The sequence below is a fragment of the Labrus bergylta genome, chromosome 8 (assembly GCF_963930695.1).
Source record: "Labrus bergylta chromosome 8, fLabBer1.1, whole genome shotgun sequence".
Lineage (NCBI taxonomy): Eukaryota > Metazoa > Chordata > Actinopteri > Labriformes > Labridae > Labrus > Labrus bergylta.
The window spans coordinates 24809541-24880718 of record NC_089202.1 but is presented as its reverse complement, the minus strand read 5'-3'; the positions used below and the strand labels follow the sequence as shown (position 1 = coordinate 24880718).

General features: G+C 43.9%; 3 protein-coding genes, 1 long non-coding RNA gene and 1 other non-coding gene across 6 annotated transcripts; 2 read left to right on the top strand and 3 right to left on the bottom strand.

Annotated features, from left to right (window-relative positions):
* Positions 1-579: 579 nt before the first annotated feature.
* On the bottom strand, positions 580-651 carry trnap-agg (transfer RNA proline (anticodon AGG)). Its single transcript has one exon. It is a non-coding gene; the product is annotated as a tRNA-Pro (tRNA).
* A 1061-nt stretch (positions 652-1712) lies between these two features.
* nt5c3a (5'-nucleotidase, cytosolic IIIA) lies at positions 1713-16973 on the bottom strand. Of its 2 annotated transcripts, none has more exons than XM_020654449.2 (8): positions 16746-16973; positions 6727-6825; positions 6135-6204; positions 5890-6022; positions 5393-5482; positions 4455-4617; positions 4137-4337; positions 1713-3753 (listed from the first exon to the last, which is right to left on the bottom strand). In XM_020654449.2, the coding sequence occupies exons 1-8, from the start codon at positions 16881-16883 to the stop codon at positions 3652-3654; spliced, it is 996 nt and encodes a 331-aa protein (XP_020510105.1). In that variant the 5' UTR covers positions 16884-16973; the 3' UTR covers positions 1713-3651. The 2 variants fall into 2 exon arrangements, with proteins under 2 accessions (XP_020510105.1, XP_020510106.1); XM_020654450.3 differs by lacking the exon at positions 16746-16973 and adding an exon at positions 9374-9431.
* On the top strand, positions 7763-11214 carry LOC136179809 (uncharacterized). The gene is made up of 3 exons (XR_010666761.1): positions 7763-7925; positions 10513-10875; positions 11079-11214. It is a non-coding gene; the product is annotated as an uncharacterized lncRNA (long non-coding RNA).
* A 9044-nt stretch (positions 16974-26017) lies between the features above and the next one.
* dctn3 (dynactin 3 (p22)) lies at positions 26018-31008 on the bottom strand. The gene is made up of 7 exons (XM_020654445.3): positions 30819-31008; positions 28949-29033; positions 28484-28570; positions 28238-28321; positions 27443-27501; positions 27298-27357; positions 26018-26695 (listed from the first exon to the last, which is right to left on the bottom strand). Exons 1-7 carry the CDS (start codon positions 30918-30920, stop codon positions 26609-26611), a joined length of 564 nt encoding a protein of 187 aa, XP_020510101.1. The 5' UTR covers positions 30921-31008; the 3' UTR covers positions 26018-26608.
* Positions 31009-32650: 1642 nt separating this feature from the next.
* atg5 (ATG5 autophagy related 5 homolog (S. cerevisiae)) lies at positions 32651-66559 on the top strand. Its single transcript, XM_020654448.3, has 7 exons — positions 32651-32786; positions 33442-33569; positions 36369-36447; positions 36703-36865; positions 40087-40181; positions 52341-52458; positions 63380-66559. Exons 1-7 carry the CDS (start codon positions 32679-32681, stop codon positions 63514-63516), a joined length of 828 nt encoding a protein of 275 aa, XP_020510104.1. The 5' UTR covers positions 32651-32678; the 3' UTR covers positions 63517-66559.
* The last annotated feature ends 4619 nt before the right edge of the window (positions 66560-71178 follow it).

The window sequence follows — 71178 nt, the reverse complement described above, 5'->3', positions numbered from 1 at the left end:
CTGATATGTCATTGAGTAATGATGTCTAATTATATGTTTTGACCTTTATTTTGGAAACTTCGGGCTCGTCCGGGATTTGAACCCGGGACCTCTCGCACCCTAAGCGAGAATCATACACCTGGCTCCCCCTCTCTCCTGCTCTCTGTCCCCTTCTCTCTCGCCACACATCAACTACACTACTGACCTTACTGACGGACGCAGCCTCCATGTTTGCTGTTCTCATGTCATTAGTAAAATTTATCAACAGTTAACTGATGTCCTTTCTCATAAATGTGTCATTTTAATAAACTGTATATTTTTATATGAATGATTTCCAGATTAAAACATAAAAGGCTTCTAATATTTCAATTGATTTGCAATTAATCAAAGAAAGTTTCAAGTTTTGAATTAAATTATGAATAAAAATGCTTTTTATTCATGATCTTTAAAAATGTCTCCTGCAGTTTTAAAAGTGTAAAAACGATGATGAAGCTGCGGACGGAGAAATCCACGAGCACAACCTCCCTGAATAATCGATCAGCTGATGACTTTAATTTCTCATCTACAGGTAAAAAAAATCCTCGTTTGGTAAAAAGATGTGGGCTCGTCCGGGATTTGAACCCGGGACCTCTCGCACCCTAAGCGAGAATCATACCCCTAGACCAACGAGCCACATAAGATACCCTTCAAAAAGACAGTTTGTAAATTCCCAAAACGCCACGTCGTACAGATTTCAGCCTTCTCCAGATTCTGTCTCCAGAACTCTTCAAAGAATCTGAGATTTACCGTCCTCTAGCGGACACGACTGGTACTGCAAGCAAACAGTGATCCACAGTGTGCCTCAAACTTCAGTTTGTTTATAGAGTACGATCCATTCAAACAAACCAGCAGTCCATGTTACCTCAGTGACCTTCACACTCATTTAAGCACGTGACATCACCTCATTAATTACCTTAAATATTGGAAGAAAGGACTTCAAACACAAACACCTTTTCTCACCTGCAGCTTCTGTTTCAGGACTCTCTCACTCGTCCTACACCAGATGTTTATTAGATCTATCAGTCTTTTATACTATCAGACATCTTTGGGAGATTTCCTTTCTTTTAAAAGTTTATTTTTAGGATTTTTACTGTAAAACTTAAATAAATGAATAGCCAAGGCTTTCATTTACTATGAAATGACCCCTGAATGCTCTGGATTTGTTTGGACCAGAGAAGGTAGGCAGTTTTAAGGCAATCCCCACACGGCCGTTTTGGACGCCCCTCGGTTTGCCAGATATGAGAGCAGTTATCAGGTCAAACCAACAGGTGTTGCAGCGATAGAAGCGGGCAAGAGAACTGGTTCAGATAGAAGTGATTGTACCCGACCTAAAAAGCCTCTGCATGTTTCTAATAAGCTCCACGAGCAGAAACGTGCTCAAACTAGGATCAATATTGGAGATGCTTTTGAAAAATGGAGAGAGGTTAGAACACAGAAAGGTTTACAGACCCATGCAGAGCTGGCTAAACACTGAAGCTTCAGTGTCCACTACATGACAACCTGCGTGAGCATCGACTCTAGGGGGGGGGGAGAGACATCTCTCTACAATGTTTAGAATTTGGACTGCAGTACCCATTTTAAACACTAGGGGTCAGAGTTACATACTGCCCCTTTAAGTGAACATGTGGATGTAAAGCATCATGAAACCAAAACATCACTGGGTAGATTTTAGAGCAGATTTCTGTGACGACATCTCGGATCTCAAAGTGACATTTTATTGCATTTTTAAAATCACAGCATCAAAGAAAAGAGGAAGAAGCCTTCTGTTTATAAAAATACAACTCACAGGTCTACACTTCTGTAACTGTGGCGCTCTTTGCTCCGACTGCAGAGCAACAAAAAACATTTCCATATATCTCTATATTTATATATTTAACGCCCACTAATACAACATGACATTATTCCCTGTCGCCCGTTAGTTTGACATAAACGTAATAAGAAAAGGCAACATGCAGGTGATAGCAGCACATTAAAAACACAAACAGATTCAAAGAGAACATTCAGCACGAGTCCAGACAAACGGAGACCTCTTTACTTTAAAACAAAAACAAGAAACGACTGAATATGTTCGAGGTAGAGCGCCACTGTTACTGCAGAACGACGCCATCGCCATCTCTGCGTCTCGTTCCGGGTTTGATTGAGCCACAAACAGCAGTGTGCTTCCTTCTGTTTACTGAAATGGTGAAATATACCTTTAATACACTTTAACTTTGGTTCCAGGTGTTTTGTAATTCCCCCTAATGACCACTAGAGGGCGGCGTTAGTGGTTAATCTGGAACACTACGTGGTGAACACTTGAATATTTATTTATAAAGCAGAGAAGCTAAAGGGGATCGTCTTGTTGGAGGAATAGAGAGCTTCTTCTTCTTTTTGTTGATTTGATGCCAAACGAGCGCGTCAGGGTCAAAGAGCGATGTGCGAGAATGCGCCCCAACATTCACGTGTTCATGTGCGGGTTGATTCCCTCGCTACACAGAACTTAAAAGTGCGTTTTCCCTGCTCATTGGAGATTTATCTGAGCAATCTGAATCCCCTGAAGAAAAATACTCGTAGTGGTCTTTATATTTCTGCCTTCACCTGGCGACACATGCTTCGTTGTTTTTCTAGGAATAAGCAGGTCCTTCAGGTGCTGAATCTCTGACATCCTCCACAGATCGCTCACTTTTTATATTTCCACCAGGTGATACCTGAGACATGCTGAAACATCTTCAAAGAAAACACTGACGGTGGTTTCACACCTGCACAAAACTCCTGAAAACGTCCTGAATGAGCCGCGTGTGTGAACACAAACCACTGAACTTGACCTGGACTGTCTTTTACCAGCCACCTGCTTAATCTTCAGCATGAAGTCGGGTGAGCTGATGTGAGAATGCACCCGGAAATACACCTGAGAGAGTGGGAGGGGGGGCGTTATGTTTACATCCTGCAACCACTGGTGCCTGACCACAGACTGTCTGCACACGACCGCTGGGATTCAGCGCTTTTAATTTTTTGTTAAGGTTTATTTTTGGGCGTTTGGGCTTTTATTTAAAGAGACAGGACAGCAGACAGAGTCAGACAGCGAGGTGGACATGGGTCGCACACCTTAACCACTCGGCCAACGCCGCCCCCTGCTCCACTCTTTTGTTCAGATTGTGAATATCTTGGACTACACGGAGCAGTGATATGAAGCGTTGTACTGCCCCACCACTTCAGCGCTGACCCCCCCCCCCCCCGCGCAACCAGATCAGCACGATTTGAACGTTTTGTGCATGTGTGAAACGGTCAGGTGTGAGATTGTGGGCGCCTGATTTCTGAAACACAAACGTCAGCATGTTTAAATATTCTCGTCTAAACGGTGATAAATATAACTATTATAAAGTATGAATGATGAAGATATCTAAAAATGACTGAACGGACAAAACACACCAGAGACGTGCTGCTGCGAGGACTTTTAAAACAGTTCATGTTGAATGTCTTTAAAAAAAAAAAAAGAAAAAAAAAGAAAAGGATTTTACAAAGTGAGGGGGGTGGGGGGGGCACAGAGCTGGAAGGTGACCCAGGTGGAGTTAAACAGAGATGATCCGGAGCAGTAAGAAAGCTTTGGGTTGGTGTTTGGAGTCTGACAGGCTCCGACGTGTCGGGGGGGGGGAGTTATAGAACCTTCTGGAGGATGGCGTTGGGCACTTCCAGCGTCTCGTCCTTCACCAGGACGATGTCATAAGAGTCCAGATATTTGTCCAGGCGCTCTTCCACCTGCAGAGAGAGAGAAGAAAAGAGAGAGAGAGAGTAGAGAGCGAGCGAGAGACAGAGAGAGAGAGAAAGAGTGGGCGAGAGAGAGAAAGAGGAGAGAGTGAGCGAGAGAGAGAGAGAGAGCGAGAGAGGACAAAAAGTTATAACTGCCGTCATCGCCATGGAGATCAAATGAACAACAACGTGCATAAACACGTTTTTTTTTTAATGGGATGCACTGAAGACAAATTCAATGGATTGCACACAAATGTTTTTTTTTTTTTTTTTTCAACCAGCAGAGGGCGCTCTATGCTTTTGTTAAGCGACGCACAAACGGTGGAGAGAGAAACGTCTTCATCTCAAAGCGGGATTCTCAAAGGCTTCGTGGTCACTTCAAATGTTTTCACCTTGTCGTTGAGGAAGCCGATCTTGAGGATGTTCTCCACGTTGGGCACGCCGTCGGCCATGCTGAGGTCCCCCAGCGAGTCTCCCATCAGGATGATGTTGTGGTATTCCTTCACCTGTTTGAAGTACTCCGTGTTCCGCAGGGCGCCGTCGTGTTTGTTGTACACGTGGATCAGCTCGCCTTTGAAACCTTTGAGGACGCCCTGTGCGAGGAGGAGCAGATCAGACAAACCAGCGTTAGAACGTTTTAAAGTCCTGAGGCTGAGAGGTCACAGCATCAGAGGAAGAAAAGAGGCGCCCGTCCCTCCTGTCAGACTCACGTTGTCGTCAAAGTCCATGAAGTTGGAGACCACCTTGACGTTGGGGTGGTAGACGCCGGCCTGGCGGATGATTTCCTCCAGGACGTCGCCCAGGCCGGCGGAGAAGATGAAGACAGGAACAGTGTGCTGCTGCAGACGGTCAAAGAACTGCTCGTAACCTTCCCTGAACGAGACAAAAAGAAGAACTGACAGACACCAGACCATCTGAACTCTGATACTACAGGTCGACGCTGTTCCCACGAGGTCGGCTGTAATCGTGCAGAAACATGTGACACATTTCAAGGTGGTTCAACATTAAACATTAAAACCATAAATTATCATGACCATAAGTTTTAGTGCAAGTCAAAGTTTGTGAAAATCTGCTGCTCTCTTCTTCTCATGCTTTATTTTATTTGATGTTTTTTTAAGATTTATTTTTGGACTTTTGTGGGAGAGAGAGAGAGAGAGTAGGGAATGACATGCAGGAAGGAAGCCACGGGTCGGATTCGAACCCGGGCCGCCCGCTTGGTGGAGTACAGCTCCATACATGGGGCGCGCGCACTAACCACTGTGTCACCAGCGCCCCTTCTCTTGCTTCATTTAAAGTAGATTTGTTTACTTAATTAGAGGTGAAATAATCCATTTATTATCTATTCAGGCTTTATATGAGGCTGGAGCCGATCTCAGCTGTCACTGGGTGAGAGGCGGGGTTACACCCTGGACTGTTCTCCAGCCAATCACAGGGCTGACATATAGAGACAGACAACCAGGAACCTCCTCGCTGTGAGGTGACATCGCTAACCTCTGCCTTGGTTAAATAATATAATACTTGCTGCTGTATGTAGAAAAAAACCTGCTAACCTCTATTTCTTCAAATATATCCATATCTCAATTTGTGCACAATCTAGCACCTCGGGACCTAATACCCATAATGCAACAGTAAAAAAAGGAACATGTACCTGAGCGCAGCGTCAGACTCTCTCACCACCTCGGACAGTTTGTCTTTCTCTAACCGCTGCTCCACCAGAAGCGTGTGAGACTTGAAATACCTGCAAACACAAAACACACCTTAATATATGCACCGTGTTTATAACTTTAAAAAGAGACGGCGCTCGGCTCGATGAGGGCTGAAACGACTGGTCTGCACCTCCAGGTATCCCAGCATGCTTTGTGGATTTAGAACAAGAAACTTCACAGACATGTTTTGAGGAGCTCTGAGACTTATTTACACTGATTGAAGAGGAGGAGGATAAGTGACCTTCAAAAAGACTGAGGAACAGAAGGAGGTGTTGTGAGGTGATTGAGGAGTTGACGCATGTCAGACATGAAATCAGAGCAGCTGGAGTTTTTTCCCTGAAAAGGCTCGCAGGCGTTGCCTCGTCGCCTCATGGATTAAAAGTGCGTCTTCTACTCTGAATTCCTTAGGATGTGTGTTTGTGGCGGCTTTGTGTCTTACCACTCCACCATGAACGGGTATTTCTCCTCCATGGTGAGATGAGGGTCGATTTCGATGGGATAATATTTGTTCTTCAGCTGCAGCAGCTTCTGCCTGCAGTCCTCTGTCACCAGCTTACAGTTATCAATGATATCTGTGCAGAGAAGGAGAACAGAATCATTCAAGAGAAACACCCTGAAACTGAGAATACACCTTCACAAAGACGGTGAAAAAACTGACTTGAAGAACTGTCTGACTCTACTTACTGTGACATGTCGGGCAGCGTTTGCCGTTGACCGCAAACTTGCTTAACGTCATGTCGAAGTCTGTGATGATCTGCAACAAAGCCAACAGCGGTTTGTTTACCAGAAGTGATACATGAGTTCATCAGACACATCGGGGCTTCAAACAGAAACAAGAAGAAACAGAAAGGCCTCAGGGGAAACCCAAAAAAACACACCTGTTGCAGGAGGAAACCGCAATAGTCAATAACTCGAGATCTGTCTGATAAGCTGATCAGAAGCTTTTAATTAGTGCACGATTCGGAGCTGCAGCACCACCAGGTGGCCTAAAAGTGCAAGCACTTGGCAAAGTCTGAAACGACTAACATTGAACGTCAATATCAGAGCACCAAGGAGATTTACAGCGAGTCCAGTCTGGATTTTGTCACCAGGGACGAGACAGCCGAGCGGGGGCTCTGTTGTTTGCGGCCCCGAGATGTCTGAAACTGTTTTTCTTAATGTAAGTCTTATAGTTCTTGAACCTGTCGGCCACCGTATTATTCCCCGTTTAGAGCTACAATTCATAAAACTCGCTCTACAGACTTCGACTGACACGTGCTGAAATGTGTTCACACACCTGTAGTTTGGACGCTCCTCCTTTGATGAGGCCACAGATGATCTGCTCCACCTTCTCCGGGTCCTTCATGTGGACCGTCGACTTCTCAAACTGAGGCATCTGTAGAGAGAGAGAGAGAGGGAGGGAGAGAGAGAGAGAGAGAGAGAGAGAGGGAGGAAGAGAGGTTATTATAGGTTGTTACTTTTGATTTTATGCACAAGACCCGTTCAATTCAACACCTCTCTGAATTCAGTACACCTGTACCTTTGTATCATACCTGTATTTTCTGACATTTTAAAGTCTGTTTGATTTCCTTATTTTCTGCTGGAGTTGAAAGTTTTTTGGGCGTATTTACATGAAAGTTTAAAGACGGGACAGACGCTAGAGTCAGAACATGTGGAGAGAGAGAGAGAGAGAGAGAGAGAGAGAGAGAGAGAGTCTGGGGATACGACACACGGGAAAGGAACTACAGGTGAGATTTGAACCCGTACCTCCTCCTGCTTGGAGGACTTCAGCCTCGGTGCATGTGGCGTTCGCACTAACCTTGAGGCTACAGACGCCCCGCACCGTTCTCCTTAAACATGCTTGTACTGTATATAAGGTCAGGTAGCTTTGAGGTATAAATAAAGGTTGATGATGATGGTTCAAACATCCCCAGCTGTTAAAGCCTATGACAAGGTGAGCGAGTAGGTCCCATCCAGGTAACCATCACTCATCACTTCAGAACGGCGGCTGTCCTACAGACTCGCAGAGCAGCGGTCCAGGAGGTCCACAGTGACCGAGTAATCGATATCTGGTTCATGAAGTAACGAGAGTCCTTAAATATAGAAATGAAGGAAAGAGCTCATCTCCAGGAGAGAGTATGCCTGTTGACAAGCAGCACACACAGACACACACACACACACACACACACACACACACACACACACACACACACACACACACACACACACACACACACACACACACACACACACACACACACACACACACGGTCTGGAGGAGGGGGGTTTCAGGGTCGTGAAACAGCTGATGTCTGGAATGTGCTGGAGTTGTATAACAAGCTGAGCAGCCAAACAAACAGTCACAGTAACTCAGAGCGGCGAGGAGGGGAGCCGCCTCATCTGGTCCGCTCTGACTGACAGCGTCTCTGTGAAACTCTGCAGGACGAAAAACAAGGGATTAAAGAACGTTTGCATCCATCATAAGGGAGGAGGAGGGTGAGCCCGGAGTGCTTGTTTCATTCTGTTCACTTTTTGATGAATGTAAACTAATCAGGGCTCGTCAGTGAACTGCTGTATGCTGATGTCTTTCAAAGGATCTCTACATGCAGTCTGTGTTCCTCGCTGATCTACAGAACATCTGCTCTGAGACGTTTCCTCGGTTCTTCATGAGAACTGAAAGTTTTCCATCCACAGCTTATTTATCGAAGCTGATGAAACAGAAACGTTGACCTTAACGATGTGTTTCGGAGGGTTGAAGAGAAGTGCTGGATGTGGGCTTCAGACCAGCTGACTGTGCACAGACAGAACAGAGTCGCGCTCCTACCTGAGGTCACCACCACAGTCAAAAACGTAGATATAATACAAGAAAGAAATCAAACGGTATCGATACGACAGGAAAAAAAAAAAAAAAAAAAGCAGTCCGAGGCGTCGACCAATTCCGCTTAAATCCCCAACAATGTCATGCAAACTCGTGCACGCTGTTTAAGGCCCCGTGGTGCGTTTTCCCCGGGCAGAAAAGCGCTGACTGTGCGCTCTGGAGCTCTTGCGTGAAGTGAGAAGAAAAGCGGTGCACGTCCGTCCTGTCTCCATGACAACGGCCGCTGTATGACCGACACTGCTCCGTTGCTTTTTACAGCATGTTTTATATTTGAGATCGTTTATTTCCCGATCAGAGGATGAGGGGACAAGACACGATCTGTAGGCGGCTAAAATACGGGGAATGTCACACATTTAGAAAAGACGATGGCGCTCAGAAGAAAACGCTATTTGGACACGGCGCATAAATTTACCTCCGAGTTGTCAATGTTTTTGTTTATGTCCTAACAAAACACTCAGCTTTCAGAGATTAAAGTCTGAAATTAATGCATGAAATCTCATCTGGATGAACACTTTACTCCTTCTGGATAAAACACAAAACCTAACACACGCACACGCACACGCACACAACCCTCCATCCTGCAGTGTTACATAATCAGTATCAGATTTCGAAGCAGATCATTAATCACTCTGATCTTTCTGAAACTCGAACTCCAGAACACAAACTACAAATAAAGCTGAAGTTCCTCTTTTAGATCCTTCCTGCTTGTACACACACACACACACACACACACACACACACACACACACACCTTCCTTAGCTTCGTATCTGCAGAGTACAGACGGTGCAAACTTTATCTAAAGAACGTAACAGTCCCATTCCTGGAGGGCGACATAATGTTCCGGTTTATACGAGTGCTGTAAACATGCCTGCCTTCTTCACGAGGTCACAAAACCTGCACTAACAGAAAAGTTTGAAAAGAGAAATACAAACCTGCTCTTCCTTTACAAAAACACATAAAACACACATTTACTGCACCGACAGTTATGAGGATTTATGATATAATGCACAACATACCTTATGATAAGAAAGACACACACACACACACACACACACACAAGCTTACCTCGGATCTGTCGTGTCAGATAACACGGGAGTGAGGAAAGGTTTGTGTGTCTGCGGAGGGCTTTTATATCTGCAGCAACAGTCAGGGAGGGAGGGGGGCGTGGCCTACAATAGATTAAACAACATGACCCCTCCCCCCTGTGCAGAGAGGCTCAAACACACACACACAAATTCCATAGAATGTATATACAAATGGACAATGTGCCTCCTTCTAACTTTAGATTCTGGTCCTGAATGCTCTGGATTTGTTTAGACCAAAAAAGGTAGGCGGTTTTAAGGCACCCCCACACGGCCGTTTTGGACGCCCCTCTGTTTGCCAGATATGAGAGCAGTTATCAGGTCAACAGGTGTTGCAGCGATGGAAGCGGGCAAGAGAAGTGGTTCAGATAGAAGTGATTGTACCCGACCTAAAAAGTCTCTGCATGTTTCTAATAAGCTCCACGAGCAGAAACGTGCTCAAACTAGGATCAATATTGGAGATGCTTTTGAAAAATGGAGAGAGGTTAGAACACAGAAAGGTTTACAGACCGATGCAGAGCTGGCTAAAGTGTCCACCACATGACAACCTGCGTGACCATCGACTCTAAGGGGGGGGGGGGGGGGGGGCAGCTCTCTACCATGTTTAGAATTTGGACTGCAGTACCCATTTTAAACACTAGGGGTCAGAGTTACATACTGCTCCTTTAACTTGTGATTAAAACTGTTTACTACTATCAAACATTGAATCAAAGCATTTGACAGCCGTATGTTGACACTAGTTTTACAGCAAGTCGTCAAGTATACCGACATGAGTTGAACTTACACACAGAGTTCAGAAAAAAATAGACTGGGGGGGGGAGAAAGGGTCATTTGTCATTCAGCCTGGTTCGACCTTTGACCCCCTGAAAAAGAAGCCTTTCAAATCAATCTGAGAGTTGATGACTCGCTTCAGTATATGACTGCTGAGCACACACATTTTTACATTCCCTCCACACACACACACACACACACGCACACACGCACACACGCACACACGCACACACGCACACACGCACACGAGAGGGATAGTCTTTCTGCTGCTGCCTTAATATTTAGGTCACACATCTGGAACCAGGCAAGTGTGAACACGTCCGTCACTTTAACGCACAGATCTGTTTTCAGGTCGAGCTGGTTCTTGGGTTAAAGCCTCTCTTTGGCTCAGAGGCCGCGAGAAGTCTTTCACATCGAGGGAACATAAAGCACGGTACACTGATGGTATGTTGGTAACGATGAAATGTAGAAATGTGAGCGACGTTATGTTTCAGGGCAGCACCATAAACTGAATTATAAGATAAAGCTTGAGGTGGGATGTGACGACCTCAGGGTTCGACCTCTCTACCTGCTCTGTGTCTCCCCCTGCTGGCTGTGTTTCTCTTGTTTCAGGTAGCTGTGGGAGGAGACTGACACCTTATCAGCACACCTGCACAGTTCTCTCCCTCTCCCTCTCTCCCTCCCTCCTCCAGCCTGCAGACTGCCTTTGATAATGTTTGTGTATCTGACACATTTACAAGACTGCATGCACACTGACTTCCTCACACACTGTAATGTTTGATTACTTTAATAAAATATGTTGCATTACTTTGCAGACTGGACAGAATGTAGACTTGTATATGTAGAACAGTTTCAACCTGGAACCGGTTCTAAATGTCAGAGAATTACAATTTGTTGTTTTTTTTTGTTCCTAACAGCAACATAAATCTTTGCAACGCAGCATGTCGACATAAGGCGAGAAGGGGACCATGGGCTGATTGTGGTTTATTTTTTGGGCTTTTCGTGCCTTTGATGCAGAGATAGGACAGTGGACAGAGCCGGAAACCAGGGAGAGAGAGCGGGGAATGACATGCGAAAAGGGGCCACGGGTGGAGGCGAACCCGGGCCTACCGCTTGAGATGAGAGTCTCAACACATGGGACGCGCGCCCTAACCATTGCGCCACCAGCGTGCCCCAGGCTGATTGTGTTTTATCCATCAGTACAAATACAAATACAGCACTGACTCTTAGTCCTGCTGATCGAGGTTTCCTGCTGTCCTGAGAGCTGCTGGAGTTAAACTCGTCCTCTCCTCTACTCCGCCGACCTCAACCGCCTCACATACCAGGCAGCGCTTCCAAAAAACGAGGTCGACACTCTCTGATTACACCTCGGCACAAAAACAAGACAAGTCCCTGCTGACTCAGAGAGGCGGTGCTGCTCCATGCTGCACATTGAGAACATGGCCTGCGGGTAACTGCTGGAAGTTCTGGGTGAGAGATGCTTTCGGGTTTCAGACTGAAAGAGGAACAAGTACAGACCCTCCCTCATCCCTCCTCTCTCCATATCACAGCTGAACAAACCGTAGAGCACGTCACACACAGCCGCCGATGTATGCTGACATCAGGGATGTTGTTTTTAAAAGAATGTCTTCAATTTATGTTGATTTCTTTCGGCTAGACGATTATGAAAAACTTGAGTTGTGTTTTAAAAAAAGGAACCTTTGATATAGCAGATTTTGTTTGTAAAGCTGGGGAAAGAAGACATAACACGTTTAAGACTGAACTGTGACAGGAGCTGGCAACTTTGTAATGCTATGATATGTAAATGTAAACCACTGCAACTGAATTTCTGGTGTCTTATGAGCACGAGTGTTGGGCACTTTGTGTGCATGACACGAAAATAAATTAAATCAATCAATCAATATACACCCGCTCGTGCACTGTGACTTCACATTGTTCTTAAGATGTCTGTTCATGTTTGATGTGATTGGGATGTGAGGATATTTGAGCTTTAATGCAAAACAAAAAGGACAATAAAGTGTATCTTCTCTGACATGAGGGAGTTCTGTTTGCAGGCTTGTTGTTCATGCACAGCTCTGCACCGCCCCCCTAGTGGTTAAGAGGAAGAAGTACACTGAAGTGGGCTTCCTCTTCACTTCACTCAGAACTACAAAGCAGACTTGAGTTGAGGGTTTACAGTCAGTGACACTATCTGGAAAATGAGTCATTGAAATGTTTCCTGTCAAATCAATCAAGACGTTTCAGTGTGTTTTTAAAAGCGCGATCACGTGTGAGAGACGTCTGCGCTGAAGTCAGACTCTCCTCAATGGTTAAGACAATTAATGTTCAGCATTACGTCGTGTCACATGGTCGGCGTGGAGCTGCTGTGACTCATGTGACCCCCGACGGAAAGGATCCAAACACGTCCGACGTTTGCTGCTCTACACACGCTCTCATCAAAGTCACAGGAAGTTACTGAGTACAGTTTGTGTTCAGCTTTGTTCAACAGTTGTCAGGATACCAGATCTGTTTGACACCACGGCAACAAAATTAGAAGTCTTAGGCGCCGTGTCCACCTGGAGGTTTTCTTTTTGTTTCCAATGAGGAGAGAGCGTTTGCAGCAGGAGGAGGCGTCCTCCTGGAGAAAAAGCGCAGCGCCAAGCGTCTGTTTTCCGAGTGTTACAAAAACACCAACGAGATCAAGTGTTCAGACATGTCTGTGTCAGAGCGCTATCTAAAAAGCGGCGCTGGTGGCCTGGCGGTTTTGTCACGTGCCCCATGTACAGGGGCCGTAGTGTTCCTTGCAGCAGCTGTGGGTTTGAATCCGACCTCGACCCTTTGCTGCAGGTCATCCCCACCACTTTCTCTCCTCCCAACGTTTCCTGTCTCTCTTCAGCTGTCCAAAAATGCCCCAAAAATATCTTGAAAAGAAAATGTAAAACCTCAGATAAGTTAAAAAAAAAGAGAAGAGAAGGAAACTCCAGGCAATCGAACCCCGGAAATCCAAACAGATTCTATTCACAGCTTCCTTTTCTGACTGACTCCATTCAAACAGACAAACTGGTAAAACAAAGTAATAATCAGAGAACAAAGTCCTGCTGGAAACAACGCCCCCCCCCCCCCCCCCCACGTGGTATTTAGGAATGAAGGGAATATGACTTTGTGAAGACGTGTGAAGTGACGCAGAAGCATTTAGAGAGTCGTTAAAAAAAACGGCTAAAAAACTAAATCCTGACGAGCGCCCGAGGAGTCGTCTGGGGCTCAGAGGGGATGTTTGTGCTTCATCAAAAGGAGGATGGTGAAGAGTTTCCACCCAGGACAGGAAACAGAACTCATCTTCTACTTTCACTCTCCAGCCAGACGACGGCGTTTGCTAAAGAGCCGAGCTAACAAAAGAGCGTCCATAACACTATTTCACCTCACACACTCGGACCACTGCGTGTCTCCGTCTGCAGCCGCGGCGTTTCAATCCAGGAAATATAAGGTTTGATTTCACAACTTCCCTCAGGTCATTGGCAGAATAAATGCAAATAAACTAAACAAGCTCAATAAAGTTGCATCTAAATTTACCTAAAGGAAGCTCTGAATGGGAATCAGCTCCCTTCCATTGCTAAGCTCTGTTAATGTAAATCACATTAGAGGAGAGAGAGAGACACAGACGCTCCTCTTGATCTTCTCCTGCTCACTGTGGAGGACAGACAGAGACGCCAGCTGACGGCCGGGATGAGTCCGCTAACACTTAAAAAGACGTACCAAGGACAAGCGTACTAAAAAACACCTTCTACGTACATTTAGGACACGTTTACAAAGTGTCACCTCCTCTGCTCTCTAATATCGAGTTTTTAAGATATATCAATATATAAGACATAGGGTAAGACAATATCGTTAATATCGATATAGTTTATGCTGCATTAAAATAACATTATAGAGGTGCCAGGTCACTTTTTTCTCATCTCACTGATGATGACTGACTGTCTGTCCCTCTTAACCCTGATCCTCCTCTCTCTCTCTCTTTTATTGTATTTAAGGAACATTTTTATTTTATAACATAACTTTTTAAATTCATAAACAGGTAGTTTATTTTTCCATGTGTTTTCACTGTTAATAAAATACTCGATATATATTGAGTATCGCCATTCCGCTAATCAATATCAAGATATGAGTTTTGGTCCAAAATCGCCCAGCCCTACTCTCTGTTTGTCTGTAAGAGAAATGGACGCCGCTTTTGTGTCCTTTTTTTTTTTTTTTTTTTACGTATGTGTCCGAGGAAAACCGAGATACTAAAACAAACTCTACAGAAGTGTCGGGCGATAAGACCTCATACCTTTTTGCAGTATCTGTATTATATGTCGGTATTATAGTATTAAAAGGATTTGCTCATTAAAACGCCGCACTACGACCAACCCCTCCCTCTCCCCGTCAAACCGTCTGCGATGAGCAAGAGAGAAAGATGTTAAAGTCAGTTCAGCATGTTGTAGTGTGTGACTGAATCTGTGTAAAGATTGGCTTCTCTCCTGCGGAGTTGTGTTAGGCTCCGAGTCCACCTAGCGATTTTATCTGCGCGCCAGCGTCTTCCTTCAATTGTTTTCAATGAGGAGCGAGCGTTTGCTGCAGCAGGCGACCTCCTGGAGACAAATCCCAGCACCTAGCGAGTTGAAAATCTTTTGACTTTTCAGAAAGGCGCTGTTGACGTCACTGCCGCTCTTTTCCAAATGTATGATATATTAGTACCTCATACAACCATGCCTCAAAAATACAGAACTACCCCTTTAAAGACCCAAGAAAACCTGCTGAACGGCAGCTTCACAAAGGGATGAGGCCATGTGACAGGAACCGGTCTGTAGCTGTCATATCAGGTTAATTGACGTCTGTGTGAGTACATTGTGCTCACAATCAGCTGTTCAGGTGGAGCCAAATAACTCAGACATGAATCATATAGATTATAGTCCTGATGCTGAGCACAGCAACACCATGTAATGACGGCAGAATCCAAAGTCTGAATGTTTACTGTGAGGCGGAGTTAGCATATATTTACAACAATTACTGGAAACTATTAATAAACGTCCTCTTTCAACCACTTCTTTACTTATTTGTCTTTCTCTACAGGAGATGCACTCCTGAAAATATCTAGATCATGTCATGAGCACTGCGCCACATATTTTCATAGCCTGACTGTTCACACATGCACCTCACAGCGGGAGACGATGCCTGTCAGACAGGACGGGGGCGGGCTATAATGAGAATATGTGTCTTTATATCAATGCTTGAACAGAATCCCAGGAGGAAATATATCAAGTAAAAAAGGAACAACGGGGAATTGTCAGATGGACAATGCATTACATGCACGCCGGAGATCCAATATTTCCTGCTGAGTTCTCACCCAGACTTCAAACGGAATATTCAGGGTAAATTCAGAGTGAAAATGTTTGATATTTGAGTGCAGCCCTGAGAATTATAGTTAGTAAGGAGGTGTGTGCATTGTTTGCTGTGCAATATACACCGTTTTCTCTCTGAATGCATGTTGTGCTTCATGAAAAGGGAGGTGTGGCATTTCTTAAATGTCTTGTACACTGTATAATTCTGATCTGAAAGGTGATACTCATGGATGCAAACTAGTCTCTGTAAGGCTATCATCTACACTAATTTGAATGTTTTCTCTATTATTTGTCTTTAGTTTGTGTTTGCACTGAGGAGTGATTCCTGTCGGACTGGTTACAAAGCTGGACTGAGTGTGTGCCGTTTGGTCTGCTGCAGCTTGTGTAACCTGCATGCAGTCTGCACAACAACAGACAAGTGGAAGCAGCACAAAGATTGTGTGCAGGATCTGCAGAGACACAGAGGATCTGTAGAGACACAGAGGATCTGTAGAGACACAGAGGATCTGTAGAGACACAGAGGATCTGCAGAGACACAGAGGATCTGTAGAGACACAGAGGATCTGTAGAGACACAGAGGATCAGCTGTCACGGTGCTCTGCTCTCAAACTGAGACTCTACTGCTCTCTCTCTCTCTGTTGGACAAAAGCTAGCTAGTGACCTCTAAAAAAAAAACAGCTGCTGTTTTAGGGAATAGCAGCGCATGCGCAAAGCACAGTGCGGGTCCGCTTGTGTAAAGTTACCCAGCCACACGCTGAGCCACACTTCCGCCAAGATTTTCACATTAAAGACGCGCTGTCCTGTTCGTGCTACTTCCTCGCAACACCTATATTAAACACAGTAAAGTTCATCTTGAGAATCTGGGTCCAACTGTAGGTTAATTATCTTTGTACAAACATTGTCCACCTACCAAAGTGAGGATGTTCTCACACATTAACAAACAATACAATTACAGGATGAAGAAAACCTTTCATCCTGCCCATGAAGGAATTCTGTCCGCATGTGATTTTGTCTTTTAGCTGTTTAACTAAAATACATTCAATCTACTTCAGTAAAGCATCTAACTACAGATTGTACAATTACCCCCGAATACATCGTTATTACGTATAAACGAACGGTAATCTTAGTCATTAGCGTGTCCTGGTTTTATTTTGAAGGTGGACTTCCTGTTTCTGATCGTATCCGTCTCTAGCCGCCCTGACGCGCGTGGGCTATCAGCTATTTACTCACCATCTCTATGATCCGAGTTTTCTTTCCCGCTCGCTTCTTCTTCGCGACGATGTACTGGGCCAGAACCACGCCGCCGAACAGGGCACAGACGCTGGCACTGGCCGCGGCTCCGACCTTCACCACGGCCGTCCTGTCCATGACGGTACGCCGCTGTCACAAGTCTCCGCCGCCGCCGAGAGAGAGTCCCGTCCGGTCCTCCCTTCTGTCAAACGAGCGGCTTCCTACTGGTGCATTCCCACGGCCAAAGATCCTCTATGCAGAGCGTCACTACTCACTCCGTAAACGTTATTTTACAGACTCTAAAGTTTTATTTTATTTTGTTTGTGGAAATCGTTCGTATGCTGTCTGCATACAGAGAGTTAATGAAAGATATAATTTAATGCATATATATATATATATATATATATATATATATATAAATAAACACACAACGTTTCGAGCCCGACCTGGCTCTGTGTCAGGTCCTTTTTAATGCGTATAGCAAATAAATAAGATGCCTTTATCTTTGGGAGCCATCGTCTGTGCATTATATCGAACAGGACCTGGACAGGCGAGCCAAGCAGAGTTAAAAAAAAAATGAAGCTATTGCTGAAGTGCAAAATCCTGCAGTTCATCAGGTGTCCACTAGAGGCTGGCTACAGAAGCTCAGGAAAGCCAGTGGACATTCTAGAATAATGACCGAATAGAAACAATACTGCCTTCTTCATCATAATGCAGGAGTTAAATGATCTATCACTGCAGTTATTTTTCCTCTGCTGCTGTCTGTAAAGTGCCCCAGATATTTACTACTGAGTGAAGCATCTTTACATAAACAATCTTTGTCAACCGTCTCATGTCGTTCTGTGCCTCTGACAGAAGTGGCGCCCCCTACAGGAGGTGAATGTGTGGAAAGGTTTTTCTCAAAACAACCAAAATATTTTTGCAAAACAATTCACAGAAATTGTAATAAATATTCAAACAGATGAATGATGATGACAGATGATGGATGACTGTTTAATAATCAGCAAAGCATGTTTACAAGAGGTTAAAAAAAAAACCCACATCAACTTGTGACTTTTTTATTTTGCATATTTGCCAGTGCCTAAAAAAGGTAGGCTATTAACTTACACCATCATTTTTTGTCTCCAACACATAAAAAGATGAAAACATACCCAGTGGAGAATCTAGAGTATTTTGGGGCCCTAAAATAAAATTCACATGCTGGTGTGTTCCACCAGCATTCATCGGCAGTTTGTTAAAAATGATCCGAGACAGGGCCCAATTAGGGAGGTTTCCTACTGTCATTGTAAAATTTGCACATTTTGAGTCACTGCTATGCTTTACAGTTTGTCAGCCCGCGAGGGCCCACTACTTGACAGGGGCCTCAAGCAGTTGCCTGCCTTGCCTGTTGACAGGCAGCACCTCTGACCATACCAAACATATAGGAGTTGGTCATTGCTTCATTCTAAGGTCCTTTAAATTAAACGCACAGAAAAAAAAAGAAAGAAAAACTGTCAAATGTATAAATGTATTGCCATACACTTTATATTCTGTCAAACTAGGTGCAACCCACAAATTCCTTTCCATTTGGGTACATCACCATAAAACAATAAAGATGACATGACACTGATTTGTATACGTAACAACTGTAGAATCTCTGTCGAGCAAACAGTTGCTGACAACATATAGTTGGCTCCTATCCAAACATAGATCTGCTACTACTTAGGTGCTTCACTCATATAAGGTTACAGCTTCAGACACCTAAAGGTAGGAGTGTTAACAGGTGGTAGGCAGACTTGAATAATACATTTCACGAAGTTACCAAGATTAATGAATTTCATGAAAATTCGTACTAACAACTACAGATCAAACACCAGATCATTCATGTCCGCTGTAATCACATTTATAAACTGGGTCACACTTTGGTACCAAGTACAGAAAAGGTCTGTCACATTTGATCAAAACACTCTACAGTTTGTACATAAAGTTACAAAGAGCTCAGCCCACGCCTGATCCATTTTGGCCGTTGCCTGCCTTCTCGTTTTTTCTCCCCTTTTTGGATTTGTTTGCACTGCTGACTGTTTACCTGAGTAGCGACCTGCACTGTTACTTCAAATTCTGCTTTTTAACGAGCTCTGCCTCCTGTGAGTCTGCACTTTTAGGTCTGTGTGTTTGCGGCAGTAGCTCAGCCTGCAGGGACTTAGGTTGGGAACTGGTTCAAGTCTCGGTGTGGATCAGGTCTGTAATTTGGTCTGGGTGCTGGAGAGGTGCCAGTTCACATCCTGAGCACGGCCGAGGTGACCTTAAGGAAGGAACGCACCCCTCCACCAGCTCAGGAGCGCTCGCTGTGTGCAGACCCCTCACTCTGACATCTCTCTGTTAGTGCATGACCACAGGATCCTGTTTGTGCATGTGTGTGTGTGTGTGTGTGTGTGTGTGTGTGTGTGTGTGTGTGTGTGTGTCTGTTTCAGCCTGTGTGTGTGTGTGTGTGTGTGTGTGTGTTTCAGCCTGTGTGTGTTTCAGACTGTGTGTGTGTGTGTGATTGTGTCTGTGTGTGTGTGTGTTTGTGTGTGTGTGTGTTTCAGACTGTGTGTGTGTGTGTGTGTGTGTGTGTGTGTGTGTGTGTGTTTGTGTCTGTGTGTGTGTTTGTGTGTGTGTGTTTCAGATTGTGTGTGTGTGTGTGTGTGTGTGTGTGTGTGTGTGTGTGTGTGTGTGTGTGTGTGTAGCATGTTCAACAACAGAGTGTATAAACTGAATTAAGAGGGATCAATAAAGCATATCTTCTTCTTCTTCTTATCTGGTTCTGTGAGAGTTCTTATTTTGAATATTCAAAGAAAATCAAGTTCACCAGACTGTCCATAAACTTCTTCAATTTGAATGTTGGCGTTGAAGTTCACACATCATAAATGTTTTTTATCTTTTGTCACTGTCCTCTGAGAGGCTCATTTGACTACCTCTGAATGGAGAATATGAACGTCTTTATTGTTTATAACATACCTGTGAAAATTATTCTTCATATCTTCATCTGTGAGGCATTAAATGCAAAAGTGTCCGTCGCAGCCTGACTATGAGTTGGCTTCATGTAACACTTATATCAACGCTCAGGTTGTAGTAAAGCTGCATCATAAACCTTATCACGCAAAAAACACAAAAAAGAAAAACTGTCAAATGTATAAATGTATTGCCATAACACTACAGATCAAACACCAGATCATTCATGTCCGCTGTAAACACATTTATAAACTGGGTCACATGTTGGTACCAAGTACAGAAAAGGCCTGTCACATTTGTTTAAAACACTCTACAGTTTGTACATAAAGTTACAAAGAGATCAGCCCACACCTTATCACGCTCACCTCTTCTGGAAGTGGTGCCGGCCCTGACACACTTTGGTGCCCTCTGCAACATTTCAGCTGATTCCCCATTTATTGCGACCAAATCCACCACCAATCTGCATGTTCATACACTTAAAGAAAACTGACAGACAGCTTTATGTTTCACAGCTTTTCTTTATTTAAACCTGACATTTATCGGTGCGGTCAGTGTCATCTGCCCTCCTCCACAGCAAAGAGTGGGCAGCTGCCGTGTTGCAGGACATACACTGTCAATCAAACAGCAACTTAGAGTGTATTTGGTGTTGCTGCTATAATTGGAATAAAGGAACATTTTTAAACTGAAAACATGGAAATGTGCTTGTCCCACACACAATATGTAGGAATGTCCCCACTTGGTTTAAATCAGGAAGCGAACAATTTGGAGGAGCATGCACGATTGAATAACGAAGCAAGACTTCTTTTGAAAAAAAACACATTTTCAGTCGGTCACGTGCCCGCTCTTACTGTAACTTTGAGTTTAATTTATACCGAGAAAAAGGATGAGATCAAAGTACGTCCACACTTGAATGTCTGGAGTCTGCAGAGCAGCACAACAGCAGACATTTAATGTTACAGGACATGGAGACGTGAACTCATTGCATCTTTGCTGTTAAGGCAGCAACACCGGTGAATTGAGACGATGGTGACGAGTGGACGTGATCAGTTTAAAGGCCAGCGCTCTGCAGACTCTGCATGAAGAATTGTGTGACAATTAAACAAGGTACAGATTATCTAAAGATAACATTTGCTTTGTCAAATACAAACGTAACGGCTGGTTAATGATTCGGGGACAGACGTGGCACACAGAGACAGTTTAATCAGATTGTTGGAAAGGTGTATATAAGGAGCCGTGTCTGCTGCTCCATCAGGCGCTCTCCATCACTCTGAAGAAGGTAAGAGCTTTTTAACAACTGCCTCAACTAAAATCAAATACTGTTGTCTGACAGATGCAGGCTAAAAGTTCACGAGAAACTTCTTTGTCCTAGTTGTGAATTTGTTGGGAAACATAATTCAGTTTCAGAAAGTAAAATTTCGAACGACTAGAATGGCTGAAGAGGTCGTTCTGACTGTTAGCGAATCATTTAAAAAACACAAATCTGAAACCAAAGAATAGATTGATCGAAGGACAGCGGCAGGCTGCGGCGTAGCTGATGGAGGAGGAGGAGAGGATGGACTGGATGATGGCAGTGTAGACGTGCACCATCATGGTCTCTGGCAGGTTGAACTTCTTCAGCTGCTGCAGGAAGGGTGTAACAGGCTGAAAATGCTTTTTCATATTTTCATATTTTTTTCTGTCATTTTGTTATATCAGTGTGTCTAGTTAAACTAATTTAATTTCCAGAAGTATTGAAGTTCATTTATATTTCTAAGATCATCAGTAAAAGAGAACAAAGTTATAAACAGTAAATACTGTGTGTTTTATCTACCTTTTAAGATTAAGACACTGGCCCTTTAAGAGAGGCTCAGTGAAGAAGACACAGGCCATAAAGCTGTGGGCATTTCTTTAATAAAAGTAGCTAAAAGTGAAGATGGACGATTCATTTCAAGGATGCAACAAGTACATCCTCTGCTGTCCTTTCTCTATGGTCAGCCTCCCACCTGTAGGCAGACTCATCCCCACCAGAGATGAGTCCAATGAGGGCGCTGTCGTCTGCGAACTTTAGGAGACTGACAGACAAACACTGTTAGTTTGAAGGGTGATCTCTATGAATAACTCATGTGTCACAAAAGTGTGCAGTCAATGTTAATGCAAAGCGTGTTCATGATTCCAGGTGTCCTGATTCTACTGCTCGTTATATTTAAGAACTCATCAGTGGTAAGTTCTTATCTCCTATCCCATCTTGTTCCTCTTTTAAAGGTTCATTTTCAGTCAGTGTTGTTTTTGTTTTATTGACTCGTACTTTACTGCTATCTTGAATTCTTACCTAGATTATATTTTCCACCTCTGATGCTTCCCGCTGTTTTTTTTGTAACTGCTTCATCAGTAAAAATGTTTGTTTAGTTTGCTCTTCTCCAAAGTCCTTCACTGCTGCAGCGATGAGGTCTGTGATCTTGGCTGGTGTTGTAGTTCTGCTGGTGATCACAGTAGACATTACTGGAGTAAGTTGTCTTAATGTTTGCTTCCTCTGTAGGTTTTACATGTTTATATACATTTATAATGAACATGATCTTTTGTCCTTTTCATTAGTTTGTTGGAGAGAATAACATGCATGTCTTCTATGTTTTCTTCATCTACAGTTCGAGTTTGGAGACATCATTTATTTTGCACCCACACAGTTCTGTAATATCGACTACAGACATGTTGCTGTCTACGTAGGTAACGAACCCTTTGAGGGCAAAAAACCAGGGGACGAAATATTTGAACGTTTGAGTAAGTGTTCATGCAAAATATAAAAGACAGTAAGCTTGTTTACAAATGTTTGAATGTTCAAATGAGAGGATTATGGTCCAGTTTAAGGTCAAGGCAGGAGCCATTCCTGAGTCTGTCAAGGTCCAAGACAAAAGTCCATCTCTGTTATATGTTCCAGCGCTGACTCCTCTCCCTCTTCAGTGACTTTCATTTACAGACTCTGGTTTTCACAGCAATAGTACATGCAACACTCATCAGAGAAACGAGGGGGAGTGCTGTCACATGTGGGCCCTCAGGTGGTCCCTACTGGCCCGGGGCCCGTTCAGTTGCCTGCCTTGCCTGTTGACAAGCAGCGCCTCAGTTTCAAGGTTGTCTTTATTATTCCTAAGAGAGGTCAATCAAAACATACATTCATCCAGCCAACAATCAAAACAACAGAAAAAGACAGAAGTTAAAGTCAATGAAAAATCAATAAAACACACAATTAACCCCCCTCTTCTTAAAATGGGAGCTATTTTTCTGTGATGTTTATGTTGTGTGTGTGTAAAATGATTTCTCAGGTCAATAAAGGCAAACTGTGTACAGCCCAGCCAGGACCTTAAAACTTGATTTCTGTCCGATCCAAACAGATCTATTCACAGGGCCCTTCAGGGGCCCGGCCATTTCTTTGGGCAGGCCTGTCTGTACCTGGAAGCAACTTAACTTCTGAAAAAAACAAAGAATAACTGATCAGAAGTGGCGATTCTAGAGACTGATGGGGCCCGAGGCAAAAATAATCCCTCCAATCAGCGTTCAGCAGGGCAACAAGAGTGAGTTCTGTCAGATGGGAACTCGTTAGGGAGGGGGCCGCAGCATTGGGGCCCCTTACTGGTCTGCCTGCCTTGCCTGGTGACAAGCAGCGCCTTTGGTGATCAGTGACTGGGTCCTCGTTAATCCTTGCTTTGTACAAGTGTGTTAGGTCACCAAGGGCCAAACCTGCAGCGTGATAAAAACAACACCACAGTGTAGACGATTTCCAACCCTGACAGCACTCTAACACGTTTATTAAAGGTGTTCATAATGTATCTTCTTTACTTTATTCCCTGTTTGTAGAGCCGGGCCGCCAATGTGTTTTCAACAAGCTCGACATGAACAGGTCACATGTGGTGTGCAACGCAGAAGATGGATACACAGACTCAAATGGACATACTTACCAGAAGGGAAGTGTGGCAGATATGAGAAAACGCATCGAAGATCTGCATAAAAACTGTGGACTGTACAATGGAATCTCAAACAACTGTGAACACCTGGCTACCAAGGTGCGATACGGACGGCCGGTGGCACTGCAGGTATGTGTGTTTTCTTTCTGTTTACCCACCAAAGCTTAAAGGTATGCAGGTTTAAATTCTGGGAAGTGCGTGGAGTGATTTAGATTCTGCCCTTCATAACTGAAGATCCAGCAGAGAGGGAGAGGGAAAGAGAGGGAGAGGGAGAGGGAGAGGGAGAGAGAGAGGGGAGGGAGAGGGAGAGGGAGAGAGAGACACAGATAGAGAGAGAGAGAAAGGGAAAGAGAGAGAGAGAGAGAAAGGGAAAGAGAGAGAGAGAGAGAGAGAGAGAGAGAGAGAGAGAGAGAGAGAGAGACAACCTGGACAGCCTTTGCAGATTTTCTGGTTCCAACCACAAAAGTTTTAGTTTCACTGTTTGATGTTCACTTTAAATGAATGCTAGCAGCTGTTCATCCTTTTCATGAAGTTAATATTTATTCTTCTGTTTTGTCTACAGGTAAACTTGACTAATGGAAGGTTATGCAAACAAGACAAAAATGTGAACAGAAATGACATAATTACACATATGAATGGACAATGTACTGGAAATGGTACTGACAGGGCAGGTACCAGCATGGGCTAAGAAGAATAACTCGTCACATGCTGCGTTGCTCATTTCTGTGTCATCTTTATATCACACGATGTATCAGCTGAAACTATGAGTAACTGATGTGTTTGTGTTTTATTGTCCCTGTTGATGAAGAAATGGCTTCACTGTTAAAACATGGAGACAGAAGAACTTTTGAACATTGCTGTTTTTGAAAACCCCGGGTTGAATCGTGACGGGTCCGCCTTTTCATACAGAGAGTTAATGAAACAAGTCACCTGTTTGAAAGCAGCCTGCATTAATGTGCACAGAGACCCTTTAACATGCTTTGAGTTAGGGATAATGTAAAGTGAGAGAGTTGTTATGACCGAATGAAACCTGAAAAAAAGTCAATAAAGACACGCATGTCACTTATTCAAGTGCTGAGCCGTGAAAAAGATATAATTCAATGCATATACTATATACGTTTCGAGCCTTGGAACATTGTGTTTTTTAATGCAAATAGAAAAAATAAATAAGTAGCCTTTAACTTTGGGAGCCGTAGTGTTGAGAGTCTTGGTGCATTATACTGAACAGAACCTGGACAGGCGAGCAGGACCCAAGCAGAGTTGAAACATGAAGCCAATGCTGAAGTGCAAAATCATCCTGCAGTTCCTCGAGTGTCCACTAGAGGCTGGCTGCAGAAGCACAGGAAGTCACATACACACCCATTCTAAAAAGCTTGTTTTTACAGCAGAGATTAACATGTTTACAGCCTGGTTCAAAAAACCAAATAGGTGTGATTAGCTCATGTCTCTAAAGACACACACTGTACGGGGGGTGAATGTTTTGATGACTCATCAGTTTTGATTTGATGAAGGATAAGAGTTATTCACAATAAGGCGTGTAGCTGACCTGATTGACAGGCGGGCGCGGTGTAACGGTTTGTCAGGAGGCTTAAAACTTGCCTCAGGTCCAGCTCTCAGCCTGTCGTTAGGTTGACTGAAAGTTAGGCTGAGACAGCATTTCCAGTCTATGTCAGGACCCTGATGTGAAGGGGAGGGGTCCTGTCTCACCCTGAAGGTGTTCCTCTGGGATAACAACCAGCTCACTTTAAATTATCCTGCTCATCACACGGCTTTAGGTAATTACAAATTTGCAACAAAAAAAAAAATTCTGCAGCTATTTTATGGATTTTAAAACGATTTATAACTTCAGCTAAACAAATTGTTAGTTGGATTCTACTGCTAGAGCCGTTTCCATAGCAACGGCTAGCTCTGTGGCCTTCATTAAATGAGCTAACTCAGCTGTTATTGCTCTCATTAAAGTGAACATTTCCTCCGATGGTGGGACGAGGTGAACCGATCCTCAGGAGTCGGAGCAGCACCTCAGTGCGTTTCTCTGCCGCATCATTTTCTGTTCCATTCACCATCTTTAAAACTCACACCGCGTCCAGTAACGTGTTTATTTTCATGCTTAATCATCAGTTTTGTTGATTCCTAAAGTGCGGTTTATCCATTCCTCTCACAGTAAACAGAGTCTCGTCTAATCAGCCGGACTTCTTTCTGCAGATTGATATCATCACAGTTAAGTCCTCCAAAGTCTGAGATTGGAGCCGCGTCCATAGCAACCGTCAGCTTTTCTCAGTAACGGTCTGTTCTTCTTGGACAGCACACCATTGCTATGCGTGATCAGCCAATCAGAATCAAGTATTCAAAACAGACGTAACACACAAGAAGTCAAAGAAACAAAGTCATATTTATTGTTGTATGACATTTTAGACACATACAAACTTTGAAATCCAGTAGTAGTAGTAGTTTTTTTTGTACACTTCATGGACTCTGCAGGGGGGGGGGGGGGTTAAATCTTAAAGATGCATGTATGTATGTGTGGGACTGCAAGCATGGAGCGGAGCAACAAGTCGAGTGACTGGCTCGGAGTAGGCGGGAGGAGGAGGAGGAATGTTTTACAGGTTGAGATCAAAGCATAAAAAGCTATTTTGTCTCTAAATAAATAAGAGCAGCACGTGATGAGTGACATCTGATGTAGAGTCACAAGACAAAGTTCCTTACCACTTTTCGTCCCAGCGCTGTCAGAGGACTGGCTTAATTTGAGTTTTTCCTGTGTTGCATCATTTTATTAACGTTATATTTCCTGGTTCTTAAAATTCTGCCGACACATTTAAAAGCAGTTAGAAACAAAAACAGTGAAATGTTGTGAGGACAGGCCACACATGGAACACTTGTCTGACGTAAACTCCCATCATGTTGCTCTTTTCTTCATCGTCACCCTCCTCATCAGAAGTGTGTGTGTGTGTGTATTGGGAGCGGCTACTCCACAGGCCGGATGCCCTTGGCCTCCTCCAGCTTCCTCAGAGTCTCGTCCCATTGGGTGAACTGCTTGGACAGCAGGAACATCTGCAAATCAGAGATCAGAGGGGGGGTCAGTGGGTGGAGCGTCATCCCTGCAGCGATTTATGTTATTAAAAGTTCTGAAGTCTAAACCTGAGCAGCGATCTAAATATCCTCTGTTGTTATGTTGGCTTTTGAATATACTACACTTTGGACACATCGCTGAAATATTCCAGAAAGTGTTTTCACACGTGCACAATACTCTTAAAAAAAAAGTCACCTGTGTCCTACATTGTTATGATAGCATACTAATGTTAGCACTCTTTAGTTAGCTCGTAGCTTCACATTGCATGTAAACTGTCACAGAATGAGCGTGATCTAAAAACTCTTACTAACATCCAAATAATCAGTGAGTATGTTCTTCTTCTCTCTAGTTCTTGACTAAAACAACTTTTATACACAAGGGGAGGAGCCGGCCGTCCCGTCCATGTAAACACGGCTCTGACAACAACACAGCCAGCGGGACTCGAGCTTCTCACTCATTGTAGACGGTCATGACTCAGACACATTTACACAGGATAGACTGGATTTATGATTTATTTATGTGGAAGATCTCGCACATTCTCACTTTATGTAAATGAAACGACCCTGTAACAAATGAAATGTACCATTTTGTTGTACTCCTCGAAAAGCTTCTTCACCTCCAGGGACTGAGCTTCAGTTTGATCCTGTTAAAGAAGAAAAAGCAAAGAGTTAAAAAGATAAAACCTAACGAGGGAGGACGCAAAGAGTCCGAGAGAAGACGAGGGTGACCTGCTCTTTGATGTGAATCTGTGACAGACGCTGCAGCTTGGTGGCGTGTTCGGGTACATCTGTGACAAACAGAACAAAAACACAGAAGATTCTTAGAGCGGTGCACAACTGAAGAATTAACTCGGTATCGATCCAGCAGCGGAACAACAACACAGCAGAACCCTTTATCGCAAGGTGTTTATGACATAATCATGTTTAAAGACGGCCAGATGCACCACAAGCAGAACTAGGACTACTGCAGGGGTCGGCAACCTTCCCCGCACTCTGGCAGTAAGTGTGCGACATTAGATAGGTTGAAATGGCCTCTCATTTGCCGCCATTTACGGAAGCATGACTGAATTCTCCCGTCCGTCTTGAACACTTTCAGTCAAGATGTACCAGACTGATGACCTGTAGCCCTCAACCCAGAAAGTAGTTGGAAAAAAAACAAAACCAAAAGACCCTAGCTACCGGAGCGGACTGTGGGGAGGATGGTGGAGTTACAAACACAGACTTTCTTGCAAATGATGAGATCACCGTACAAATCTGGTGTAGAAGACGGGCTTTTGATACTTATTTTTCCATCTAGAGAGTCGGCTGTGTCCTTTATACTTGTGTGAAATACTGAGGCACGCACCCTCTGTATCGTGAGTGCAGCCCCCACATGACACTATTAAAAATTCACCTCCGTTCATTTTGTATTTCAAACTGTACTTTAAAACATAGTGAAGCGGAGAAGGCGGGCATTGCCACTTTCAACCATCTGTTCTCCATCATGAGGTCATCATGGGGCATTTAAAGCCAGGTGAAGCTCACCTCTGATGTAGGTGCTGTCCAGCAGAGGTTGTAAGTTGCTGACTTGCTCCAGCAAAGCAGCCTGGGAAAGCAGGAAGTCCTCCTCTGTGCAGACAAACACACGACAGCATCGTAGTTAGTCCTGAATCAGATGGACATTTAATCTTCCATAACACCAAACAGAAGCACAGAAGCCTTCAGAATTTTAATTGAGGTTGTAAGTAAATGTCGTTTATTGCTCCCATGCACCGTTTTCCCGGTTCTTACCGGCGAGGATGAACTCCAGCTTCATGGCGTCAGGTACGCTGATGTGGTCGGTGAACTGGGGGTCCAGGTATTTCATCAGGTCCTCAACTGCACCACAACACCGATAAACACCATGAGACACTCGCCAACACTCTCAGGAACTTTGCACCAAGTACTGATGTGACACTTTAAAACTTCACTTTGCTAGGGTAAGTAGGACTATTTAATGAGAGGGGTTTATGTTCTAAAAAAAACTCTCGAAAATAAGTTTCATGGTTAGCTGGATTCTGGACAGTTAGCATTGGCTGCACATCATAACCCCTCTCTCTCCCCAGGTTTCTAGAGTATCTCTACAGGGACTATCAAGTGATGCAAGTGTGGGCAACACAGCAGAGAATACAATAATAAATGTATATTGTAGATAAATAGTCTTGCAGCTCCATGACAAGAACTGCACAATGCAATGCCTGGGAAACGATGACTCACTCTTCTTGTGCAGGATCTTTACTCGCTCTCTTTTGTTGGCAGTGTTGGTCAGACCTGCCTGAATCCTGACCAAAGACTCGGCACACTGCAGGACAAACGAAACAGATCAGGTGAAGGTGAGTATAAAAGCTAAATAAAAGCTGTTACAGTTATATGTGGTATTATACCAAACACAAACACATGGGGTTGTCACAATAACTGTTTCGATTCCACAGCAATAAAAATAGAGAAGTCCTAGGCACCAAGGTCCTGCATACTGTTGATAAATTAAAGGGCGGCTGTGGCTCAGTTGGTAGAGTTGTCGCCTCTCAACCACAAGGTCGAGGGTTTGATCCCCAGCTGAGCAACATGTCCGATGTGTCCTTGGGACACTTAACCCAGCATTGCTCCCGCTGCTTCGGTTGCGGTGTATGAATGGATTAGTGTTGTACTTACTCTCTGATGTACGTTGCTTTGGATAAAAGCATCTGCTAAATGAATTGTAACATTGTAATATGTAACTCTGACACCTAGTGTTTCAAATTGGTACTGCAGTCCAAATTCAAAACATTGGAGAGAGCTGTAAAGACATAATCTGCCAGGAAAGAAATCCCCATCAATGCCTCTTTGTAAGTTAAAAATGTCCATCGTATCATATGATGCTCTGATGAGAGACTCCATTCAGGGGCTGAAAGGACTGAAACATTTTTTCAGCCAATCTGCTACAAAATAAGAACAACTTAAAGTCATTTCTGGCTTTTATTCAGACTTCTCCATACTTTTAATGAATGCCTCTCTCTGCTTTAACAAACTGAGCAGCAAGAGTTTAAACGCCGCCATAGTGAGGAAAGCGAGCTGAGACAGAAAAGCGAGTTGGGTTATGAGCAAACTGAGGGCTATCAAGTTAGTTGATGTGAAAAGGAGTGTATTCATTGTTGTCACAGACACAAACAAGTAAAGAGGGATTTGTTATTGAAGCAGTCAGATGATCAATGTTAAACTTAAACACAGAGTCTGAAGTCCCAAAGAGTTAATATATTATATTGTTTATTTTTAAGGACTAGAGGGGCTTCTTCACACTCAGATTTTCTGAATAACTTGTTTTACAGTAATCAAAGCCAACAAAATTTGAAAAATTCTATTTCAATTAATACACACGTTTGTATTTTTATTTTCTGGTTCGGTTTTTATATTTTGATTTTGTCATCTACATATGTTGCTTGGAGTAATTTGTGAAATATTTAAAAGTTTAATTGCCTAAACATTTTTTTTCTGAAGGCAGATCTATGGAAGCCCATTTCCACCAGTAAAAAAAATAAAAATGAAAATAATAAAGTCTCATAATTTTATATTACAATATTTTGACTTTATATCTCATTATTATGAGTTTTTATCTCATTATTTTGATTTTATATCTCATTATTATGAGTTTTTATCTCATTATTTTGATTTTATATCTCATTATTATGAGTTTTTATCTCATTATTTTGATTTTATATCTCATTATTATGAGTTTTTATCTCATTATTTTGACTTTATATCTCATTATTATGAGTTTTTATCTCATTATTTTGATTTTATATCTCATAATTTTGGCGGAAATGGGCTTTCACAGATCTGTGATGACAACTTAATATGTTTTTAATTCGTGACGCTACATAGCTAACATAGAAGCTACTTCACTGGTAGATATTATCACGGTTACTCTGATTGTCTTACACTGGCGCAAACAGTTGAAATGTCTAAATAAACTACTCCAGAAGAATCTCCGAGCACTCAAAGTATGTACACAAAACAAAAAGGGCGTCAACGTAACACTACAGTTAGCTCCTTCAGGCTAGCAGCAGGCTAGCAGGTTTAGCAGTAAACAAAGACATCATCCGGGGCTTACCTTCACTGGTTTTCCACTTTTGTTTCTTCTGTCGCCGTAAATCTGACTCTCCAGCGCCTGAAGACGCATGTCAAGGTTGTCTGTATCCACCTTTTTGTCCATTCTTGCGGCTGCTAATGGACACAAGTGACTACAAAACCCAAACAGCCGAACCTTCCCGACGGCGTTCTTCTTCTCTTGTGGCGCTTTGCAAACAACGATTTGATGCACTACCGCCACCTACTGGTATGGAGTGTGGATCAGAATATCGAAAATGTGCTACTTTTCTCTGAATATAAAGAATAAAAAAAGTACAATATTTTCAATCAACTAAGTTTGACTAAGATACTGAAATAAAATTATTAAGCCCTCATTCCCAGAACAACTTCTTTGTTTTCCAAATTTTATGACTCTTAAGATAGATAGATAGATAGAATCTTTATTATCATTGTATACAAGGACACAACGAAACTTCGTTAGCAGCAATCTTACAAAAACAACAACAACAAAAATATATTTGTCGTGATATGAGAGAGAAGTATGCAAAAAGTGGCCAGAGCGTTTGCTGTTCAGTGAATAAATGATAATAATAATAATAAATAAATAAATAAATAAATAAATAAATAAATAAATAAATAAATAAATAAATAAATAGACAGTTGTGGTGACTGAAAGAATATGTACAGTTATTATTTTTCAGTGACTCATTAATTAAATAAATATAAATATAGAGATATCAAAGTCAAAGTCAACTTTATTGTCAATTTCAAAATATGCCAGACATACAGTGGAATCGAAATTGCGTTTGTCTCCGTCCCACGGTGCAATACAACCAAAATAAGGTAAAATAAGATAAGGTAAAATAGATCAAATAAAATGAGGTAAAATAAGATAAGGTAAAATAGATCAAATAAAATGAGGTAAAATAAGATAAGGTAAAATAGATCAAATAAAATGAGGTAAAATAAGATAAATAATATTTACAGTAATAAATTCTAAATTGTGCAAAAGGTACAAAATGGTAAATAAAATAAAATAAAATTTAAAGAAAAGGTAAACTTGCCGTTGTACAGTAAACTGAGTGTACTAAGTGAGTTAATTTCCTAAGTGCATAATAAAAATACATGAGATAAGTGTCGTTAAATATAAACATCTCCTTTACATCACTTTTTTTTATAAAAGTATAAACGTTTCTAGGTTAAAAATACATGTTTTGTGCTCTTGTTGCAGTGGAGACAGCGGCCGCTAGGGGGCGCTGTCCCGCGGTGGTGTTTTCAGCTGTTTTCCGGTGACAGCAGTGGAATGACAACACACTCAGTCTCGGCCCTTTTCCACTCCGAGCTGCCCGCAAAACACCGACAAAAGTAAGATTATTTAACCATATTTACACCGCTTCTTTCGCACATTAGAAAGTCCCGTGTTTGGGCTGTAATTAAACATCCAGTAAGCTTCAATATTTATTTATTGCCGACGTTTTTGGCGTGTTTTCCACTAGCTAAGTTAGCTCAGCTAGCCTTCAAGCTAGCGCCAGACTCTGAAACACCTGCGTAGTTTGACAGGATGTGAGTTTGTTTACGAGGGACAGTAAGTGAGTGACTGTTTTCTACTGAACTATAGGTCGGTGATAACACCTTAATGATCTCATAAAGGCTTACCTCAGTCTGAGTAACATCAGTAAAGCTGCTTTAGCATCGTGCTGCACTGCCTCCTTCATCGTGCTATGAAGGCTGTTTTTCCTGAAAGTTTTCTGACTGGTTTCTTGCCTGCTCTGCTTTGTTGTTGACAGAAAGAAGCTGCCACCCATTGGTCTCCGGGGACTGTGTTTGAGGACTTTATTCTTTATGAACCTCTGGGAGAAGCAGCACCAGCAGCAGCAGCATCATGGCAGATGACAAGGACGTGTTGAGAGACGTTTGGTTCGGCCGGATCCCCACCTGCTTCAACCTGAACCAGGATGAGGTGACCGAGAGAGAGGCAGAGCCCTACTATGTAAGTAGGGTGGCTTCTCCCTGGCTGCACCTGACGACAACAACCTGAGTCCTTAAACCAGGGGTGCAAGTAGTTTTTACACCTCTGCCGGTGTTATACCGAGATGGTCATCCCTGTCGGATTGCACGCAGCTCGCAGGACAATTCAAAATCTTGCAGATACAATTTCCACCGTTAATTTCCTCTACAGACACTTCAGAGTCAGACACTGTTCACAGGATACTGAAAATGTGTTTTCTGTCGAGTGTAAAGCACAACCAGGACACGTTTGATAAGTATAAACTTCACATACCTTGTCATCACATATCTGGAACACAGATCCAAGCATCTAAAATCTGTGTCTGGGCTCAGCCTTAGAGAGAGAGAGGGGGAGGAGCTCAGACAGTCGGGGGGTTGGGGGGGGGGGGGGGGGGGTCACTGCTGCTTCGCGGGCGAAAGGAGTCAGGTGAGGAGGTTCAGGCATCTGATCAGGATGCCTCCTGGTCTCCTCCTTCTGGGGCAAGTCCAACTGGGAGGAGACCTCGGGGTAGTCCCAGAGCTTTCAGGCAGTGTTGTCCTTTTTTTAATACAAACTTCTCCTGCAAATCCTCCGTCTGCAGCTCTCCATCATAAAGATATGATTAAACCTCTCTTCCTGTCTACCGTGTGTCCTTCAGCTGCTGTTACCCAGAGTGAGCTACCTGACGCTGGTCACAGATAAGGTGAAGAAACACTTCCACAAAGTGATGAAGGCCGAGGACGCGGAGGAGATGTGGTTCGAGTACGAAGGGACTCCTCTAAAGTGGTGAGTGATCACTTGTTAGACGTCCCGTGTTGTCGTCTGTGTGCCGACTTAGTCTTAGAAGTACCCGCAACTTGACCGGAGGCCCGAGTAGGGCTTTGTTTGTAAATATATATATATATATATATATATATATATATATATATATATATATATGTATGTATATTATTTTGGCTGCTTTAAAGTCTTTATGCTCTGTGCTGAAGCCCTGACCCAAGTGTATGTGACACACCTCCCTCATCACTCCTGAGCTGTCAATCAGGCCGCGCACAGTGACACACACTAAACACCAAACCTGATCTGAGCGTGGAGCGAGAGTAAAAGACGAACGCTCACACACAAAGCTCAACACAGGGAAACGTTACCGCGTAGCAGCTGACAGGCGACGTGAAGGCGCCCGTATTAGCAAAGGTGAAACGGCCAGGTCGGAACCAGGCGGAGGGTCGGAAAGATGGAGGCTATGCAGACACGCTCGGGAGTAGGTGGCAGAGTCACAGATCCACAGCTTAGTGTACAGATACACTCATACTGATAGTTCATCGCTTAGAAACGGCAAACAGCTCGGGAGACGAGCACACAGTTTGTAAAAAGTGTTTTAGGGATCCATAAGTTGTTACATGCTTCCGTGCTGCACTCATTTAGATCTCATCTGAACAGATTTCTGTCAATTAGACAACTTAAAACTTTATTTGTATAAACCATCTTATTTTTAAAAAAACGTCTGCTTTTAGTCGGTCTCGGGACCATCAATGCAGTTATTGTGACAGATCGATTCGGGTTGGAGAAAACGTGCACGGGCTGGACTTATTTGCCCTTTACAATTCACAATTTACCAAAATTACCCCTCCTTGACTTTTACTTTGAAGGCGGGTGTTACAGGGGCTTAGAAATCTCACCTTGAACTGTCAATCTGAAAAGGGGTCGGGTCTATTTAAGGGCGTAGGTTTGGATTCCCTAACGCTAACCCTTTTGAAGCGAATTTTGAGCGTCAAACACTTCACTTCTTGCATTCTGGTGAATTTTTATGCAACAATTTGTGCCTTTTCTGAATTAATTTATGGCGGAAATTTCTTTACTATGTATAGGAAATTATAATTATTTTTCAATTACTATTAATTATTCAACTGTATTGTTCATAACTTTCTGCATATTCAAAACATTACAGGTGTTTTGGGATGTTTTTTTAGGAATCATGTACATCTCAAATCAAATCTATTAGAGAATGACACCTTGTTATAGCCTTAGTATCCAACATTTAAAACTACACAAAAGCCGTTGTTATGGCAGACTAATCTTTCACTCACTATTTGGAAAAAATGTGGTCGGATATTGTCCGTGTTTATTGCACTTAAAATCAATTGATAGGCAGGCTATATAAAAAATAATATCATCAAGGCATGTAGATTTATAGCCTGCTGTTTTTATTAAAATGTTGGCAGGCAGAGGAAAGAACAATTACACAATGAATAAAGCAATAACGTAACACTGCCAAACATCACAATGACAGCGGACTTTAGGGACTTCTGTTCTGTGTTGTTTAACACTTAACTCTTAATCAACAGCCTAAATCATGGTTAAAAGTTAAATGAGTGATAACTTAAATGATGTTATTTAGTTATGCTGGTTCAGAAGCTCTCTATGTTCAGAAGCTCTCTATGTTCAGAAGCTCTCTGTGTTCAGAAGCTCTCTGTGTTCAGAAGCTCTCTGTGTTCAGAAGCTTTCGCCTCCACGTCGTCCATTCATTACTGATAATTGGACACCTCATCGGGCATTAATTCGTATACTTTGTGGTGTCACCTCTATACAGTTAATGGGACACTAATGCAAACACCAACCTGTCGCTCTTGCTTTGTCTTGTCACTGTCTGCGCCTGCGACCATAGACTGTATAAAGACCACGACTCCTAACCTGACCGGACCTGATCCATTGACCGAGCGAATGTAACGTGCCTGCGCACACGCGTGTGACTGTGCGGCAAGGTTAAGATGGTATGGTCCACTATAGGGGTGTCTGAAATGATTGGGAAACGTATTTACAGGTCAGAAGGATATATAAATGTTTATATAAAATGTTTTTCATTACCTCTTTTTTCGACCTTTTAAATTTTTTTTTGAGGGGGACAAATCTACATTTTCTTAATATTGGCGTAGATTTCGGGGGGGGGGGATCTACGCCAATATTAAGAAAATGGGTCTATTCACAGGGAATCGTCCCGCACATCAGCCTGTGAATAAAATGTAGGTACAAGGTTCAGCCACAAGGTGTTGCTCTTGCATTACAGATAATTTATTCTCTTTGTTTTAAGAACAATCTGATACTTTGAGTTAAACAGGTGGAATAAATCAGTGCTAGGCTTTTGAATGTTTGTAACTTTTAAAAACATAATCTGAGCCTCTGAAATATGAACCTCTGTTCTCATTCCAAACCACAAACTGGTTGTACATGTGTAGTATCACCCGTCTTCATGTTACCTGTAATGGTAGGTTCTCATTTATTAATTAAAGCTCATTGGTGTCAGGAAACTTACAGCTGAACAACTCACATGGTTCTGACACATCTAATCCCTGTTGACTGAATCCCGAGAGATATTCCTGATTCTAAACACAGGAAATGACAAATAGAAACGTAAACTATCTCTTTAAGAAGGTCACACGGCTCCTCTGTCTGCTGATACTTTACAAGTTACTGTTGGTTATCATTTTAAGATCTCATCAGACTTTACCTGTAAATATAGAGGAGCTTCTTCACCATGTTGCTGCCTGTTTGAAGTCCAACTCTTGTTTTCTCTTTTCTTGGTTCAAGGCACTATCCAATCGGAGTGCTGTTTGACCTCCATGCCTCTAACACCGTCTTACCCTGGAGCATCACTGTGCACTTTAAGGTAAGAGTTGAACAGAGTGCGTTTAATATGCATATCACTGTTTGTTCTTTTCTTTTGATGTTTATGAAACTGATATTTTTGCTATTTTTAAACACAGCTGGATACCGTCTTACCGCCCTCATCTTGATGATACTGCATTTTTCACTCAACTATTTCTGACCTTGTTTTGGGGTTTATTCTGCACCCTTGTGGCCATAAACACAACGTACCTTTGACCTTTGAGTTTCTTTGTGCGTTCTCTTTTGAATGTGTCAGAATTTTCCGGATCGCGACCTGCTCCACTGCCAGTCCAACTCTGTGATCGAGGCTCACTTCATGTCCAGCATCAAGGAGGCCGACGCCCTCAAGCACAAGAGCCAAGTCGTCAACGACATGCAGAAGAAAGACCACAAGCAGCTGTGGATGGGCCTGCAGAACGGTGAGGCACACACACACACACACACACACACACACACACACACACACACACACACACACACACACACACACACACACACACACACACACACACACACACACACACACATGTCTATAAGCAGCATGGAGGGATCACAGTGAGGAGGGCAAACACATACACACACACACACACACACACACACACACACACACACACACAGACTATGAGCAGCTGTTGAGGAAGTGACACACGTTCACTCATTAACACTCAGATGTCCACATGTTGTGTCTCTGCTGCTCACACATCAGGAAGACGGAGAAAACATCTCATCTTGTCGGATAATTTAGATTTCTTCTTAATACGGAAATGCATTTTAGTCATTTTAACCCTTTAGAGGTTTGGTTTATTTTGAGTTGATGACAACTGAAAACATTTTAGTCAATAAAAAGTAATTTAAGTTTTTACTTTTAAAATGCTTTCTCCTCCGTTAGCCTCACACAGCGATCAGAAATTTGGTATGGTGACGACAGGTTGTGTTGGCTGTTTTTCTAAACATGTGAAAAACCTGAAACACCTAAGGGCCCGATCACACAGAGACACGCCTCGCTATTCACGGCGGCTCAAAGAAAGCCTGAGCGCATCTGGGGGAAAAACAGCTGGGAGCGCCTGAGGAGCGGGACTGCTTGTGCGATATAGGCGACCTAATAAATGGATTCCTCTCTTCTCGTCTCCTCTCCTCTCCTCCTCGCTCGAAAAGGTTTATTTACAGATAGGACAGTGGATACAGAAATCAGGGAGCGAGAGAGAATGGGTTCAGAATTGAATTGATGCCCGCTAGGAGGACTCTCTAACCACTCGGCTACCGGCGCCTCGGACCTCGCTTGTATTTTGACGGATTAGCGTCAAAGTTAGAAAGAAAGCATGGATGTTGTTGTCCAAAAGACCACCGCTGACATTTATCCCTATCTCACCTCGTTAACAAAAATCAAACTTCTGTGTCGTCATATTTTTTCTTTTACCGAAAATCTATTTTTAACTCAACATAAAGTCTTTGTCATGGTCACACACCTACAATCACACACTCACTCACACACACACGCACACGCACACACACACACACACACACACACACACACACACACACACACACACACACACACACACACACACTCAGACGCGTAGCAGATGCACACCCGAGCGAAGATGCAGAAGATTCACCCAGATGTAGCTTTTACAGATAAAGAGACGCATGTGATTAGGCTGACTGACGTTACAACACACACACACACACACACACACACACACACACACACACACACACACACACACACACACACACACACACACACACACACACACACACACACACACACACACCTACGACGTCTCTCCAGTCTTTGAAGCCTCCACTTCCAAAACATCTCCCACCCAAACGCCCACCAGCTTCCCCTTCCTTCCGTTCCCGCCCGTCCGATCGGACAGGTCGAGTCCTCATTGGCTGTTGGATGTGACTGGTGGTGGTGGTTTGTGTAGGTGAAGTTTGGGGAGGCGGGGCTGATTCATTCCAAGCCTCTGATGTGGGGTTGAGTTGGGGGGAGGCGGGGGGGGGGAGGGGGTCAAAGTTTGGAGCATGTGCCCTCCTTTGAAAAGCAGAACCCGACACATGTGGCGTGAAACGTTTGGAATCGCTGCAGGTCGAGTTGATCAAACGAGGCGACAATAAACACTTTGACCACACGTGACATTTCAGCCCTCTGCAGCGTTCGGGATGTTTAAATATATCATCCTGTGTTGCATCTTGTCGACTCATCTGTTCAGTCTTAAGTCCGTTCTGAACGCCTTAATTGACGCCTTCAGCACCAAAAAGACTCAAAGATGTCATTAAATTAAAATACCTAAATATGTTAAGGTGTGGGAAACCTCGCTGTTGAGGAGAAACATTGAAACTGAAGACGACTCGTCATGTTTTCATGTAAATGTTTTTCTCATGTAACCGTCGAAACTGTGCATGCTGCACCGAGAATGTTTGGAAGAGATTTGCATGAAGAGCCACAACATTTCAGCTGCTCATCGCTCGCCCACTTTCCTATGAAACTCAAAGAAGGAGGATTTAATCACCTCGACGGAGACGACTTTGATTTGACAGATGAGAGGCTTTAGAGAGAATACACACACACCTAGAGAGTGTGTGCATGTTTTATTAAAACACAGGATAACACTGACAGACTCCTCCACAAACGAGTCGCTGTCCGCCTCACTGGCTGCAAATAAAAAGTGAGAAATGAAACCTTCTCTAAAGCAAAACTTTCACATCTAAAAGCGAACCAGAAACAGAGACAGAGAAACGGGACTGCCTCATACTTTCATCCCGCTGAAAGAAAACAGAAGATGTGTGAAAGCGAGAGGGAGGGTTTGAAACCAGCACATGCTGACATGAATCACTTCTAAACTGGACAATCAGGGTTCAAATGGTCGAATTCTTCTGGGTTATAAAAAGCCTGCCGTTTCTGTAATGTCTGAAATAAAAGATAGTGTTGGAGACTAGAAAAAGGCTTTACTGTACAAGCTTCCCCTCAGACAAAGTGAAGCTAATGTAGCGTAGCCTCGTGTCTCCTGAAGCTCAACACATAAATAAGATGTTGCTCACCAAAAAATGATGTCCCGGCTGCTTTAGTTGAGCGTGAGAACAGAAACACAACCGGTCTAACAAAGCATTAAAGGTTCAATCAGTGAGATGTGTATGCTATGCTATGTTGAAGTGCTGGCTTCTCTGACAACAATGCAGCAGCCAGTATGTCCTCCTTCTAAATTTAGATTCTGGTCCTGAATGTTCTGGATTTGTTTAGACCAGAGAAGGTAGGCGGTTTTAAGGCACCCCCACACGGCCGTTTTGGACGCCCCTCGGTTTGCCAGATATGAGAGCAGTTATCAGGTCAAACCAACAGGTGTTGCAGCGATGGAAGCGGGCAAGAGAAGTGGTTCAGATAGAAGTGATTGTACCCGACCTAAAAAGCCTCTGCATGTTTCTAATAAGCTCCACGAGCAGAAACGTGCTCAAACTAGGATCAATGTTGGAGATGCTTTTGAAAAATGGAGAGAGGTTAGAACGCAGAAAGGTTTACAGACTGATGCAGAGCTGGATAAACACTGAAGCTTCAGTGTCCACCACATGGCAACCTGCGTGACCATCGAGTCTTGTGAATGGGACTTCTCATGTGTGTTCATTTTTGTGTGTGTCACAGATAAGTTCGACCAGTTCTGGGCCATGAACAGGAAGCTGATGGAATATTCCACCGAGGACGGCGGCTTCAGATACATCCCCTTCAGGATATACCAGGTGAAACACATATGCTGATTTCACATGTGCACCTCTGAACACTTATGGAAGATTTTAGAACGGTCTGCCTCCTGAAATCTTCCTGAGTTTCCTTACTCACACATGTTGCTAACAGTGAGAAGTTTTCCCCGTCGGGCGGGTTGGAGGGAGACTCGGGAGGCAGGATGTGATGCAAACAAGACGCAGAAGAAATCTAAGATGACAGATGAAAGGACATCCAATTCTACCTGTAAATAGACATATTAGTCATATAAACAAAGAGTGGAAAAGAACATAGTGGTGAGCAGAAAAAAGTATGTAGCGGTGCCGTAACATGCATGAAGATTGCACCCGATTTTTCCTAAATATTACCCGCTGTGTCACACATCAGCTCCCACCCTAAACCTAACCCATACCGCTACGCCCTCACCTGACCTTACGCTAACCCATTAACCATTAAGGTTGGGGTGTTTTCGTTCACATGTTTGCAGATCTCCGGCTAAATTTCAGGACGTTTTCAAGAGTTTAGTCCAGGAGTGAAAACTTTGCTCCTCAGTCTCTGCACTCCTGAGGTTAGAGCTGTAGTTCCCCTGTCAGACCAGTAGGTGTCGCCAAATGACTTATTTTGTGCAGTGTGCCGTTTCTGTGCTCGGTTCAAAACAAGCAGCAGGACATAATTTGAAATCACTGTCACCTTTTCCTCCCTCATCGTGGCGCTCAAACACACCTGGAGATATAAAAACAACACTTAATCATGTCTCAGTTTTCAGTAACGTGCATCTAAAGCAGGGGTGTCAAAGTTCTATTGGGTCGGGGGCCAGATTTGTTCAAAAGAGACCTCAAGGAGGCCGCACTAATTTTGCAGCCATCACTATAACTCAACACATGGATATATAGGCTAATGTATGATTGTATAGAAAACTTTAACATTAACATTAAGCAGAGGGGTTAACTGTCATTGCAAACTGCATGTTGGCACATGGAAATATTTACGTGTGCCACATTACAGAAGAAAATATCAATAATTATGTTTTGTTTGAGATTATCATATTATGTTTAAATATTGCTGTTCAAGGTCATAGAGACATTAACACAGGTTATTCTACCTGCCCTTGGATGAGTGCATTACTAGAGAGAAACTTTAGATCTGTGTGTGTCAGGCCACAGCACAGTTTGCACTTGTTAAGGTTCATTACAGATAAAACCTGCTCACATGAATAAGTTATCGCAAACACACACAGTGTCTTTGATGCATCTTCGGGTATTTTAGTAGTAGGCATTATAAAATGATAACATGTTTCCAAACCAACAGACTTGAATTGATCCTTCAGCGTTGCGCACTGCAGTCTGATCAGCTCCGTGTGGAGTTCAACTTCTTTAACTAAGTACACTCAGCTTAACGACTTTTCATATGAGTCTGGCAGTCCGTTCTTCTGCGTGTCCGCGCTATCGTAATCTAACTCTGTCACTGACTTTTTATGCGCCATGAATCTGTGCCATCTCTGTGCGCAATTCGAGGAAGCATTTTAGCGCTGCTCCACGGTGAAACCAGCGGACCTCTGTATGATCGGGCAGCCTGTGCGTGATATTGTTTTTGGATAAGAAGGAAATGTTCAGTAATAGTTACATATTTACAGTCTGATGAAAGCTGGTGATAAAGGCGCAACAGCATGCTACTGCATTTAGAAGTGATGTCGTGCTGAAACTTTTAGGTGATCAACACAACACGTTCACCTCTGGGTGACCTAAAAATGAACCATCTGTAATTAAAATCAGTTAATATTCATTTTAATTTACTGTTTTTACAATAACCAGAGGTAAAATAAGTCGGGAGATGCAAAAGGCTGAACACTGGTGTCCACAACCTACACTTATTCTGGATGTGTGGAGACGGTCTGGGCCGTTACGCAGGACAGAGAGGATTGTTTTTTATTTGCATGAGCTGCTCTTTGTAGCTCACTCCATAGGAAGCTTTTTTATTATCAGCCAAAACTTTTGTTTTACATCAGTCAAGACAGGAGAAACTGGTAAGAAGTGTGCACAGAACCGAAGACCGTCAGGATGTGCGCGCAGTGCAGCGGTGTGGCTGTCGTTAAGTCCCGTGGCTCTGATGCAATTCTGGCAACTTGTGAGCAAATAAAACTAAAGAAATATCGCCCCTTCGATATCTCTTGAAAACCTGCATTCTATGTCACCTCTCTCAGGTATTCAGCCCGTTTGCTGATGCAGGAGCAGCTCGTGCGCTCGGCCACTCGTCTTTTTACTCCCTGCTGAGAAGATAGTTCAAGGTGCCCCATTTAAGTAATTTTCGTATTATGATTTCAACCTTTAAGTTGCTTATTATACATAGGTTTTTAATACAATTCGGGGAAAGTAAGTATTACAAATATTCAATTTATAAAAAATCTCAAAATATTTTTCTATACATTTCCCCCTTCTTCCCAAAACGTCTTGCTTTGACATCCCTGATCTAAAGAGTCTGTTTTAATAGAGCCTTTTCATGTGACCCAAGGAGGCTTCACATCTGAACACCCCACATTAATCTGAGTTGAACAGTGGGGGGTTATGGCTAAGGATTTAGCGCTGTGGATAACTGCCGGGAGAGAGACCCAGAGGGTGGGGGCCGCCACACTGAAGGCTCTGCCCCCCGAAAGTCGCCAGGGTGTGGGAGAATGTAGAGCAAACAAGTGAGGTTCCGGGTCGGAGTGTAAGGGTGCAGGAGGTCAGAAAGGTGCTTGAGGGGCGGGGGTGTGCTGAGATGTGTAGGTGAGGAGGAGGATTCTTTATGTGATGCAGGACTTCAGCTGGAGCCAGTAAAGGTGGAGGAGGGTCGGGTTTCACCTTCTCTCGATGGCTTATGAGATTACATCTCTCAGGGAAACTTGTACATAATGTTTTAATATCTGTATAGGACTTTGAAGAGCTTTAATAATAAGTTCTATGTCTTTCTTCTCTCTTATGAAATGTGTGTGTGTGTGCGTGCATGCGTGTGACTGGTTGATTTGTATTTTGCTGTTGCCATCATCTACCCAGGGACAACAGATGGAAATTAGCTAGTTAGCTAAATCTGGCACAAAGCATCTCTTCTCTTCTGAGACTAATGTTTTTTTTTTGTACAACTGTCCCTTATTCAAATAAACGATTAAAAAAAAAAAAAAAAAAAAAAAAAAAACTCCATAGCTTACTAACTTGTTGTTCAAACCTGCCGTTCTTCAAATTCCCCATATATTTTGTCTGTTATCGTGAAATAAATCGAGCATCATTTTCATACAGAAGAAGGCCGTAAGCTTGTGACTTTAGAGGAAAGCAAGTCTAGCCGGAGAAGTTTATTTATACACATCACAGTTAGCAACAAGGCAGATGATAACGCTTCACACACGGCTGCAAAAGACCACGATACAGGGCAAATAAGAGCTTTAACAAATGATGAAAATTCTGCCAAGAGTGGATGAATTACAAAGTGCTGAACGTGAGGCTTAATTATAACGAGGCTTCTTCACTCTGCAGCCCCGTGATGAGCTCATTAGTCTCTCAAACAAATCGATGAAATCTGTCAAACATGTGTGGATCCGCGTTTCAGTCTGGTGCTTTTAAGTTAATCATCAGCTCTTGTAACATTTGATACCTGTGACTCTCCCTGCTTTGTGCACAAGTAGTGAGTAGTGGGGTGAGCCGGCGGGATAGCCTGAGGGGGGTTCAGGCTGCGATCAGGAGGCGTAGGCAGACAAACGGCCTCAGGTCGGGTGTTTCCTCCACACAGCTTTGTCCTGACTCAGGTGAAAATTCCCTTTTGAGCATTTAAAAAAAAAAAAAGGAAGAAGGGGATGAATAAGCGGCTGGAAAACATTAGCACGCTGCAGGCCAGACAGTGGGTGAGAAGTTCCTTCTCGCTTTGAGTCCAGAGTTTATAGTTTCTGTGCTGATCAGGAGAATAGTTTGGAGACATTTGGACACTTCAGGATTGCACACACACCTTCCTGAAACGATTATATTTGTCTTGGTAACATCTGGCAGTCTGAAGAAATCATCCAAAGCGACACTTAAATCAAACTAAGTCAAAGTTATTTTAATTCTCCTGGACACCAAAACAAACTCGTGTCCAGGCGAAAGGAAATGAGGATTTGGAAAAAAACAAAACATCTGGATGTTTTGCAACACAAACATGTTGACAGTCGAGTGGCTGAAGTGAATTTGTGCATGAGCACACCAGAGCATCACCAGAGCATCACTGAGTGCTGTGCTGACATTCAAGCCTGTTGAGACAAGTGTGGGGAAAAACGTGAAAGAAGATCGAGCAGGAAACAGATCAGTGTGAATCGTTGAACTCTTCTGACTCAGCAGATTTCACATCGTCTGTAGCTGCTGTTTTTTCCCCGCTGTGATGATTTATTATTGAGCGTGCAAAGTTAGTAATGAGGCGGGCTCGGCTCCACATATGGCTGCTTTTAAATTTTTTGCACAACAGAGAGGGGCGTGGCTGCAGCTGTCAATCACATTTTGTTTGTCATGAAACTCTTTTGTTTATACTTTCACATCTTCAGCGCGTAAATAAATAAGTTCACACTCCCGACAAAAGCATTCTTGTGTTCAGTCATAAAACAGACGTCTTTAAAGTGGCCGTCTGAAAACATGCAGCACCGAGCCGCCCTCGCAGACATACACTTGTTGTACTTCTGAAGTGCTGCGGGATGGGATAAAACCCACACTGTTTTTCATGGCGGCTGAATTGAAAGTTTCCACGCTCATTTATGAGCTCGGTCGCTTTATGAGCATCGCAGCATCAAAGCCGGTTTCCAAACATGTTGTTGAAAATAACGCATCACTCCTGAAAAGTCTGGATTCTTAAAAACCCGCCTGATATTTACCACCAAAGAAGAGCCAGAGAGAAAAAGAGAGTGGTGATAAATCAGTTCTTTAAGAGCTTGAAAACACTCATTATGGAAGAAGTGTTCTGCAGCGACTTTCATTCGTCCTTAAAGCGTCTCGGGAAAAGCTGCAGGAGTTTGAAGATGGAGTAAATGTTTCAAAAGATTTCTAAGAGTCTACATTTTTTATTTTGACATGGAGAGCGAATTGCTCTCTCCAGGTGCCGAGTGAGCCTTTGCCCCAAGTTAAGGAGTTGAAGTGTCTTGGGGTCGTGTTCACAAGTCAGAATCAGAATCGGGGTTTATTGCCAAGTACATTTACACAAGGAATTTGACTTGGTGTATTGGTGCTAAACAATTAACAAGGAAATAAAGCAGAACTAGCAACAACTTAAATAATACAGTATAAGAAGCTATTACAATATATAATATATAATTAAAAAATGTGGTCATGAGCTTTGAGTAGTGACCAAAAGAATGAGATCGAGGATACAAGCAGCTGAAATGAGTTTCCTCTGGATGGTGTCAGGACTCAGCCTGAGAGAGAGGGTGAGGAGCTTAGATATTCAGGGGGAGGAGCTCAGTGTAGGTGGTCTGGGCAACTGATAATGATGCCTCCTGGACGCCGCCATTTAGAGATTTTCCAGGCATGCCCAACCGTGAGGAGACCCCGGGGTAGACCCAGAGTTCGCTGGAGGGTTTACATATTATCCCGACTAACCTGGGTATGCCTTAGAACCCCCCCAGGAGGACCTGGAAACAGTTCTTGGGGAGAGGACAGTCTGGGTTGACTTACTTTTCATAACCATAGCAACAATGAGCACTGGCGGAAGCGTCGTGGACACAGGCCTTTACTCCTTTGAAAAAATGTAATCAGGATCTGTTGCTACAGGGAGAAAACTTATTTGGTGTTTTAGTCGGTCAGAGTTGTTGTGATGAGAAAGGACAACAGACCCGAGTCACTCCGCTCGGCGCACGGGTAAAAATAAAATGTGATGAAGAGACGGAAAAAAGGTGCCGAGACGGAGAAGAAGCTGCTTAGGCACCAGGATGTTACCCTGGTGACTTGAAGGAGGCAGACTTACACAGGGGAAATATCCAACACACAGACACACATGCTCGCACACACACACACACACACACACACACACACACACTCAGAGGCCTTCAAAGCCAGATTGTGGTCTTTACTGTAAATAACATGTGCTGTGTTTGATGCAGACAGAATTAATGACAACACTCCGTCCAAATAACAGAGGGCTCATTTCCGTCTGGCCTGCGCTCCTCATGGAGACAAAGACACCTCATGGGCTGTGTGTGTGTGTGTGTGTGTGTGTGTGTGTGTGTGTGTGTGTGTGTGTGTGTGTGTGTGTGTGTGTGTGTGTGTGTGTGTGTGTGTGTGTGTGTGTGTGTGTGTGTGTGTGTGTGTGTGTGTGTGTGTGTGTGTGTGTGTGTGTGTGTGTGTGTGTGTGTGTGTGTGTGTGTGTGTGTGTGTGTGTGGGTCCAAACAAATCTGGAGCATTCAGGACCAGAATCTAAAGTTAGAAGGAGGACACACTGGATGCTGCATTGTTGTCAGAGAAGCCAGCACTTCAACACAGCATGTTTCCTTAATGTCTGATCATATAGTAAGATCCTTTAACTCAAAGTCTGCCTGCTGTTATGCTTGTTTGCATCGTCATCTGGTGAACTGAGATGACACCGACGCAGGAGTGTGTGTGTGTCTGTGGAATCGTTTCATTTTTCATGAATGTGTGTGGGTGGGTGGTTTAGTGTCTGTATCTGTGTGTGTGTGTGTGTCTTATTTAAATCCATTGTTTTTTATCCTTTCTTTTAAATTATTTTATTTTGAAATGTTGGCTCCTTTGGCGAATTTCCTGCTACATTTCAGTATTTTTCGTGCCTTTTTGTCTTTATTATATTAAACTTTGCCGTTTCATTGTTTTGGGTAAGACTGTACGTGTACACATCTTCATCCGTCTTTCAAATCTTCTTTACGTGTTTTATTCTGTGATTCGTCTTTGCTATTTCCAGCGCTTCCACTTTGCTTGTGTACTTCTGCGTGTTTGTGCGCATCGCCCCCGCCGCGCCCTCTGCTCTGGCAGGCCGCGAGAGACTGGTTTGGCTGCCTGTGCATCCTCCTGCTCCAGAAGTGACGCCACACTGTGATTCAAAGAGCCGGAGGGGTCGGGGGGGGGGGGGGCGCGAGGAGGCTGCGCGTGAAGTGAAAATTACTATCCTTCTCTTAAAGACTGCTTACATTGTTGCTGTGCAGGTACACTTCTCTGTTCCTGCTCCGTGACTAAGTGCTGACTCACGACCCTGAGCGGAGCAGCGGGCGCTCCACCTCCAGCCGCCTCTCTGTGTTGTGGTGCTGGGGAGGCTGCGTGCATGTTTACTGCCCGGCAGATATCTTGTAATGGCTGACTGAGACGAGGGGGAGGTTGTGACTACACAGACAATTACAAAACATGGGAATGCTGGAAACAGCTCATGCCAGAGGCAGCAGGTGACATGCCTGGTGTAGTGGGGAAACACGCGCTGACGCCTTTACAGTAATGGTTTCTGTTTGATGAAAAACCAGCAGGTTTGGTAATCAGTCTGCTCATGCCAAGAGGTTAAATGATTTTTAAACTGTTGGAAACTTGTGATGTGGTTTATGCAAACTTTGCTTTGGATCATCGTTGTCATCGCAAATTCTTCAGAATCTGTGATGACTCAAAAAACTCAACATTAAACACATGTCTGTGTTGAAAATCTTTTTTAGGGCTGTCCAACTAATTTTTTAAAACCGCCATTAATCGAAAACTTATAGTATAGTATAGTTAGTTACTGTAAAATCTGATGTATACGACGCACTCTTAAAACCTTTTTTTTTTTTTAAGATTTATTTTTGGGCTTTTTGTGCCTTTATTTGAGAGATAGGACAGTGGATAGAGTCAGAAATCAGGGAGAGAGAGAGGGGAATGACATGCAGGAAAGGAGTAACCGGTGGGATTTGAACCTGGGCCGCCCGCTTGGGACACTACAGCTTCCATACATTGGGCGTGCGCACTGCGCCACCAGCGTCCCTAAAACCTTTTTTTTTTTGTCTAAAAAGTTGGCTGCGTCTTAAAAACCAATGACACCAATACACCAGAATAAAATGCAGATGTGTGCTGGTGAAAAGCGTCAGGTCGACCTAGCATGCAACACTTGACCGATAAATAATTTTGAGGTCATTTCGGCGTCTCATGACGGAGTTTCTACTCCACAGGTTTGGCATTTCAGGCCCTGAGAAAACGATGACTGCTAAAAATTGAGGTTGGAATTTTAATTTACGAATGGATGGTCTCAGAGTTCAGTGGAAAACGCTTTCTCTCGGCACTCTGGATTCACGGAAACCGCTTTTGACTGACAGCGCTGTACCCCTCCTGTTCATTGTACGATCTGTCAATTAGGCAGATTGAATCCCCTCCACCAATTAGGCGACGTCTTGAGTTCCGCTTCTCTTTTCACTCAGCGAGAGCGAGCCGTTCTTTTTTCGCCTGATGTCCTAATGACGCCTCACTCTCATTGTGTCGCCATGTGCTGCTGTGCCAGCTAAGGTGTCACGCCAGCTGGAAAGAAAGTGTCTCCATCCAGGCGATATCACGCTTCTCTCCCGAGGGATCAGTAGCTCCTTCTTTGTATGGTGAGCTGCTCAATTATTCATCGCAGGCTGTTTAAAAATGCATCAAAGTAGCTGTCACTTAGCAAACTCTCCCTGCTTTGGCTCATGCTGGCGACCCCGCACGAAATGCCAAGCTTCCTGTCAGTGACTCAGTGTTTCTGTGTAACCTGAGCAAGGGTTTCACGCCTCCACCGCCACCTTCCTCTTGCTGTTTCGCGCCTGACTCTGTGGTGTGTAGTTACCGGCCGGGTACTCGATCCCTGTCCTCGCAGGTTTCCTTTTCACAGCTCCATGATTAGGCCCTATTGTGTGTCCGCCTCTCCGTTTGACACCTCAGGTTGGGTATCCTTGTGTGCCACATATCTCTCTCTGAGGCGTCGGTGTCTTACTTTAGGAACTGAGCGCCAGAGCGAGAAATCAACTGCTAACAGAGTTTTTTATTCACCTGAGCCAACGAGTACTGATCACTGTCCATCCCATCGAGGTTTGGATAACTAGAGATTTTACAGCTTGCAGTTAAATTAAAATGTAAACACAATTCTGTTGTGAAATCAGTGATTCAAAGAAAAGTGTAATTACAGATCCTCAAAGTTTGGTCTATGCAATTTATTAAGTTAAGAATTAAGATTGTATGACATGCTCCACATAAATATATCATAAATCAAGTCCATCCTGTGTAAATGTGTCTCTGAGTCATGACTGTCTACAATGAGTGAGAAGCTCGAGTCCCGCTGGCTGTGTTGTTGTCAGAGCCGTGTTTACATGGACGGGACGGCCGGCTCCTCCTCTTGTGTATAAAAGCTGTTTTAGTCAAGAACTAGAGAGAAGAAGAAGAACATACTCACTGATTATTTGGATGTTAGTAAGAGTTTTTAGATCACGCTCATTCTGTGTCATTTTACTAAACTAAAGAGCGCTAACATTAGCATGCTAGCACAACAATGCAAGACACAGGTGATTGCAGCTGGAGCCAAGGATAAGTTTGTCCTCCACTTGCGCTTAGTGCTTAATTATGGTGTATTTATCAAACACGAGTGGAGGGGGTTGGAGGTGTGTCTCTGGAGGAGAGCGGAGGCTTCAGTATGGAGGAGGCGTGGCCAAACAGCAGTTTGTTTTGGTGCTCAAGGGTGACATCTACTGGATCAAAAAGTCGCTCACTCTTCCTTTAACTGGATAATATTTTGGACGTTTTTGCCATATTTTCACAAACACCAACATTTGGAGTTTAAAGCAACAATATGGAGGAATTCAGTTTGGGGCTATTTGGCGCCAACCGAAGGTCTCTGAGTGCAGCTGCACATATGTTGACAATCAGAGGAGGGAGAAGTCGACAAAGACGAGGTGAGAAGCTTAAGAACAATGTCCCCTGACGAGGTTTTGCAGCCTGTTATTTACCAAGTTCGTTCTTACACTTCCAGCATTGATTGTCATCGACTGGTTCCATATTTTGAATTGTTGTTGGTGTCTGGTGATATCTGTGTACAGGTGTTTTATATTCCCTCTGACTTTTCGGACGCCATTAAGATCCTTACATTTTTGATTTAAAGTCCACTACCAGAGCTGGCGGTCTTTTCTGTGTTCTGTGTCAGCTGTCTGGCGGTTATTTCCCACCATCTTTCCCCGCAGCTCTGGAAATGTTGTGGCTGCAGGGTTGGCGATCGGAGCTGAACAGTCATAAGGATGTTTGCTGCATGCGTCACTTTTGATCAGCCGTCCCGTAATGACTTAGTGGGTTTACATTACAGGAAATTTAATCGTCGTTTTTACCCCTAAGTGATTTACGTTGTGGTCAGCAGTAGTTTCTTGATCCCTTTGATGATCAGTAGATAACGGCGAGGAGGTCAGAGGTCAGGACTTCATCATCAGGACAGTGTGCCTCTGACTGTGAGAGCATTGGGTACAGTGTGGCAGTGTCTGCAGTTCATTTCTCGGACACAACTGACCCTTTGTCAAGCTCTGCCCTCCTTAGTTACTGTTACTAAGGAAGTCAAAATCTTTACTCGCCAGGCTCTGTCCCATTTGAAACCATTCAAAATGGTGTTCGATCAGTCTCAGTGAAAGAATGAGGACAGAGATGATACAGTAGGGTGTATGAGGAGATGTCGGCTAACGCTAGCTGTCCTCCTCGTGGCTGCTCGCCGTCTCTCCTCTACAGACTGACCTCTGGACTCCATCAGTGACCATTTGTGGAGCCAGTGATCTGAAACATCCTCTAAATGTTTCCAACAGAGCCTTCAATACGCAGCTGAGAGTTATGTGAACAACCTGACAGTCACAGCGACATCACTGAGAGCTAAATGCTACAGATCCACGTGGAATGAAAAATCCTCCTGGATCACGATGTGGATATTTAGAGTAGAGCCGGACCGATGAATCAGGCAACCGATAATATCGGCCGATATTAGCATATCCAGTGACAATTGGTATCGACTAATTTGATCTCAGGTATGCGCCGATATCACTCGATTTATTCGCCGGTCAAATAGCATGTTTACACTAGCAGTTCTCTTTCACCAGCAGAGGGTGCTATATGGATTACAAAAAGCATCATCACCTTCCAGAGTGTCGAGCGGTGATGCACGTACATGCTCAGTTACATCGTGCGCCCTGACATTTCCATGACCTCCAACAACACTGAAACAGAAAGGACAATTTCTCAGGAAACAGAAGAGAAGAGAAGAGAAGAGAACCACTAGGGAGGCGTTGTTACGGCTGGTCAGATGTTGACTTTCTTGCCAGGAACGCACAACTGTTTATGATTTTTTTGGGCTGATCAGTAAAGCATGACATTGCAACATCTAACGTTTGTCGTCATGTTCTGAGCAGGCGTGATGTGGATTCCCCCTCCCCCCCTCGGTTGTGTTAACCTTGTATTAACTTGAAATTCCCCTGAATGTTGCCTCACAGGAATATTTACAATTTACGGGATATTTTGTAGCATTTTTTATATTAAATAAAAAACAGACCAAACCTTGAATTGATTTTATATTTGTGAAGACTTCAACTTCAACTTCAATCAGCTGCATTTCTTTGTCTGCACCACTTAATCACTTGGGACAAAAAAGCATTTCTTTGTAGCATCATTTGACAAATACATTGATGTACTTTTTGTGGTTTTGGAAAGTCTTGGACATAGGGGTTAGTGTGAGGTTAGATAAAGGCGTGAGACCAGTAGACCAGACCAAGACCATTTTAGTTGGAGCAAAGACCAGGCTGTGTAAGAGATCATTTAGAAAACAGGCTTTCTGCTTGGGGTTGACAGGTTGTTGCATTTATATCGACCTCACCAGAGGAACAGTGACTGAAGCACCGCAAACCTCTCAGGTGGTTGGAGCAGAGCGTTTGATTTACAAAGCGTCTGAATACCTCACATCCTGCCAACAGCACACGGTGGTTTCCTGTTCCCATGATTGAGATCAGACCCGGTAGATTTAGCTGTAATAACCAAACCTTTGGTGGCAGATCAGAAGATGATAAAAGTCATCTTCTTCTAACTGTTTTATGCATTTCGAGGGGCAGTTTGCGACCACAGTTTGGACGGTGAACAGACACAGCTGGTATATTTCTGCTTGTGTGTGTGTGGTTTGAAAAAGCATGCTTGTTGTCCTGTGCTAAACTTTACATTTCTGCATCCTGTTTAATTGTTGTCTTTATTCATTTCAGACGATGAGCGACCGGCCGTTCATCCAGAAACTGTTTCGTCCTGTTTCTCCTGAAGGCAGCATGCACACACTTGGAGACCTGCTTAAAGAGACGTACCCAGCAGCTTTACCAACTGAAGGTAAGGATATCATTCAAACGACGTGGAAGTGGCAGATGAAGCATTTAAGGTTAACTATATTGCTTCCTGTAGTTCAACATAATCACAAAATGGACAAGAGTGGAGAAGAAGAAACTGGAGAACAGAAAACATAATGCAGAGCTTCAGTATGTGCACGGCGATCTGCTGATCACAAATTACAATCGTGCTTCAGCTTCTAGCATGAGTGCGGCCCTTAGTTTGCAGCTGTGTAGCTCTTGCAGTACCACCAGTGTCCACCAGGTGGAGTTTGTAATCCTGCTACCTACCTGTACGCCAGTCGAGCTACAGACCCACAGCCCGCGAGTCTCTCTGCACACCTCCTTTTTATTTACCGACCAGTATAACACCGTTTGACTTAAATGCACCATGATGACCTCATGACGGAGGAAAGTTGGAGAAAAGTAGTGCCATCAGCCTGGTCTGCGTCTCTCTATGTACCAGCATGCTTTGTGCTACAATTATACAAATTCTACAATTCACTTAGCAAACGCTTTTGTCCAAAGCGACGTACATCAGAGAGTAAGAACAACACAAGCAAGGATGTAGAAAAAGAGCAAACGATCACCTTTGAGTCCGATTGGACACACAGGTGCTGACAGGCATTGCACAGAGGCAAAGAACAACATTGACGGCAGTTCTTGAGAGCTCTAATCAGTATAGAAACCATCTTATAAGTCGTCGTTATCAAACAAAAACCATCGTCATTACCATCATCATCATCAATAATATTGAGACCATCATTAAGTTAGTAGGTATTCATGAAAGAGCTGGGTCTTTAGCTTTTTCTTAAAGGTGCAGAGGGACTCTGCAGATCGAATGGAGTTTGGAAGTTCATTCCACCACCGGGGGGCGACAGAGGAGAAGAGTCTAGTCAGAGACTTAAGACCCTGTTATGAAGGTTGGATCAGACGCCTTTTATTGGCAGAGCGTAGTGGGTGGGAGGGAGTGTCGGAGTGCTAATCTTCAGGTGGTGTGCAGTCTGTGATGGTGGCAGCTACACACGCTGTCATGATGGTGCATGCCTCAGCATTTTATATTACTGACCAACTGGCATACAGAAATCAGCCCACCTAAATGTGGGCTAAATTCCTGATACCCTTCTAAAAATAACCTCTTTTAAATAAGCACCAGATGGGAACACTCATGCCATAAAATTCTTACAACACACAAAGCCACAGTGTCGGTATTAGCAAAATGTTGGTCAACACAACTGAGTCACAATCTGTAAACAGCTGGCACCAGCTTTGAGTACACATGTTGACGGCAGGTTGGCCGTATGATCTGTGTATGCACTTGTGGCACACACTTGTAGCTGTGGCGGAGGTGTGGCGATAATGAAAGAAAGAGATGAGAGGGAGAGAGAGAGAGGCTGAAGTCTAAACAGTCAGCGTCTGCAGAGGAGCAGAGAGGAAGTAGATAAGGAGACAATGGAGCGTTAGGACAGAGGACCCGCAGGACACTCACCTGCAAGGGGGAGACGGAGCCATTAACCATCCCCCCTCCCTCCTCTGTCTACCTTCCTTTGTACCACACACTCACTCTCTTTTTATCAACATCACTATCATTACTGCTCACACCTAACACTCCCTTCCATGTCATCTAAAACAATCTCAACAAGTTCTGAACACGAATCAGAAAAAGTCCTTTAAAATATGACAGAAATATATTTTTTTGCACGAGCAGCTGCAGGTTGTTCCCGCTGTTGAAATCATGCAGATCAGAGTAACCCTGGAACTCTCAGTCGTAAACAAACTACATAAAACACTTTTATTTTATGCTGTATGTACAATATGTTGTTTTTACTTTTTGCATTCAGTACAAAACTTTATATTCATTTTAGACTATCAAGACCTGCGCAGAACTGTGTGCAGTAAAAAGTCTAAGAGTTGCAAAGATTAAAGGAGCAGGAAGTGACCTGACACCTCTCCAGCTACCAGACCAATTTCCAGACTTGGTCCACACCGGGATTTGAACTGGCAACCAACCTTAGTCTCCTTAGATTGAGCTACCGCCGCCCCAAATATGTGTAATTAAAACAATAAAAAACAATGATAATTAAAGGAGCAGTATGTAACTTTGACACCTAGTGTTTAAAATGAGTACTGCAGTCTAAATTCTAAACATTGTAGAGAGCTGTTTCCCCCTGCCCCCTTCTCTCTAGAGTCGATGGTCACGCAGGTTGCCATGTGGTGGACACTGAAGCTTCAGTGTTTATCCAGCTCTGCATGGGTCTGTAAACCTTTCTGTGTTCTAACCTCTCTCCATTTTTCAAAAGCATCTCCAATATTGATCCTAGTTTGAGCACGTTTCTGCTCGTGGAGCTTATTAGAAACATGCAGAGGCTTTTTTAGGCTTTTTCGGGTACAATCACTTCTATCTGAACCACTTCTCTTGCCCGCTTCCATCGCTGCAACACCTGTTGGTTTGACCTGATAACTGCTCTCATATCTGGCAAACCAAGGGGCGTCCAAAACGGCCTTGTGGGATGCCTTAAGGTCACTTTATCATTTCACTCACTACACATCTTACTGCCCTTTAACCCTTTAATGTGCTAGCTGTGATCATCCTTAAACAGAAGCTGTGCTCTCTAAAAGTCTCAGCTTTTATTTCTCTCATTAGAAACCAGCCGAGTTCATCTTCTTGTTTTTGGCTTCAGGCAGAATGAATAACAAGCATCATCTGAAGTCTCTCATCAATAACAGCTGCCTCGTACTCGTATTCAAGGCCTCTCTTCTCTAACAGTAATCCACTTAGCCGTTATAGTGTCGTCTTTTTGGCGCTGTACAAATTTTAAAGCTTTCCTAGAATCTGCGTGACTGAGAGATCCTCTTATTGCAGCTTCCTCTTTTCTTTTTCCTTTCTTCCTTTTTAGTTTCCCTGATCCGAGACTCAGTTTTCCTCTTTGATCCTCTATCTCAGGTGTAGTCTTCGACAATCTTCCCCGTCTGCCGTCGACGTCTTTCATGTCTTTGACGTTAAATCTCCGCTTTTCTCTTCCCTCCTCCCTCCCTCCCGGCCCGGCTGATCAAGGTGAAAGTGGTCCTTTTGTCTCCTGTCGTTTGTTTGGTTTCCACCTCTTCCTCGGCTTGTAGATGAGTCAAGTGATAGCCGGAGATTATGGCGGCGTGTTTGGATTAGAGAGACCAGGCGGGACGTGTGTTCAGGGACTGGGTGGGGCGGTGGTGTTTTGAATGAGGGAGAGGGGGGTTGCTGGTAGTGCTGTGAAAGTTCAGAAGGACCTTTTTTCTTTCTGTTTGCCGCCCGGACCTTAACGTATAACAAAAAGAAAATCTGAGGTGCTTCACTTCCCTGTGATCTCTCAAACATCAAATACCAGTTTTCCATTCAAGCCTCCTCTATGTTATGTCTGGGGAAGGATTTCGTGTTGACCCCTGTGGGACCCAGAAACCAGACGCTGCAAACAAATGGGGGGGTGTCTTGAATTAGATGGACCAGAGACGGGGAATCCCAAAAAACGTTAACAAGCAATGAGCAAAAAAAAAAAAAAAAAATGCTGCGAGGCTGTTGTTGCCCACAGACAACGGGAAAGAAACTCAAAACAAGATGTTACTGTAACCAGCGGTCAACTGTGACGTCTGCTGGCGCTGTCTCATCTGTTTGTCTTAACCAGGTGTATCATTTGGCACAAATTTAGACTTTTCGGGTTTTATCGGAGCCCAATCATGAAAAAATAAAAAACACAGTGAACATTTTCTGTAAGTGATCAGAGAAAATCCCCCACCCACACACAACCCCACCCCAGCCCCTTCCCTCCTGTCTGAGTGACCAAGATACCTTCCCCATCTGTCCCCGCCTCCTCCACGCCCCCCCCCCGCCCCGTATCACTCACATCTGTGGTACAGCCCACTCACCATTGGCAGGCTTCCCCCCTTGCAACGCCGCGTCAGGATCAAACGGGTCGGCTCACTTCTGAGGCTGCAGGGGGAAGTGCAGTTTTCAGTGGCTGTTTTGATACAGCACATTGTGGGTTATGGTTCATGTGCGCAGGCGTTGGAGATGTGTACCAGACGGGGGAATTCTCGATACACTGTAATGTTCTCAGTAGAGAGATGTTTACCCTACGTCTTTATTTACATCGGGTACTTCAAAAAGGCTTTCCAGACTATATTGTTTTGATATCAGAGCGAGTTGGAGTTTCACTTTGGAGATCTGTGGACGTCTAAGCAGCTTTATGCACAATGTGAGTTTGAAAATAGACTTTTTGAAACCAGAGTAGCTCAACTCTCATCACCAACAGAAGGTGTGATGAGTGATATGACTTTAACCCTCTGAGTTCATTTGTATGCCTCCCAGCTCTTAAAGACCCAACAGTAAGCCATCATGAGCAAGATTTAGCAAAAGTTACAGTGGAGAAAAAAAAAAACGTCCTTTTCAGAGGCAGAAATGTTGGGCCAAACCCGACTCATGATGAACAGCCATCTGCTGAAACTGCACCGGGCTTGAAAAATGGGATAGAGGGAGGATGGATGGAGAAGGAGGGGGGGGGGGGGGGTCATCATGGTGCATTTCATGATCCAGAGGAACCGACGAGAGCACAGGAGCACTTAAGAAGATATATGGTTAATAACATACAGATAGTGACATGCAGTAATATGATGTGAATGCTCACAGAGAGAGAGGAGCTCTCTTCCGACAATCCCAGAGCAGTTCTGACGCTGCTGTTCACACCGGACCGACTAAAGCCAACGACTCTCTCTGACAAGCCCCCGACCCCTGACGGTGGGCGTGGTGTGTACCTACCTTAAGAGAACCCATTGGACGTTAACAGAAACCAAATTTACCGGATGTTAAAGGTTGTGATAATCGTTTTCAAACCAAACCCACACAACATTTTTTTTGTTATGCGGGTTTGATAAATCAACAGAAATATTCTTCAGATTAAAGGCTTTATATGCACTTAAATGTAATAGAAATCAAGTACATCCTCTGAAAATAACTCTGTGAGTCATGACTGTCTACAATGGTGTTTACATCGCCGGGACGACCGGCCGGCTCATCCCCTCGCATATAAAAGTTGTTTAATTGAGGGACTAGAGAAAAGAAGAATAACATCCTGTACTCACTGCTTAACTGAATGTCACGTTAGCGTTTCTAGATCACGCTCATTTCGGGTAAACTTACATGCAGTGTGAAGATACGAGCATAATAAAGATCGCTAGCATTAGCATGCTAACACAACAATGCACCGCAAGTTGTTTTGGTTTCGGTTTCTTGCTGGTGCTCAAGGGTGACATCTGCTGGATCAAAAAATCGCATATAAAGCCTTTAATCACAATATTGGGGTCTTTTTTCCCGTCTCTCTCTCTCTCTCTCTCTCTCTCTCTCTCTCTCTCTCTCTCTCTCTCTCTCTCTCTCTCTCTCTCTCTCTCTCTCTCTGACTGTCGTATGACAGTTTGAATCCCTCACCAGTGGATGTTTCCGTCCACCCTTCAGCCGGTCTGTCAGTCGGTCTGACCCGCTGCCGGTCGTGCGGTCAGACTGTGTGTTTGGCTGTGAGGAGAGCGCAGCGCTGTGGTCTTCCCTAAATAGTGGTTGTCTTCGCTTGGCTGACAGAACATGTCCTCTTGGCCCGGCGGTCGTGTTCGGCTAAACCACAGGGTGTGTGTTTGTGTGTGTTTTCATTCAGACCTGTGGCTTCCTATCTGCACGCCAAGTTCACTTATTGATGATGTGATTGTGGTTGATAAAGAGAGGAGGGGAAGTCCTGGCTCCCTGGCCGGGTTTCATCGGCCCCGTGCTGCTGGGATTTGTTCCTAGTAGAAGACTTTGCAGTAAATCCTCCTGAAGCTGATCCCTCTCAGATACCCAACAACACCTTCTGCTTGTAAACACTTTTGTTTGTTGGCCTCGAGCGCACTTGTTCCAGGTGTTAATGGTCAAAGTTTTTGAGGCTTTAATGACTCACAAGACTGAGTGTTAGTCAGTCTGGGAAAAAACCTCTAAAATCTCCGTGTTCCTGTATCACACTCCTCACTGTTTGGGGAATCTTTAACCTTTACTGGAGTTAAGAGTTTTTCCAGTAAGGGTGGAAAACAAAAGCTCAATGTGCTTATTTTGATAACTGACAAATTGCTCGCTGGCCAGACTCGGAGTTTAGTGCAAGGTTACTTTCATAACGTCATAAATTTAACATTTCGCTCCTAAACCAGCAGTCTAGTTGTTCTTTAAACCAAGCAGTACCTTCCAAACCTCCCCGAGATGTTACCTGAGGTGAGTTTTTACAGATTTCTTGAAGGTGGCGAGTGAGAGAGTAAGGGGGTCTCTGAGGTTTTTTGGGAGTAAGTTCCAGAGGGGGGGGGGGCAGTGGCAGGATTGGTGGTTAGTCCTGCAAGAGGGGGGGGGGGGGGCAGGATGTTTGGGTCAGCACACCTGAGAGTGTTGGTGGGGGAGCTCAGGCAGGTAAGGGGGAGGAGCCAGGTTGTGGAGGGCTTTGTAGGTTTTCATTTTGAGTTTGAAGTTGATACGCTGAGGGATGGGGAGCCAGAGGAGGGTTAGAAGGACGGGGGGTGATGTGGATTATGTTTAACAAAGATCTTACATGGTGACAGAGGGAAGTACTTCCCCCTGAGATATCACAACAGTTATCATCTGCCCGCCATGTTACAGCTGTCGTAAATGTGCGGTTGATAAGTAACAGCTGTTCTGATCCGTCACAGCCAGTAAATAAAAAACCTGTTAATGGTGGGAATTCATTCTGATGATGACGACCAAAAATACGATAAACCAGCTGCGCTTACACACACACACACACACACACACACAGAGAGAGAGAGAGAGAGAGAACTGCTTCCTCAACAGTAATATCTTTTTGAATGGGGTGTGTGTGGGAGTCTCTTCTCTCATAATGACAGTCACCACATCTTGCTTCTCTGTCGTTCAGGTAAAACGGGGGCTAAAGGTTAGCGATGGGCAGGAAACACCACCCAGAAAACCGTGTGTGTGTGTGAACCAGAGAAAGTGTGTTTGCTGGGCGGGATCACACCTTTTACTTTCTGAGCTGAAGTTGTTTTTTCAGATACTAAGACGTCCCTGAAGGTGCACACCACGACCTGGATGTGATGAGTTTATCATCTATGACTCTTTTAAAGCAGCTTCGCAGTCGAGATAAATACAGACCTGAGATTTAAAAGACGAGTCACAGCTCACGCCCGATCTTTTTTTTTTCTTACAGGCTTGTGGCTCAGTGGGTTTCCTGCTGTGCAACCGACCAGCAAACTTCTTAACTCTTTAAACAGTGTCAGCTAAAACATGAACTCATGCAGAGAAAGTGACGACACAAGGATTTATTTTTGATTTAGTTCAGCACAGATCAAGAACAGTTCATCGGCTCCTACCAGGAGTAAAAAAAAGAAAGATGTTTTTTCCCTCCTCATATTTCTGTTTTGGTGATTATTGCACGTGATCACACTTTTGAAACAACAGATAAACATCAGCTACAGACATCAGTTCATGCAACATTATTTGCCGATGTCTCTCAATGCGTCCTTCATTTTTATCATTTCTGGCTCTCTCGTTGTATTTTGTTTTTTACATTTTCAATCATTGCCTTCGTTTGTAGAGCATCCTGTTTTGCAAAGTGCTTTTTAAATATTATTCATTGCAGGTTAATTTTGTTTCGAGAAATCTTTAATTCACACCTCTACCCTCGACTCCATAAACTTCCTGCACTTTGAGTTTCATTTGAACCCCCCTGCAGAGACTCATGCTCGCGTCATCTATGAGCAAAGATTAAATCTGTTAGTAAACCTGGTGTGATTTTGAATCTGGCTGCTGTCTGTGACTTACTTAAATCTTTGACCGCGGCCAATCAACTGGTTAATTTGCTTCATCACTCTCTCTTTGTGTCATTCCCACAGCCACCATCAGGGGCAGCACACCCTCACCTCCTGCCTCATAAACGTGCACCTCAGTGATTTTGAGAAGCTTGCTGCTCTTTGTTTCCTGACATCAGTTTCTGACACGTTTCTGTTTGCCAGTCAGCGAGCAGGTGTAGGGTGGAGCCGCTTCTCAGACCGTCGGTTAACGCTCTGTCTCAACCGTCCTCCTGATATTACGTGGAGCTAAAATGTCAGGGTGCATGCGAGCCTGCGACCTGTGTGTGTGTGTGTGTGTGTGTGTGTGTGTGTGTGTGTGTGTGTGTGTGTGTGTGAGGCGAGGAGTGATTGACTAAAAAAAAGGTTTGATGATGTCTCTCTTTCTCACGCACACACAAAATATCCTGAGTGCAGAGGAGAGATTTCACAAAGAACAAGAAGATGAAATACCTCTCATGAGATCGTACCCTGCATCAGACACCAGGCCATTCAAAGCGCTTCACACAGGCACAAAAAACATTTCATAAAAGAATATGTAATACAGCGTTTCTGCAGACTGCACTCACCCACGCACAGAATCCACTTCTGAGAAGGCAATAAAAGCTGCGTCATCGTGATTGGTTCTTATTCTGATGAGGCCTTCCCCCGATGACCTGAGGAGGCCTGGTGCCTCATACGATTGCGAGTAGTTCTGAGAGGTGTTCATCGATATGAAGGCAGAATCATCCACCATCATCCTTTTGCCGTCCTGTCCCCCCCCCCCCTCTATTTTGAGTCCCGTTTTTCACCAAGCGGTCCGGTTCAGTTCCGTTGGTACGGTACAAATTTATTTTGTTAACAAAATGTTTATTGAGTTTTAGACATTTTTTCCAAGACACACAATTACAATTAAATTAATTCTAAGGGAAAAATAAAATAAAAGATATACACATGCAAATATATACACATTTATAAAATAAGGGGGGGAAAAAGTAAAATATAATAATACTAAATAAAAAAACAAAAGCTTTATTTACAACATTATTACTGTCCGTATTAAATAAAAATAACGGTACGCATTTTATTGGCTTTCCCGCTTTCAAAAGTTTGGAAGGGTACCAGAATACCTGATCCGTACCGTCCTATTTTTTTGGTATTCTTCTGTTGGGGTGCCAAGCGCACCGATCTGACCCTAAAGGGCGGAGCTAGACGCACTGCAATCCGCTGATTGGTGAAAAGAATCTTCACTTCCCATGTGTCAGCGGGTAAAAAAGGAAAAACACAAAACGCTGCATGTCTAAGTATCCTGTGGATTTTGAGAGAATCATTTTTTGTATTTTTGTGACTAACGTCAGCGTGTAGCTCCTCCCCTCGACCTCTGAGATGCAGACCTTCCTATTGATCTTTGTTTATTGCGTCAAATTCTTCTTCTTTGTTTGATTTATTGGCTGTTTACATTTAGTCAAGCTGTGGAAACGCAAGAAAGCTCAGGGTTTGAACCAAAGCGGACCGCTTGGTGGAAACATGTCACCACAGAGCTGCACAAATATTTGACCTGAAATGTTTTTATCAGCCTGAACTTGAGATTAGGTCCGTATTCGTCTTTGAACAGGTGAAGCAGAAGTTAAAGGTAAACAGATAAAGTCATGAGTCAGCATTTTTTAAGAGAGTCATTTAGAAAGAACCTCAGCTGAAGATTTTTAAGTTTTTAAATGAGGCACACAAAAAAAACAGACAAGGTCAGGACAACAACAGCTGTTGTAAAAACAACATAAAAAAATAAAGACAGCAAAATACTAAGACATCAATAGACACACATCAGACTACAACCAACAAAGACATTACAAAACTATACAAAATACCTAAGAAGGCATACAAAAAGTGAAAGAAGCGATAGAGAGAAAGAGAGAAGGTGCTTTGTAAGGGGGACTTGAGAGGTAGAAGAGAGTTGAGCGTTTGATTTGAAGGTAGGATGGAGGGAGATGTGAAGCTATTATTTTTATTTTCTCTCTGTTCGCTGAAATGTGGCCTCCAATTTTAACTTGACATATTACAGACTCGATCAATCAAACACAGACGTTCTCTTCAGAGGTCTCCGGGTAACACTTTCAGAGCTTCAGTCTGGTTACTACGTTTCCCATAATGCAGCAGCTGTGTAGTGTCCTTCATGTGACTCAGTGATAATATCCTGAACATCAAGCTGCAGCTGAAAGTCTCCTGAACGTCTCTCAGTTCTTGAGAATCTGTCAGTCACATTAACCCCTGAAGGTCAAGAGGGCGGGGACAAGTCGCTGCTCATAACTGACGGTTTGCGGTCGTGGCCTTTTGGCGGGGGGGCGGGGTCAGTCGCAGGAGGCCATCTTACACACACACACACACACACACACACACACACACACACACACACACACACACACACACACACACACACACACACACACACACACACACACACACACACACACACACACACACACAGGGTCTGAAACTGAACTGTCAGAGTGAAAGTTAAAGATTGAAATTCTGTCAACGACAAACACAAAAACAACTGTCATTCTCCTCTTCATAACTAAACAAACACACACACACAGTTCTCTCTCACACGCACACACACACACACACACACACACACACACACAGTTCTCTCTCACACGCACACACACACACACACACACACACACACACAGTTCTCTCTCACGCACCCACACACACTCCTGAGAGACACACACACACACCGTTCTCACACACCACAGACACACACACACACGCACGCACACACACACACACACACAGTTCTCTCACACACACACTCCTGACACACACAGACACACTTTGACTTTCTCTCACCACAGAGGTTTTATTAGAGCAGTGTGTGACATGCTGTCTCTCTCTCTCTCTCTCTCTCTCTCTCTCTCTCTCTCTCTCTCTCTTTCATGTATCTGTTGCTCTCCCTCGAACTCTGTCCGTTTTATCGTCTCTTCTTCCCCCTCCTGTCTTCCCCCTATTTTTCTTTTGATCTAAGAAGTTTCTGCTGTCTAACCATTAATACATGAATTGTCTCTCTCTCTTCCTCTCTCTCCATCCAGGTGAGCAGAAACGTTTCCAGGTGGTGATCCACGGCATCGAGCCGCTGCTGGAGACTCCTCTGCAGTGGCTGAGCGAACACCTCAGCCACCCGGACAACTTCCTGCACATCTGCATCATCCCCGTCCCCACTGATTGAGGCCACACCCCCTTTTTTCTCACTCCTCACCTCACTGTCACGGTGACAACCGACCAACGAAACCAGCGGACGCATCATCTCGCTGGAGGACTCCTGAAACGGTAGCGCTTACACAGGAAACTAAAAAAAACTCCTAAATGAGCCGGAGATGAGAAACTGTAACGATAAAGATGATCAAAGGACGTGAAGGAGGTCTTTAACGCACCGCCCTTTACACCTGGTCGTCTGTTCATATTTCTCCTCCTCTGCGCTCATATGAAAAGACTTTTCTCCAGGTGAAGAGGTCGTAAAGCGAGCAGAGGATCTCTCCTTTTTCTACTCTGTTATCTCCAATCTCCACCTCCTTCTCCTCGTCTCCAAACAAACAAACATCTCCACATGAAGAGAGGAGGAGGAGGAGGAGGAGGAGGGATCCCTCGTTTCTCCATCCTGCCATACATCTTCCTGCCGGTCGAGTCAGAGACAGAGACGGTGGTGTCGACGGGGAGCGGCTGGAGAGTCCTGCTGAAGTTGCCTTAGTTATTAACACGTTCATGCTTTTTCATTGGGGTTAGTGTCTGGACATGCTCTGAGTGTACATCACAGACTGCAACACTCATCATCAACTCCAAAATAAAATATGTCCGAGAAATTCTGCTGATCTGAGGGTAGCCATGACAACTTTTTGATTTTTTGATTTTTGATTTTATTTTATTTAACCTTTATTTAACCAGGAAAGAAACTCATTGAAATTAAAAATCTCTTTTTCAAGAGTGTCCTGGCCAAGACAGGCAGCAAAACATTAAGAGAGTTTCACACGGACAACGAGCAGCCAATCTTTCAAATACAAAATACATGAGACATTAAAAGACACAAATAACAAATCTGAACAGCAAAATGTTTGTCAAAAGAATCATCCACAAATACATCAGGAAGAACATCTACAGCCAGATGTATCCGCCTCCAAGTCATTAACTTTCTCTTAAAAGCATCCAACGAGAGAAGTTCATTAAGTTTTTCTCACTGAACCGGCACACTTTGATGGATCGAAACCAGGAAACTATTTTTAGATCATTTGCGGTGTAGAAAAGGTACAAAAGTTGTTTGAATTTCCCGGAGATCGCTTCATCCTGCAGCCATAACACGGGCCGTTAAAAGCTCCTGCTCAAAGTGCGTCCTCTGAAAACTGACAGGCTCGGATTGATCTGATATGATTCTAGTAAAACTCTTTAACAATATCGGAAAACGTTTGGATCCACAGAAACGAAAATAAAAGTCCCAGACGCTCAGTATTCGTTTTTATTACCTTATAACTGCAGACAAACTCCTGCACGCTGTAACGCTATAGATTGCACAAATGCGACATATTGCCAACAATGGACCGAATTCGCACGAGGGCCCGATTCTCGTCTTGTCACAATTGACTATCAGTCCAAATAATCCTCAGGTGTGTGGCGTCACTACCATTATGTTTCTGCTCCTAAACGGGTCGGAGCGTCCTGATATCCAACATGTTTGATATTTATGATTCCAGGTCGAGCTGCCTCCGACAGAATACCAGCAGCAGCCAATGAGAGCGAGCAGAATTGGAAGCGTCACAAACCGGATGTTGCGTTCTCTGACATCTCGCCGTGCAATTATATTAAAGCCGCTCGTGATCCGTCCTCTCAGCCTGGATCTCATTTTCTGTTTTTCGCTGCTAGAACACGGCATGACAGCGAGCTGACGGCGTCCATCGTCCATCGTCCATCAGGGGCGTATCCAGACTTTTTTCTCTGGGGTGACCCACCTGGGACACTTGACTTCTGCTGGGTTGGCGTGAAGTCACAAATTCACATTTTAAAGCATTTAGAAAATCATGTGCAAAACTCCTGCACGCTGTCTAAGTTGTAAAAACACATTTATGGCGGTTTAGTCCGCTGAACGTTCGACAGCGTGCACGAGAAATGAAAAAGGAAACAGAGAAGGTGATTTTAACTTCAATTTGCCTCTAATGAGTCAAAGATTTGGAGATTTTGGGGTGGCCAATCAGATTTCGAGGGGGGGCCCGTGCCACCCCTCTAGACACGCCTCCGTTTGGAACCATTTCTACAAACTGCAGCTGTGTGGTCTCGTGGTCGAGTCGTTTAGACTTCAGTTAAACCGTCCTCGTGTCGGTGGTCTCCACGATTTAAAAAAAGGTTAAGATTTGAAAAAAGTTTAGTGTGTCTCCAGCTTCAGGAGAAAAATGACCTCCACTGAAACAGAAGGTCGATCTCTGTCGGGATCGTATCAGAGGAAAAACAAACTGAGTGGATGGACTTGTGCAGCGTGATCGAAGATGAAGAGAGTCACCGGAGATAAACCAAAACTTTGGTACCCTCAAGTTATGGAGGCATCAGAAGACAAATATCATCAGGTGATTGATTCCCTTTGAAGGTTCAGCTTTAGCTCAAAAACAGTTTAACCTTCAAGAAGACGATTTTCAAATATTGATCTGTGACCTGAAAGATCCAGAATCAGTCAGAAGTGAACAGTGATGAGCGTCTCCTGTCTATGTTTTTGGAGCGCGTTTCGATGTCTCTCTCTCTCTCTCTCTCTCTCTCTGCAGACGTCTGATGGAGCTTCAGGACATTCACAGCAGAACTTGCACGTGTTTCTCTCTAACAGGTGTTTTAATTTCTCCTCCATTAACGCGACAGTTTGGCTGTTTCACTGCCTGTTTCTGTCACGTTTGGATCGAGCCTTTTTGTCCGCTGCCAAGTTTAAATGAGCATCTGGTTTCTGTTCCACTTGAAGAGCTCGGGCTAAGATAATGAGACGCGTTTAGCTTTAAGTCTGCAGGCTGTCGGGGGCCGCGCTCACCCCGTGGAAGCTTTCATTGTCAGATTTAAGAACAGGAAAAACACTAACTTTAGTTTCCTCCTTTTTTGGGATATTTAGAACATTTTTAATCACTTTCTTTTCTAGCTGCCTTTCCATTTTCTTTTTTATTTGACGTCTGTTCATGAATAAATAATATTACATGTAAATCAGCTGACAGTTATCCAGAATGACTTCTAATAAAGGTGATTTGATTTAAATAGTCATTTGTCAAAGAATGTGATTATTGACATCGACCTGCGAACTGACAACAGAAGCGGTTCTTTGTTTTCATTTTCAAAAAGTTCCTCGTTTGGGCTACAACAACAACAACCGCCTTTGCACAAGGATCTGCACAAGTGACTCAAAAACCCTGCAGTACACATGCCAGGCCAGTAGATGGCGGTGTGACTTGCTCACATGCTCGCCACAGAGCGGTGAGGAGTAAACATACAAAAATGATTCAGGGTGATTTCAGTTCAGCGACCCGGGCCCAGAACCGAGTACGCTTGACCCCAAAGTCCAGTTCATTTGATGAGGTGGTCTCGGGCACAATTCATGTGTACCTGAGTAAGGTCGGCGGTCGCTTCAGAAACCGTCGTATCCGTGCAGCACACTGCATGGGTGAGATGGTTTACACCTACTCGCCTATAGCTACTGTCTGGAGGCGTTAAATGTTTCTGTGTCTGTGCCTTTAAATATGTAAATGAGCTGTGTCTGACCACGCCCCCTCGTGGAAGGGCTCGGGTGTACTCAGGCTTTCTCGCTCCATGTCCTATTGTTTACGGTGAGAAGGCAGACTCAGAGGGCAGAACAAACACCTAGCTGTGGGAGTGTCACCACCTGGGGGAGGGGTTACTGCCCTTTGTGATGTCATGAAGGGAAAATCTCCAATCGGCCTGTTTGAGCACCCGTTTTCTGAAAAGTGGAGCAGGCAAAAGATGGAGAGGATGGACTTTTCTCATCATTGGGGGCTTTGTAGACAGACTAGAGACACATGTTAGAGTTAGAGGAACATGGGGAAGTGGATTTTAAATATTATTCTGTGACGATTGTGGCGCTCAGCAGGTTGGTGAAAGTGTTGCATTGATGTCTCGATGAAGTCGCCCTCTCCTCCCGCTGCGCTGCGCTGTTTTCACTTGTTCACTTGTTGATAAATAAAAAGCTGAATGTTTCACCGCTGACACTCGGCCCTCTTCATCTCTCATGGTTAATTATCTGTTGGCATTCCACGTGCTGTTAATAAGACCACTAAACTGTCCTGTCAGACAGGCCTCGGGGCTGCTCCGTCACCGCCAGCAAGTGTGAGTGTGCGTGTGTGTGTTTGTGTGTGAGTGTGAGTGTGTGTGTGTTTGTGTGTGTGTGTGTTTTGTCTCGTGAGCAAGCGTGAGCCAGCGTGAGCTTCGCGGAAATATACTCTGCAACATGAGTGTGTGATTTGTGTTTGTACATAATTACAGACATCATTTATAGCTGCCTGCAGGTGTGTGTCTCTCTCTCTCTCTCTCACTCTCTCTCTCCCTCCTCTCCTCTCCTCTCCTCCCCTCTCTCTCTCTCTCTCTCTCTCTCTCTCTCTCTCTCTCTCTCTCTCTCTCACACACACACACATTTTTGTCACATTGCCAGTCTGCTAATTCAAAGTGTGTGTGCTGTGTGAGTGATGTCACACATCATGTCATCACCTAAGGCTTCCTCAGTGCTGAGGCTGCCGCCGCACGGGTTTATGGCGTTGAGTCAGGACCCGGGCCCTGCGTGGGGTACAGTATGTGTGAGTTTTTTTGTGTGTGTTTGTATACACACTCCATCTGTAGACGCAGTGATGAAGAGTCTGTCTCACGCCGTCATCTCGCTGACACACTCTTTTATGGGATTTCCCGAGTTGGCTTCCGATCCGTGTATGGTAAAACACAGAGGAGAGAGAGGAGGGGCAATTAGTTACCATGGCAACGATTACAGCAGATTTTTCTCCTTCATTAACCTGAGTTAAATAATAGATAAAAACCCGCTCACTCGCTACCCCGCTTAGAACGCGACTACTTAATAGAAATTAAATTATTGAGCCGTTTCCATAGCAACAGTTCAGTCTAAGCGAGCTTAACGAGCTGTTACTACTCACATTTAACCGAACATTTCCTCTGATATGACATCAGTTAGTCCTGCAGCGGCTGAGGCCTCGTCCTCACGTTGCCGGGTATGTTTTTGGCGTTTTCTTCTGCAAACGGCGTTTCAGGTCTCTGTAAACTCTCCGTTAGTAAAACTCCTTCCGGGGTGAAGATGTTCAGAAACTCTGTTTAAGGTGTTTCTGTGAAGACGTAACCAAACTAGCTCTGGTGCTAACGATGCTAACTGGACTTTTTACACGCTCACACATACACACACAGTTACTCTCCCACTGTGTTGACGCCTGATTGGACGACAGAGGTCACTGCTGCTTCAGACAACACTCTGACCACACAAACCCCGCCCCCAACGACCGCGTTTTAGACCAGACCCGGTGGGACTTCTGGGCGGTGAGACGACCTTGAAAATGAAAAGGTCACTGCAGAGGAATCGTTGTGGACTCTGAGTGAGCTGCTTTGCCCGCACATTGACGCACAGTGTAACAAGATCGCCTGGAGGTGTTGTCTAACAAGTTGATGACTTGGCGTGCTCATGACAGCTGTAACAGTGCGCTGTTGCGTTTTCATGTGGACGAAGATGTTTTTGAAAACTGAGCATGTGTGGACGGGATTATTTTTTCAATCGGCGAAGGAAAGGAAAACCTCTGTTTAAAAAAAAAAAAATAGGCCTACCTGACTTACCTGACTAGACCTGGGATAAGAGCCCTGTCCTTAGCAACCGCCTGTTGCTATGAGTAATTGGCCAATCAGAGTACTGAACAGAACCGTGTGATAACTAATGCTAATGAGTCTTTTTAAGGACGTTTTTAGGAAGTAAAGATGAGAGACAAAGATTTACCGGACAGCTGATCTCTAACTGATTCCGCGAAATCATTCTCTTTCACACACACACACACACACACACACACACAAATGCTTTTACCATCAGCTCTGACCACAAACTATGCCTCAAACTCTCCTCAGTCCCTTTCTGTATGGCCTGATTCTGAGAAGCCACAGTCTCTCTCTCTCTCTCTCTCTCTCTCACTCTCTCTCACAGATACACACACACACACACACACACACACACACCTCTCTGTCTTCTCGGGGGGGCGCTCTGCTCTGCTGTGGATCAGAGCGGAGATCAAGAAGATCAACAGATGAGAGTGATTAGTGATGAAGAGGAAGTCATGAGTCTGAAGCTGCACACACACACACACACACACACACACACACACACACACACACACACACACACACACACACACACACACACACACACACACACACACACACACACACACACACACACACAGATTACACGACACAGGCGGCGACAAACGACTGCGCGCTGTTGAAGTCTCATCCTGCTGGGCGAAACAATCTGAGCACGGCGACACAAACTGCAGGAGGAGAGAGAGGATAAATGGCAGAGGAATGAGTGTTAATGAGTGTGTGCGGTTTCTCTTTTAACTCAACAACTGTGTCTAGACGCGCTTGTTTACAGCAGACAAAACACATTCACACACATCCAGATCCCCACAGAACCTCCGGGGCTCCTCGTTCAGCTCTTAAATGTCCGTTTGAAAAACCCAAAATTAGATTAAAAGGAACATTTTGTACACTCGTTTTCTCTTCTAATTTCCTCAGATTTCTTTAAAAAGTGGAAAACAAAACTGTTCCCGTCCCCGTCCCCGATGGATTTCTGTCACCACACATTCTCACGGGTCTTCCTTGTTTTTGAATTTTTGTTGTTAAAGTTTGATTGAATACAGGTCCTGAAGATTTAACAATTAGTGTGCAGTTGAGTTTTGTAAAAACCTGCTCGTTTTCAGGTGTCCCTTCGAAACAAACTGCCAAAGAAGAACCAGAATCAAGACCCCTACCTGAGTCGTTAAAGGTCTCATATTCTCTAAAATCCACTTCACCATGTTTCTCTAACTCTAATATGTGTCTCTAGTCTGTCTGCAAACCCCCCTAATGATGAGAAAAGTCCATCCTCTCCGTCTTTTTCAGAAAATGTGTGCTCAAACAGGCCGTTTGGAGATGTTCCCTTCATGACATCACAAAGGGCAGTAACCCCTCCCCCAGGTGGGTGACACTCCCACAGCTAGGTGTTTGTTCTGCCCTCTGAGTCTGCCTTCTCACCGTAAACAATAGGACATGGAGCGAGAAAGCCTGAGTACACCCGAGCCCTTCCAGAGAGGGGGCGTGGTCAGACACAGCTCATTTACATATTTAAAGGTACAGACACAGAAACATTAAACAGAAAGCCCGAGCCATGCAGCTCATTGTGAAGATTTCAGTCTGAAAACAGCGTGGGTCACTGACACACAATCAAACGAGTTAAAATGAGCGTTTGAAGTTTGTAAGGATTCAAAGGACACACTCGGTCTCAGGTCTGTAGCCACGACCACCAGGTTGGACGGATCAATCACACGCACACACACACACACACAAACAAAAACACTACATGTTAAATGTCTTCTTCTACTTCTAAAAACAGTGCGATCACTCCTTCCTCCTCGTTTCACTTTCCTCTCCCTCTGTCCTCACTTTCTTTTCCTCCCTCACAAATAAAACCTTCCCCTGACCACGGACCCTCCTCCCCTCCAGCCTCACAAACACAGACTCAAAGGAGCACACAGTGTGAGGAAATCTGTCATTTCAACTTGTCAACACGACGTTTCCACCAGAAGAAGAACGAGCCAAAACCATAAAGGAGAGTAAAGTTAAAGTCAGA

What these genes read in the sequence shown, in the direction of transcription:
- dctn3 (XM_020654445.3), bottom strand. Translation starts at nt 30,920, where the DNA reads ATGGACAAAAAGGTGGATACAGACAACCTTGACATGCGTCTTCAGGCG. An exon ending in AAAGATCCTGCACAAGAAGA is followed by an intron (nt 28,571 to 28,948) that starts GTGAGTCATCGT and finishes GTTGTGGTGCAG; the next exon opens with TTGAGGACCTGATGAAATAC. An exon ending in TCGAGGAGTACAACAAAATG is followed by an intron (nt 26,696 to 27,297) that starts GTACATTTCATT and finishes TCTGATTTGCAG; the next exon opens with ATGTTCCTGCTGTCCAAGCA.
- nt5c3a (XM_020654449.2), bottom strand. Translation starts at nt 16,883, where the DNA reads ATGGACAGGACGGCCGTGGTGAAGGTCGGAGCCGCGGCCAGTGCCAGC. An exon ending in TACCCGTTCATGGTGGAGTG is followed by an intron (nt 5,483 to 5,889) that starts GTAAGACACAAA and finishes TTGTGTTTGCAG; the next exon opens with GTATTTCAAGTCTCACACGC. An exon ending in GAGTCTGACGCTGCGCTCAG is followed by an intron (nt 4,618 to 5,392) that starts GTACATGTTCCT and finishes TGTCTCGTTCAG; the next exon opens with GGAAGGTTACGAGCAGTTCT.
- atg5 (XM_020654448.3), top strand. Translation starts at nt 32,679, where the DNA reads ATGGCAGATGACAAGGACGTGTTGAGAGACGTTTGGTTCGGCCGGATC. An exon ending in GTGGATGGGCCTGCAGAACG is followed by an intron (nt 36,866 to 40,086) that starts GTGAGGCACACA and finishes TGTGTGTCACAG; the next exon opens with ATAAGTTCGACCAGTTCTGG. An exon ending in AGCAGCTTTACCAACTGAAG is followed by an intron (nt 52,459 to 63,379) that starts GTAAGGATATCA and finishes CTCTCCATCCAG; the next exon opens with GTGAGCAGAAACGTTTCCAG.